Source organism: Mya arenaria, chromosome 7 (genome assembly GCF_026914265.1).
Source record: "Mya arenaria isolate MELC-2E11 chromosome 7, ASM2691426v1".
In the NCBI taxonomy this organism is placed as follows: Eukaryota; Metazoa; Mollusca; class Bivalvia; order Myida; family Myidae; genus Mya; species Mya arenaria.
This window is the reverse complement of record NC_069128.1, coordinates 56,316,219-56,388,307: the sequence shown is the minus strand read 5'-3', so window position 1 is coordinate 56,388,307 and position 72,089 is coordinate 56,316,219. Positions and strand designations below refer to the sequence as shown.

Below are 72,089 nucleotides of genomic sequence, written 5' to 3'. Positions count from 1 at the left end.
TAGAATAAGGGATGATAGTTGTTCAGTTAAGATAGAATAAGGGATGATAGTTGTTCAGTTAAGATAGAATAAGGGATGATAGTTGTTCAGTTAAGATAGAATAAGGGATGATAGTTGTTCTGTTAAGATAGAATAGGGGATGATAGTTGTTCAGTTAAGGTAGAATAAGGGATGATAGTTGTTCAGTTAAGGTAGAATAAGGGATGATAGTTGTTTAGTTTAGATAGAATAAGGGATGATAGTTGTTCAGTTAAGATAGAATAAGGGATGATAGTTGTTCAGTTAAGATAGAATAAGGGATGATAGTTGTTCAGTTTAGATAGAATAAGGGATGATAGTTGTTCAGTTAAGATAGAATAAGGGATGATAGTTGTTCAGTTTAGATAGAATAAGGGATGATAGTTGTTCAGTTAAGATAGAATAAGGGATGATAGTTGTTTAGTTAAGATAGAATAAGGAATGATAGTTGTTCAGTTAAGATAGAATAAGGGATGATAGTTGTTCAGTTTAGATAGAATAAGGGATGATAGTTGTTCAGTTAAGATAGAATAAGGGATGATAGTTGTTCAGTTAAGATAGAATAAGGGATGATAGTTGTTCAGTTAAGATAGAATAAGGGATGATAGTTGTTCAGTTAAGATAGAATAAGGGATGATAGTTGTTCAGTTAAGATAGAATAAGGGATGATAGTTGTTCAGTTAAGATAGAATAAGGGATGATAGTTGTTCAGTTAAGATAGAATAAGGGATGATAGTTGTTCAGTTAAGATAGAATAAGGGATGATAGTTGTTCAGTTTAGATAGAATAAGGGATGATAGTTGTTCAGTTAAGATTGAATAAGGGATGATAGTTGTTCAGTTAATATTGCATAAGGGATGATAGTTGTTCAGTTAAGATAGAATAAGGGATGATAGTTGTTCAGTTAAGATAGAATAAGGGATGATAGTTGTTCAGTTAAGATAGAATAAGGGATGATAGTTGTTCAGTTAAGATAGAATAAGGGATGATAGTTGTTCAGTTAAGATAGAATAAGGGATGATAGTTGTTCAGTTAAGATAGAATAAGGGATGATAGTTGTTCAGTTAAGGTAGAATAAGGGATGATAGTTGTTCAGTTAAGGTAGAATAAGGGATGATAGTTGTTTAGTTTAGATAGAATAAGGGATGATAGTTGTTCAGTTAAGATATAATAAGGGATGATAGTTGTTCAGTTACGATAGAATAAGGGATGATAGTTGTTCAGTTTAGATAGAATAAGGGATGATAGTTGTTCAGTTAAGATAGAATAAGGGATGATAGTTGTTCAGTTTAGATAGAATAAGGGATGATAGTTGTTCAGTTAAGATAGAATAAGGGATGATAGTTGTTCAGTTAAGATAGAATAAGGGATGATAGTTGTTCAGTTAAGATAGAATAAGGGATGATAGTTGTTCAGTTTAGATAGAATAAGGGATGATAGTTGTTCAGTTTAGATAGAATAAGGGATGATAGTTGTTTAGTTAAGATAGAATAAGGGATGATAGTTGTTTAGTTCTTTACTTAGGATTGTTGGGAAAAGAGGGATGTTTTTTGCACGTAAACTGGTTTAAACCCCTAGTAAAATTTACATTTTACTGACCGTTCTGAGGCGGTACCTAACAATCCTTGATAAATATACCCAGTTTATATATATAGTACTCATGCAATGTGCTGTGTGTGGAGTTTTGTGCTGTTTTTCAATGTTTCTTGTTTGTGTTTTTGTTTTGTTTTTGTGTTCTATGTCTTTTGCGTTTACCCAGTGCCATTAAACCGGGTTAATGTTTAAACTTCTTGCTACTGAGCTTGTTTCTGAAGTTTTTCACATAAGTTCCCAGACATCTTCACGGTTTTAAAGGGAACTGATATGAAGATATATTTGTCGCTTGCAACTTTAGATAATAGTTATGGTAGCCCGAAATATCTTGTATGGGCATTCATTCACAATGTGCCACGTAATCCAGCTATTACATAGTTAACTTTAAACATTTTATAATATACTCGATTGTTTTATAATTAATAATAACCATTAGGCGGTTCTTAAAGCATATGTTTTGCTTCCACTAACCGGTTTTGTTTCCTCACGATCCTACACTTTCCTTTTCGTTGTGTGGATTTATTACGTTTTTTTTTCTTCAAAAAATGTACATTAAATGAGTGAACATGTTAAAACTCATGGCGGTTTTATTTTTAAAATGTTCTACATAAAAAGAAATAGAAACCCGTTATACATGCATACCTATCTTATTTTTCTTTGAAGTATAAGAGAAAACAAGAAATGGCCTTAACAATCCATAGATAACGATGTGAATTGAAGGACTTATTTGGAGAAATTGAGAGAGGGTGTTAGGTTGGCTCCATGTTCAATAGCCATGCTTTCAATCCATACTAAACGGCTTTGTTTTTTATTTCATTTATTCATTCATTAAATACTGCAGTTACCCTCACAAACCTATAAATGAAGCACTGTCTCCTTTTTCAGGAATATTATTTCCCCTTTATGCATCGTTTCTGTTTAACAGATAAATGTCAATCCCCATAAAGTAGTTCGGGACTGTTTGAGTGTGACGGATTTATTCCCATATTATGGTCAAGGAGCTAAACCCCATTTGTATAAAGTCATGTTAATCCATTTCTACGTATTTCCTACTTTTAGGAAAATGACCCAGCAGTAAACAGTTCATGTAACTGTACAATTGATTTCAGTCATTAGTTCTCAACCCTTACTTTATTATTTATCATGAACATTAGAGCTTAAACTACTTTACATACTTATTAGGGATTACCACTAACAGTACAATGGTTAATACAAGGACAAGTCAAGCAAGCACAAACATGCTATAACCTTGCTTAGTGGTAGACCAATCAGGATATTACAATATAAAATACATGGACAATACCAGTAGCCAAAGTATGCTATAACCTTCCTCAGGGTAGACCAATCACGGTTTTACCATATAAACTACATGGACAAGAGCAGTAGTCAGAGCATTACTAAAATATTGGCTACTGGTCGGAGGATCAGAATTATACAATGGAAGCTACAGGGACAATACCAGTACTAGCAATATACCTAAGTTTATTGTTATCTTGTTTAGCGGTAAATGGATCAGTTTAATACAACAAATACCACTGGAACAAAGCCAGGAGACACAACATAATATATATCTGCTAAGTGATCGATCTATTATCTTGTTTGGTATCTCGAACGCAAAATATTGTATAATCTTGTTCCGTTTGATTAAGAACTGACTTAAAAAAGTTGTGAATAATTTGGATTTAAAAAAAAAAACACTAAAAGAGTAGTATAATTTGATATTGAAAACTATTACAAAATTTAATGTCTTAAAAGATATTAAATGTCATGCTTAATTTTGTTTCAGACGTCTTTGCAGAAGCACTGATAATCACGGCTACACTATAGATGAAGGATGAAGAATGACCTACCTGGGGGACTCTTCAAAAGGAAGATGCAATAGAAATTGAGACATGCTAATTGTACAGTTATTGGTTAATTTGACAGATGGGTTGACTCCTTAACTATAATGTTATTTATACTCATGTTACATTTCCTTGTATAGTCTAGTAAAATAATAAATGAATGATGAGTTTTCCTTAAAAAACTGCCTCAGCCCCTCCACCTCATACACACACCCACATGCTTGTATATGTATCTTTCCGAGAGGTCTATGGTGTAAACTAGCTAACCAAGGACCATGTTAAAACATGCATTGAATAAAGTCACAATTAAAGGAAATCAAAGTGATAACATAATGAAAATATATTCTCTGAGGTGATGAACGTTTATTACACTTAGTATAAACTGAGACAATCATTCGGCGGACCTCCTCCTTTTCCTTCATTTGCGGGGACGACATTCTTAGGTCTTTTATTTATATATGAACGCAGCTTATGCTTACACCGACTAACAAGGACCTTAAGTGTAACACTTATTTGCGGAATTTCATGCGCATACGTTTCACAACATGTGCCAACTTCGGCATTATAAGGACTTATATAAAAGTAAGTATCATTTTCATCATATTTCGAAGGCCTCTTATTGTATATTGTTTTAGAAATATACTTTACCAGATAATGTTTTCACTTGTGAACATTTTGAGCAACATGCGAGCTAATTTATATTCTATACTGCCCAGTTGTTCTTATATCCTTCCCTGGACGTCACAGAGTGCCGGTATACAAAAATGCAGATTGAAATTCACAAATGTACGATTGTACCAAACCTGTGCAGCCTGACTTTTGTCATTTACACACAGACTTAGATGTTCCAAATATTATATTTAGAATAGATGCCAACCAACTTAGCGCATCAGCACCCGAACAAATCTCGTCTAAGCGTGATGGATTTAAACTCTCCACCAAACTTGTCACAAACATTGAACTTGTGCAGACGACGTTATGCAGCCTTTTAAATTTTGCAATCCACATCAATGTGAATTTCCGCATCGAATCTGGTTAATTTCTTAAATTAAGCTCAAATCTAAAGCAGTCGAGTAAAGAAAGGCAGATGAGCGGAAATATCACTTCACGTTCATGATCACTTTCCTCCCAAGAAAGTTATTTTTATGACACTTGGTGCAAAAATCGTTAATTGCTGCACTTAAGCGCGATGTATATAATTCCGTAGTTTGCTGATTTACAGCGAACAAGTGCAATTACGTTGATAAAACAGTTAATTAATTAAAATTAATACCGATTGTGTTGATAAGAAAATCAGAATCTCATTAAATGTATACTTACAAAATCATCATAAGTTTAATGCGAAGATATATAGAAGTATTAATTCCTACGTTATTTGACAAAAGGTGTGTAAGTATGACGCGTCAGAAACAGATACCCATTGATAAATTTGAATAATTTATGTCGAGCTCGGAAAAGTATGTTTCTATTTGCTAGTAGAAAATGCTGTTAAACAAAGAACTTATTTATATACAAAATAAGAAAATGGAAAAAGTCAATATATATATTTATATAAAACACACCAACTTAGTGACGCCATGGGAGCGTTTTATAATGAGCTTATATGTGAAGTAATATTTTGTTAGTGTCAAATGATTTTAAACATTAATATAGAAAAATAAATTCAAGGTCAGTTATATAGTATACTAGGCAACTCATTGCAAATTGTGACATCTGTATGGAGAAAGTATAAACGGATGAGATGTTTTCACATCGGATACAATCATAAGCTTATTGAGCATAAATGTATTTCATAATGTTAATGTTAATATTTATGAATCAGTTTGTAACACATGAAGAATTTTAAGACTAAGAGTACGATAGGTAGGTTCAATTATTTGTATTGTATAAGTTTATAAATGCTTTTGTGCTTCGCTGTCTTTAATAAAGTGGAATTGATATACCTAACATTATCATAGCATCATTTCTCAATGATTTTTTAACCATTGCAAAAACACTTATATACGCTGTCGTTGCTTAACTATGAAACAAACATGTGTAGACAATAATTGAAATCTGTACAATTATGATGTTTCATCCAATTACAAACTTGCATTCACACGTACAACACATCTGACTAGACTAGGGACAAGGACAGAGCTTGTCAACATGGTGGACCGCCACATACACACATGTAGAGCAATACCCATAATACCATGAATTCGTGTGCCTTTTAAAGTTGTCACGTGATAATTGTCGTGTGACGTGTATAAATATTAATAGTAATGCAGTTTATTAGTAGGAGAGAAATAATACACCTGTCTACACACTTCCCCGGCATGTTAAATTGAATGCGATATTTTCACTTTTACTTAACCAAGAACACTTATAGAAATTTATATAGATTTCTAAAACAGAAGGACTTAATGTCTTAAAGATATTCAAACAACAGATATGTATTCAACATGCAAACTTATGTGAGAAGTCAAAATCAATCATTAATAAAATGTCAAAGTTACATAGACAACAAAACCTGATACAACAAGGGTGAATGCAGACAGTTTATTTGAGGATAAGAATAAGGGATGATAAGAGTTGTTCAGTTAAGATAGAATAAGGGATGATAGTTGTTCAGTTAAGATAGAATAAGGGATAATAGTTGTTCAGTTAAGATAGAATAAGGGATGATAGTTGTTCAGTTAAGATATAATAATGGATGATAGTTGTTCAGTTAAGATAGAATAAGGAGTAAGAGTTGTTCAGTTAAGATAGAATAAGGGATGATATTTGTTCAGTTAAGATAGAATAAGGGATGATAGTTGTTCAGTTAAGATAGAATAAGGGATGATAGTTGTTCAGTTAAGATAGAATAAGGGATGATAGTTGTTCAGTTAAGATAGAATAAGGGATAAGAGTTGTTCAGTTAAGATAGAATAAGGGATGATAGTTGTTCAGTTAAGATATAATAATGGATGATAGTTGTTCAGTTAAGATAGAATAAGGGATGATAGTTGTTCAGTTAAGATATAATAATGGATGATAGTTGTTCAGTTAAGACAGAATAAGGGATAAGAGTTGTTCAGTTAAGATAGAATAAGGGATGATAGTTGTTCAGTTAAGATAGAATAATGGATGATAGTTGTTCAGTTAAGATAGAATAAGGGATGATAGTTGTTCAGTTAAGATATAATAATGGATGATAGTTGTTCAGTTAAGATATAATAATGGATGATAGTTGTTCAGTTAAGATAGAATAATGGATGATAGTTGTTCAGTTAAGATATAATTAGGGATGATAGTTGTTCAGTTAAGAGAGAATAAGGGATGATAGTTGTTCAGTTAAGAGAGAATAATGGATGATAGTTGTTCAGTTGAGATAGAATAAGGGATGATAGTTGTTCAGTTAAGATAGAATAAGGGATGATAGTTGTTTAGTTAAGATAGAATAAGGGATGATAGTTGTTCAGTTAAGATAGAATAAGGGATGATAGTCGTTCAGTTAAGATAGAAGAAGGGATGATAGATGTTTAGTTAAGATAGAAGAAGGGATGATAGTTGTTCAGTTAAGATAGAATAAGGGATGATAGTTGTTCAGTTAAGATAGAATAAGGGATGATAGTTGTTCAGTTAAGATAGAATAAGGGATAATAGTTGTTCAGTTAAGATAGAATAAGGGATGATAGTTGTTCAGTTAAGATAGAATAATGGATAAGAGTTGTTCAGTTAAGATAGAATAAGGGATGATAGTTGTTCAGTTAAGATAAAATAAGGGATGATAGTTGTTCAGTTAAGATAGAATAAGGGATAAGAGTTGTTCAGTTAAGATAGAATAAGGGATGATAGTTGTTCAGTTAAGATAGAATAAGGGATAAGAGTTGTTCAGTTAAGATAGAATAAGGGATGATAGTTGTTCAGTTAAGATAGAATAAGGGATAATAGTTGTTCAGTTAAGATAGAATAAGGGATGATAGTTGTTCAGTTAAGATATAATAATGGATGATAGTTGTTCAGTTAAGATAGAATAAGGGATAAGAGTTGTTCAGTTAAGATAGAATAAGGGATGATATTTGTTCAGTTAAGATAGAATAAGGGATGATAGTTGTTCAGTTAAGATAGAATAAGGGATAATAGTTGTTCAGTTAAGATAGAATAAGGGATGATAGTTGTTCAGTTAAGATAGAATAAGGGATAAGAGTTGTTCAGTTAAGATAGAATAAGGGATGATAGTTGTTCAGTTAAGATATAATAATGGATGATAGTTGTTCAGTTAAGATAGAATAAGGGATGATAGTTGTTCAGTTAAGATATAATAATGGATGATAGTTGTTCAGTTAAGATAGAATAAGGGATAAGAGTTGTTCAGTTAAGATAGAATAAGGGATGATAGTTGTTCAGTTAAGATAGAATAAGGGATAAGAGTTGTTCAGTTAAGATAGAATAAGGGATGATAGTTGTTCAGTTAAGATAGAATAAGGGATAATAGTTGTTCAGTTAAGATAGAATAAGGGATGATAGTTGTTCAGTTAAGATATAATAATGGATGATAGTTGTTCAGTTAAGATAGAATAAGGGATAAGAGTTGTTCAGTTAAGATAGAATAAGGGATGATAGTTGTTCAGTTAAGATAGAATAAGGGATGATAGTTGTTCAGTTAAGATAGAATAAGGGATAATAGTTGTTCAGTTAAGATAGAATAAGGGATGATAGTTGTTCAGTTAAGATAGAATAAGGGATAAGAGTTGTTCAGTTAAGATAGAATAAGGGATGATAGTTGTTCAGTTAAGATATAATAATGGATGATAGTTGTTCAGTTAAGATAGAATAAGGGATGATAGTTGTTCAGTTAAGATATAATAATGGATGATAGTTGTTCAGTTAAGATAGAATAAGGGATAAGAGTTGTTCAGTTAAGATAGAATAAGGGATGATAGTTGTTCAGTTAAGATAGAATAATGGATGATAGTTGTTCAGTTAAGATAGAATAAGGGATGATAGTTGTTCAGTTAAGATATAATAATGGATGATAGTTGTTCAGTTAAGATAGAATAATGGATGATAGTTGTTCAGTTAAGATATAATTAGGGATGATAGTTGTTCAGTTAAGATAGAATAAGGGATGATAGTTGTTCAGTTAAGATAGAATAATGGATGATAGTTGTTCAGTTAAGATAGAAAAAGGGATGATAGTTGTTCAGTTAAGATAGAAAAAGGGATGATAGTTGTTCAGTTAAGATAGAAAAAGGGATGATAGTTGTTCAGTTAAGATAGAAAAATGGATGATAGTTGTTCAGTTAAGATAAAATTAGGGATAATAATTGTTAAGTTTAGATATAATTAGGGATGATAGTAATTAAGCATGTAACAGTTCTCCATGCAACGCTAAATACGGCATGTTTTATTCTACGGTTCGGGACGACATGTAATCTTACAACACACTATAAAATCATTATGGCTGCTAACTTGCAGTTTAAATCACCGCCAGCTCGTTACATAGTACCGTTCGGTGGTTTGTAGATGAAAACTCAACTATTGGTGTTAATGCTGTAGGTAACTTTGTTGTTCTCATTTCTTCTCCTTCATTTTAGTACAATTATCATACATGCTTTCTTTAACAAAATGTGCTGATGCTATCAAATAGACAAAACCTGCAACGTTAAAAGGCTGCTAAAAGTCATATTTCATCATAATATAACGAAGTTTATGCTTTGGAGCCAGTTATTTCATTTGATACTAATTTTACTGCCTGCGTTCCTTTTTAGTTTGGAAAATCAAATTGAATAATTCCTAAACTTAGGAAATGGGGATGGTAAATAAACTAATATTGTTTTTAAAATATTATAGTTCCATTCTTGCTAATGGGTTCAGATATTAGTAATAGGATGAAAAACGAAAACAAATTTGGAATAAAATGAAAGCTGTTTTGGGCTTTTTGGCAAAAGAGCTAATATTTGGCAGTAAAATCAGCTAAAAAAATATTGTTAGCATGCATGTAACATGTTTTCAATTATGAAAAGATACCAACAGACAAAGAACAAATCAGTATGTATAAACCATTTGATGTGCAAGACCATTTTTTTTTGTTATTTTTTTAAAAACTATTAAACTACAAACATAGCAACATGGTAAACATTGTATTTCAGGACAAATTGTCAACGAATGTCTTCAAACATTGACAGACAGCATCTGGAAGAAATTGATGCCCTGCTCTTAAGTGTTTCGGAGCACCTGATTCGCAACAGACAGTCTGATCATGTTTCTGATGTTGCTAAACATGGTCCGTATTATGATATTTTTTTATCAAACTCAATGAATTTGATGTAATAGTAATTTAAAATGTCAATGCTAAAGAATATAGGCATGAGGTTTGTACCATAAACAAAAATTATAAGCGACCACATTTTTGGAAGTAATCTTTACTTTGGGTATAACAATTGTTCTTGCACATGTTTCACAGTGCAGAAGCCAAGATCTTATCCTATTGCTTTAAGTTTCAGTTCAATGTTCACAGGTGGATCGGTGTTAGGAATGAGGAAAGATGAACGTATTATGTGTCAATTTATGTGTAACATACTCAGTCATAAAATGAACTAGAGAGTGCTCAAGATGAGATATTTGGTCGCACTTTGTTTTTACACTTTGCGTTAAGCGTCAACATTTTGAATTTTTAAAAACCTTCCTCTCTGAAACCGCATTGCCCAGACCCATTATAATTTGTATTCACCCTCATGTTGTTGTCCTTTACCAATATCTGTTCAAATTTTGTCCATGGGGTCAAGAATGGCCCCGCCCCAGGGATCACATGTTTTCTATATACTTATATATTAAAAATTTTGACAATCATCTCCTCTGAAACTACAAGGCCCTAACCCTTAACATTTGGTATGCAGCGTCATGCAGAGGTCCTTTAACAAATTATATCACTGGGATAAAAATTGGCCCCGCACCAGGGGTTGCTGGTTTTCTTTAAACTTATATAGCAAAACCTTATTCTCTGAAACCGCAAGGCCCAAACACTTAATATTTGGTATGCACCCTCATGTAGTGGTCCTTTACCAATGTTTTCAAATTATGTCCCAGGGGTCAAAAGTGGCCCAGCCCCAGGGGTCACAAGTTTTCTATATACTTATTATGTAAAATCTTCTTCTCTGAAAACGCAAGGCCCAGACCCTTGATATTTGCTATACAGCTTTACTTTCTTCGTCGATAGCATCCAATGACTTCCTTATGAACTAATGACTTCCTTAGCAACTAATGACTTTCTAAGCAACCAATTAAATCACTATTATACATTTGTTTACAATAAAATTGTAAAACATTAGTATACATGTTTGTGTATAATCATTATTATTATTATTATTATTATTATTATTATTATTATTATTATTATTATTATTATTATTATTATTATTACTACTACTACCACCACCACCACCACCACCACCACCACCACTACTACTACTACTACTACTACTACTACTACCACAATAACTATATTAAATGAAAGAATTAAAAAACACACGAACGATCGAATGAAGTTGAATGAATAAATTATTGCGCGAGCGAGCGAACAAACGAACAACAAAACGAACAAACGAATAATTTAAAACCGCATGTTGTATGGCCAGATGGAAATGATAAGTTGACAAAATAACTTTTAACAATTACTGTAATGTTATTGTGGAGACTACATGTATCGTTGAAGCAATCTTGGCTTTAAAGATTTAGTCCATTATCTTTCTATACCATGATTCTATTCACTTCAAACGCATTTATTTGTAATTGCATTTTTCTATTCAGTACATCTAACCGCACTGCACCTTTATCCATAATGGCTAGACGTAAACAATCTGTATATGGCTTAAGCAGTGTGGGCTACAAAGTGCATTAAATCAGTCGTAGGCGTTCCGTAGAGAGGAGAGTTGTGTATGTGCCTGAACGGTGCACTGGGGCGTCCAATACAGAGGAGATATATGTATGTGCCTGAACGGTGCACTGGGGCGTCAAATACAGAGGAGATATATGTTTGTGCCTGAACGGTGCCCTGGGGCGTCCAATACAGAGGAGAGTTATGTATGTGTCAACGGTCGGCTTTCCACCTGAATAAAGACTCCCTTCTGTTACGCGTTTCCGATGATACATACATTTTTTCGAAGGAGGGTTAGTCGTTTTGTGCTGGTTGATGACTTGCACATATATAGGAGCGCATGGTTATTATGTAGTCTGAGAGTGACTCATTTCTCTGCCTGAGAAAGGCTAAGGTGTCGGACCACAACGAAATTCCCTTCTTTGTTATATGTAAAATGACTCCTGTTTACCACTTTATTATGAATTTCCAGAAAAGTTGTTAGCTTAACACTATTTTTCCTCAAATTATAAACACTTCATCTGTTAATTAACACCAAAAAAAACCATATCAACGCCGTTTCGTTTTTTGCTATCATGATTTGTTTACAGTAACTATCTATAACGTCCATGTGTCACAGTTATGGTCGCATCTCTGGGGTCATCCGTGAATTCATCCACCCGAGAAAGAGGTCCTACAAAATATAATTCAAAACCACATTAATGTCTTCAAATATGATATAAATCATGTGAAAACTTGAAAATATATACAAGAATGCAATTTACACATAATTAAACGCTACCTAAAGGGGGAGAAACATTTTGTTAGAACTATTTTAAGGGATACAACGATCCGAAAGCATTTCTTTGTGGGCCGACACCCTTATCAGTTCTGTGCTCGATTAGATCTCTGCAATTTACCAGCGTGTATACAGGGCTTAAGCAAAGAACTATAATACATTTATCATACAAGGAGTTTTATTTGACTGTGTTTTTTCACTGTTTACTTTGTGCAAGCGGATTTATGTAATATTTTGGAAGTTTCCAACCCCTGGACACGCAACATTGCAAGGATGAGGGGGTTCCTGTGGTGTATTTTGTTACTAAGTAAGTTAGCAGACTATTCATCTTTTGTTTTACAATAAACATACTTCCTTTGTACCATTTGTCATATAAAATGTTGTTGTGGTGGGTGTGGAACTGATAATGAGGTTGTTAACGATGTTGATGAAGATAGTTTTGCTAGCGATGATGATGATAATGATGATGAGGACGACGACGAGGACGATGATGATGATGATGATGATGATGATGATGATGATGATGAGCTGAAAGCTGATATGAATCACACTCAAGTCCGTGTCCTGGGTAGAAACCAGTACAGGGTTCCTATGGGGTTATGGGAAATATCCCGATGGGGATCGAACCCACAACCTCTTTGGTAAGAGGTGAACACCTATACCATTAGACCACTCTCACTCTGTTTTGTAATATTGAAATGGAAATCTGAAATGAGCACTTAATATGTGTCTTGTTTAACCACATTTTGGTTTTGTTTATAACTGGGACCAATCCTACTACAGTGGGTGAAAATATATTAACAAATATAAAACAGATTAATAAAAATCGCTTTGTTCACAATTTAAAGCAATCTTTGTAAAGCAAATGTGAACAATTTACATCTAGAAACACTATAGATACATCCGACTAAGACCACGTGAACTAAAGCGAGGGTTGATTTGGTTCTTGTTATACGTCCAAATATCAAATTACTTAGTTTAAACGCAAACAAAGCGTATTAATTGTTTGACTTTAGCACGACATGTGCATGCTGGTTATTATTGGGTTCAGGAATTTATGTTTATCATTCATGCCACATTCTTTACCTGTTTACCATTACTGGCATCAAGCCCGGACGGATTTGTTTTGAAACGGGTTTTCGAAAACATACATTGAATATCATTTTGCAATATTAATTATGAGCATATTTTATGTTTGCAGGTTACAGCATGCTATTTTTATCCAGAGATAATGATGTTGAGCATATCAGCATTTTTCAACAAAAAGGGCTCACGTTTTTGGATGGCATTTTTTTTAGCATTTCTGGTTTTTATATCTTGGACTGATGCTAAACGAAAAACATTATTTGGTATGGCCTAACAAGAACCTGCTCTTTTAATGTGATTTGTAACGTTGTTGGGAAATATTCATCAAGTTTCTGAGTAATTTGATAGAAAATTGATGGTTTGGCCATTGGACCAGTCATACTACAGTGGGTGACAAACGCTGGTGACTGCTTGAGGTTAGTCAGGAAATCGTCTTTAATAACTTATTACATTAAATATGGCTTTGTTGAATTTTAGACAATATTTTCTAGCACACCGGATAGGCATTTCCGTTGAAGTCAGCCGTGCTGGAAAACTCCATCTGGCATCCCCCCATGCCAGATGAGTCACGCGCTCTGACGTAATACTTTCAATTTCTTTTATTAAACACTTATGGTAACCATAGTTTTGAGATTTCAATAGATGAGTTCCATTAACATTAACTTTAAAAAAATATTCCTTAAAAACAAAACAAAATAACCTTTAAAAGACGTGATAGCAAAGGAACTTATTGACGTATGCAGAGAATACAAATTACTGCGCGTCATGACGTCAGTAAACATCATCGCACGCGCTTTTTGGTGAAATGTACAAAAACGCGCTTTCTTATGTATTTTCTTCACAAAAAATGTAATTTAAGGTATGCTAGAAAAAAATATCAATCATGTGTGTCCGTTCCGGATAAAAAAATCCGACCCTCGGGCACGCTGTGTTGCCAGTAACTCTGCAAGCCTCGTTACCTGGCAACGCAGGGGCCCTCAGGTCGGATTTTTTTATCCGGAACGGAAACACATGACAGATATTATTAATCCGGAACGGGAACACATGACGGATATTATTAATCCGGAACGGGAACACATGACAGATATTATTAATCCGGAACGGGAACACATGACAGATATTATTAATCCGGAACGGGAACACATGACAGATATTATTAATCCGGAACGGGAACACATGACAGATATTATTAATCCGGAACGAGAACACAGGACAGATATTATTATTCATTCATTCGTTAGCATATTGCCACCATATTTATAAATACCTGCTCGGTTGAATGATCCCAATCGGCTGCCCTTCTGCGTGCATTTCTGTATTAATTTCAAAATTATATTGAAACGTCTTGTCTGATTCATTTTGATTGGGTTTCAAGTTTTCTTGTTTTCAAGGCAACTATCAACTATGCAATAACAAACAGCATATGCACTTGAATCAATGCACATACAATCTGTATCGTACAATGGGCTTAGCAATGACGGAAAACGTTTTATGACCTAATGGTGCACTCCAGTATGAGGCAAATTTTGTATATAATAGTTAATAACCGCTTTACATGTAACTTGTAATTTTCCACAAGAAGTCGAAATGAAATGAATTCAGTTTAAAGGCAGTTTATGTTTTTAACTTTAATAGTCGGTTTCAAATTGCCCAGTAAAATGCAAATTTGCACTGAGCGGTGTATTTACAAACGAACTAACGAAATACAATACGATTAGAATTGTTTGTATTTCTACAGATTTTTTTACAATAGTTTAATGGGTCATTATCTCTGTTTTATCTTCAATTCGATAACAGCCAAAATACCGATCAATGCATTGGATCGGGTTGCGTCACCTTGACCTCTGGCTATTTTATGGATCAAGGAAGTTTAAAATGTACAACCAATTTAACAAAGCAAATCATTTGGAAATGATTTAAGGAGGAGCATTAAGCACCTGCAAGCCACTTGTAATTACATGACACTGTGGAATCTTTAGTAAAGTCCCACGAGCACACAAACAGCAAGTTACTAGATTCTGAATTCCGTAGCATGAACGAAAACCTGATTTTCTACGGCATTCCGGAAAGGGAAGCGCCCGCAACAACAAAAGCAGCGGAGGGCGAAACCACACATAGACCGGAAGCGGTCCGGTACCAGCAACCTATGGACAGAGATAGTCGCGAATGCAGCGAATTACTAGTATACGTCATCCAAAACGGCCTTGGTCTTTACGTCACATGCATGTTATTTGATTGTGCACACAGGTTGGGCAATATTGAAAGTCTAAAAGACCCCGCCCTACATTCGACAAATTTCACTATTTTCAATAAACTCAGCGTCGGAGTCGGGATCCAACTGCCAAAGAAGTGGCGCGAAACGCGACAGAAACTCTGTCCAGTTCTTCAAGCCGAAATACAGAAAAGACATGTACACCCCACCCCACACTACTCCCCAAGTAGGGGGTCGGGGAGAGCCTCTAGACATTATTTCATGGAATATTAACGGACTGTGTAGAAAAATACCGGACCTAGACTTTGAAGATATAATTAAAACACACGATATTTGCATTTTCACTGAAACTTGGTTATCACCTAAAAATAATGTCAATTTGACTATACATGGTTACTGTGTTAATAAATTATTGGGGATTAAGTCACCGATTACCAAAAAGGCTCGTTATTCTGGTGACATCTCTGAGTAGTATAAATTTGAACTGGGTGATAAAATTAGGTCTATTGAGAAACAATAATGTGGGAGCTCTTTATTTCAATTGAAATCTAACTGTTATTGTAAAATAACCTATGTTGCAATTTTTCAAGGCTAAAATATATTGTTTCTTTCATTAGTTTAGGCTTAGTGTTTGTATATATATTTTATGCACATAATACCATTTGAAAAGAAACCGAAATAGGCATCCACAATTTACATAATTGTGAATCAAATACCTTAGCTATATCTGCATATACATGGAGTGACATTCTCTCTAAAGCATGCAACTGAGACAACAGAAGAATCAGACATTGAGGAACAACACACAGAAAATGGAAAGTACTCGTAAGGTGAATCTGTTAAAACTGTTACCACTATGTTGATATGTATTGAAGTGGTATGTAAAGAGGATAATGGTTTGTTTCAGTGTAAGATCATAATAATATATTTCATCGGTTGAGCACCAAGGGCAATAAAAGGATATACTACTATAATAGGTAATTGTAAATTTTCGGAGAAGCCCGCAACAGTATAATATGCGAATGTAACGTCATTTCGGGCATAACGTCGTTAAAATTGTGTCTAAGCCGTGTGCGCGCGAAGCGGACGAATACGGTGAAATATCATTTTGTTTCACTAAAAACTCTCTATAAACGACCAGAAAGCATATAATAAATACATGTAATTGGACAATATACACAATCATGAGTTTGGGGTATAGATTATGTTTGTTCATTGTACATACTTCATCATCGTGATTTGTCACTCATAAGCCACTAGAATTTAATTTCGAGTTTCTGTTCACATACGGTCATGCCAATCCGTATCCTATGAAGCAGCCGACATCACAGTTCAGATGACCATGGGCAATTGGTGTCCTTCAATTAAGGTGACCTGCTTAATTGATGTTCAAGTTATCTTAAACCATTCTTCTACAGTTTGTATGTATAATTTACATATTAGAAACAGTCAATGAGTAATGATTGGATTTTGAATTATTCATGTTTTGTTTCTAATTTCAACAGCCATGACGGTTAATCCTAGTGACGGGCAGGACTCGCTTAGCTCCCGGCTCGTGAAGACCACGTCCAAGATCATCCGCTTCTTCGGAGACTCATTTATCAAGTAGGAACCAGGACTAGCTGTTACCCATTTTTTTTTGTGCAAATGTGCTTTTTATTTAAAGGGTATTTTCATTTTTGCTCTGTCTTCTCACAATGTCAACAAATCTATTATAACAAAGTAGTTTAAATCTTGAGGCCGTATTATATTTTACAAAAGCATAGGGGATGTTACCATATGACGCTTTTCTGATGTTCTGTATCTGGTCGAGTTCGGGGTGTCGGTCGAGAACAAGACGTGATACAGGTCGTCAGAAAAGCATCGTCTATCGTAATATTCCTTCCTTTGAATATTTCAATGTTTAAACGCAATGCCTTAAGTTTAAACCAACGGAACTGCACCTAGATTTTAAACGACATTTTCGGAATGTCAACGCCCGAAATGACTTAATTAATGAGTCGCATTAATGGTTTCGTACATTTTCTTGAATATAAACACAAATCAGCAATTGATTGCATTCGAAATAATTTATTTAGGAAACATAGTACGTTCCTGAAAAATATATAAGATGGAATAGTAAGTTTATTGTAAATACTTGAATAGAAATCAGTGTGTTAACGGTAGCACTCAACACATGCTACTATGCTGATACGGGTTTGGAAAACAACAATAGTGTGTATAATGACCCTATCATTACACTCGCAACCCCCGCTTTTCTGTGCAGGTACTCGTTCGATGGCCTGCCCTCAGAGTTGTTCGAGGAGATGGACACGGAGTCTGTGTCGCTCACGTTCATTACCCAAAGTTCGGACGGGCTGATATGGTTCTGGAAGGATGGTGCCGGTCAGAAGATGCACATCAGCCTTAAGGTAGGGAACTCTCGAGAATGCTTAGTCTTTTTTATACAGTTTATATAAAGGATAGTTCACGAGTGGTTATATACACATTATATTTTAAACGACTTTTCTAAATTTGATAAAAATGAGCTTTGGCGAGTTTTAAAAATTAAGTATCGAATGATCACGCATGTGATATTCTATGTCGCAAAAATACTAATTTATCAAGTTTGCATTTCCGTTTGCAGGCCGGAAGTCTTTACTTCGTGAACGATGACAGCCGAGGATCTCCGCAACAGGTTCGAGTGCAACATCCGGACTCGCGCGTGGTCAACGACTTCCGGTGGCACACCATCCGTGTGGAAAAAAATGGACGCGAGGTGCATATTTGTTTTACCTTTCAAACAAATGTTTTTTGGCATCAAGGAAGCCTTATTTGAAGTCCAGTATTTTATTCGCATATTTCTTTGTATATGCGTTGGATGATTAAGTGGATTTTAAAACTGTTATAAATGAATTTATTTATTATGCTTTTGATAGTTTTATGTTTTGCGACACTTTTTTGTAATTAATCCCAGTTTTCTTTCCATGACAAAGTCCCACGTTTCAAGATCTAAGTGAAACTATATAAATTATCATAGTGTTATTTGCTTGACAATTTGCAACATAGTTGTGTGAAATGAACTATTCCCTGTTTCAAATTTGAAGAGAAAAGCTAGTGAAATGTAAAAAAAATATCAACTTGTTTAATTTCTAAATTTAACGACAAAGATCCTTAAATGAAACGCTGGCCTGGATAATAGTATGTCTTCATTTTCTCCTACGTATTTTTTTACAGCTTACGATTTTCCTCGATGAGCAGCTGGCCCAGACGGTGACCTCATCTAGGGACATACAGTTCATCACCCGGCGTGCAGATGTGTATTTAGCGGGTACAGCCGACCCACGGACAGACACGACCGGGCTTGTCAACACAAAGTTTGACGGTGCTCTTGTTGATGTGAGTATGGTGGGGGATGGAGGACACGAGGTTGCAAAAATAAATGATAGATTTACATTTATAGTGAACTGAATGGATTTTAATATGGTAATACACGGACAAGCATAAATGTCTGAATGTCAACCCAGAAACATGAATAGGCCACACTTGAAAGAGTATTTGTTTTCGCTTCCACCACTCATTGTTTATTTGTTGTGTTAATTTCTTTACGGGCTTGAGGTCCAGCCTGCCCTGGAATTTAAGTCCTTCTACGGTTTATGTGTGAAAGGAACTACTTCCTTTTACAGGAGTGATGCGTTTCATTTGTTTTGGTTCAGCTAATGGGAACCAGAAAAAACTTGTCATTCATTGCTCATATAAGGCAAGTGCAAGCCGGTAAGCAAATGGTTCTTGATCTGGGCGTGGTCTGACCTCCGTAAATCATTGAAAATTCATGTAGAAACACTCGAGGTTTATGCATATTTTTACATCGTCACTTTCCCTAAATATATATGTGTTGAAAATAGTTCAATATTTGATCGGAAAGTATGTTTCATTACAAAAGAGTACGAAGCAAACTTTGTCAGTTAAACAATTTATGCTACTGACGAGTTCACAAACGATCGTTTAAACAAAATATTTGTGTGTATTTGTCCGCATTTCACGTAACCAGTCGCCACCTGTCACAATAAACGCTTATTAAATCAGGTATCGACTTTTTACACACAATCAGGATCCCTCGTCGGCGCCATTTTACTCCGTGAACTTCGTAGATGCATTGTCTAGATTTGGGATTTTTGGCAATTTTTCGTCGATGCGGTAAAGATGCCAGTGGGGTGTGTATAATTCTGACACACGAAACCCAGATAGATTGTTAGGTAGGATGGAATTAATTCCATTCCCGAAACCTAAATGAAAATTTGAGTTGATGTTTGTGTTCACACGGTGCATTTTCTGTTATTTTAAATTATACACTATTATTATTACACTACCTACTTTCCATTACAGGATGAGACGGATTCTGGCATTTCATAGCCCTAACATGAATGCCATTTATGACCTTGCGCCGCCGTGATACAGGTCTGCTTTAACTTAAGACATTTACACTGTCTATTTTCCTTTACAGGTTGAGTCCAAGAAATCTCGGGGCCCTAATAAGGAGATCATCATCTCCTTCCTACAGCAGGTGGGGCAGGCGACCGGAAACATCACCATCATCGACACGGACGATTGGAACAGTGGCCGCTGGACCTGGGGAACCACATCGGCACCGCCCACGCCCGCAGCAAGGAGGGTAAGCGGGACCGTATATATAAAATTCTACCCTGTTTTTTAATTTTGATTATGAATCAACAACATGTCTGTTTAAATTGCAAGCCGTCCTGTCTGGCTCTATCTTTCATAAGCTGTTATTGGCTAAATACAAACCGATTGGCCGTGGATGTTTCACATGCGAAGTATGGCAGACACGTATAGATTACCTTGTCGTCCGCGTAAGCGTCACACTTTTGTCTCCGATTAATAACTTTTGAAAGACTTCGATAGATTCTTCAAACTGTGTATGCGCATTGTTCATGGTGAGTAAATGACCCCTACATTCAAAGTTCAACGTCATCCGATTCGCGGAATGTTAGAAGTTTTAAGTACCTATATCAGTTATATTACCATTATGTTAATAGCCGACCCCGGTGACGTTCAAAACCGGTAACAGCATGTTCTTCCTGTCTGACGCCCTGGACATGCGCAGTGGCGGCACGGTTAGCTACCGGTTTCGCACCCTCGAGCCCAGCGGATTACTAAGCATCGCACGCGGATCCGGCGTGCAGTTCTTCGCGATGGAGGTTTATGACGGGATCCTCTACTTCGTGTACGAGTTCGGGAGTCTCACCGCTCGGAACATGTTCTCCGACCGCCGCGTGGATGACGGCGAGTGGCACGAAGTAAGTGACGACACGTGGGCACGTTATACTAGGGCAATGTAGATGCATGTATATTTGTGCAGACCCTAATGACTGGAATCGAGGACAAAATGCGTACAAAATACCTTAATTTAATTAATTTTAGTGTACCCTTTAGTGTTCAAGTTTTATAAACTCGATATGCACTAGAGCAGGGTAAATGCATGTATATATGTGCTGAGCTGTAAGGTTACAAGAGTAACTGTTCAGATACAATGTTCTGGTCAGCGAGTTTCTATCGTCTCTAACGTCTGTTACCCTGCCTCCACAGGTGAAGATGCGGGTGGACGCCGGCAGTCAAGGGATGACGCTAGCCCTGGATGGACGGCCGTTCAACGTCATCTTGTCCTCCGACCAGCTCCGTTCCCTATACTTCTTCAAGATGTACTTTGGCGGCTACGACAACTATCGGAATACTCCCTGGCCGTTGTATGCTCGCAAGGGGTACAAGGGATGTCTTGAATCGCTTCAGGTCAATGATATAGGTAATGCACTTGACGGGGCTAATATATATAGGATCGTATATGAGTTGCCATTTAATACAGAAAGTTATGAAAAACGAGTTTTGGAAAAGTCATAAGGCCTACGATGGTATAGCTAACGCACTTGAGACAAATATAAGAATACTTAGGTTAGTGTCCACGCTTATGTCTCGGCCAATGGGATCATCGATAGGACTCATATTTAATTATTTTTAAACTCTTTGACTAAAACAACCGCCGAAAGTTCCATTTATTCATTAATTTGTTTTATCAAGTTGATAATTAAGAAGCTCGCGCTTGTGCACTGGCTAGTATAGAGGAATTTTGCGCTCTACACTAAGAAAGTTTTGTTGAAAACATATTCTGCTGAGAAATTTAAATTATTCACACAAAATGGCAATGGTCATTCAAGCACAATTTTTTAAACAAAATGTTCCTAGGCTTGATCGACCCTAGCTGTACTCACATATTGAAATTAACGATCATCTGATAAAAACAAGAAATATTAGAAGAAAGGGAACTCAACCATCAAATCTAATCGCGTAAACACGTTACAAAAGGTTTGCTATTTTAATTACATATTACTCGTTATTTTGAATAGCCTATGCCATTCAAAACCAATTTGCTATATCTCATTTCCTCTACCTTTCAAATTTACTGCTAATCAAACCCTATAATATATAATATATTGGTCTATATTGCTATAAATTGTTATTTACAAAACCGGATCAAAAGATAAAGATTGACAAATGACAACATGGGAAAAGCCTCAGTGATTTTCTTCCAAATGGGGCAATTATCAACCAAAAGCCATTGTCAAAAATGTATTATTCTATAAATAACTTTGGTACCAGTATTGTCTCAGCGTTGCCATTTAGTAAAGATTATAACACTGTTAAGTAAACATGCAACTGTAATACAATTTTCATAAATATTATAACAGATAAATAAGTAAAAAAGTAGCATGTTAATGAACAGTCTTTATTATAGAATATACACAAGAGATTTTTAAAAAAATAAAAGAATACATATCTCAACATACCGATGTACATGTATATATTCATGTTTATTGCGATATGTTTTTGGGCCTATCACTCTAACCCTAATTTACACAATGACTGAATGATAGCAGTCAGGTGGTGTTTAATTGAAGCCTATAAAATAATATTTAAACAAGAGCGCCAGATGTCACAAAATACGCCCGTCCTATTTTTTGGACACCAAGTTTGGTGATGATTGGACAAAGGATTCTAAAATTATTTATCGGACAAGACCAATTTTAGGTAATATCTATAATTAAAGGGCAATAACTCTTGAATGACTACAGCAATATGGCTGGTTATCGAACTTACCCGAGATATTATGCCCATTCACATTCTTACCAAATTTGGGGATGGTTTGTTAAAGGTCCTAAAGTTATTGAGCAGACAATATCAATTTAAGGTCATTTCTATAATTGAAGGGCAATAACCCTTGAGTGAATACAGCGATATGGCTGGTTATCCAACTTTTCTGAGATAGTATGTCCATACACACTACGACTTAATTTGAGGATGATTGGACAAAGACTTCAAAAGTTATTGATCGGATAAGACCAATTTAAGATTATTTCTATAATTAAAGGGCAATAACTCTTGAGCGACGACAGCGATATTGCTGGTTATCGAATTTGTCCGTGATATTATTCCCATACACATTGTGACTAAATTTGGTTATAATCGGACAAAGGCTTCAGAATTTATTGATTGGACAAGACCGATTTGAGGTTATTTGTATAATTAAAAGGCGATAACTCACGAGTTAGTCAAGTGATATGGCTGGTTATCAAACATTCTAACAGTGTTTGGTGATGATTGTACAAAGGCTTCTTTAGTTATTGAGCGGACAACATACAGGACGGCTCCCGAACGCCTGCCCGCCTGACCGCCCGCCCGCCCGTACGCCGCAGGTAAAACTATAATACGTTCCGTTTTTTTTTACCAAGATAGCTTAATGGTAGAGGGTTTGCTTCGGGTGCGGAAGGACGTGTGGTCAAACCTCGCCGCGTCAAACAGAAAAACATTAAAATATGGTACCATTAGCCCCCTTGCCTAGCGCTCGGCATTAAAAGGGTAGTATTCTGGAATTAGTGTACTCAGTACTGGTTTAACCCGGTTAAGTTGTATCCCGTGTATCGGTGCTTTACACCGAGTACGTTAAAAACCCAAGAGGTCTCTTCGCAAAGACCTAGGTATCGCACCCGAATATCTTGTATCTCACTATGTTTCTTCAAGTCTTCTTCAATCTGGATTTGACTGGGTATTTCAGTCGCTTTTATCGCATTTCACCACAATTTAAGTCGTGATGGGGTCACGGCGGGGTCAAACCATAATGCAGCCAAAAGGCGCGGGCATACACTGAAAAACACAAATTAACAAACAAATCATATCGCAATATATCATGTTATGATGGTGCGGTTAAAGCGTATCGCAATACATCATGGCATGATGTTGCGGGTCTAGCGTATCGCAATATATCATGTCATGATGGTGCGGGTAAAGGGTATCGCAATATATCATATCATGATGGTGCGGGTAAAGCGTATCGCAATATATCATGTCATGATGGTGCGGGTCTAGCGTATCGCAATATATCATGTCATGATGATGCGGGTAAAGGGTATCGCAATATATCATGTCATGATGGTGCAGGTAAAGCGTATCGCAATATATCATACAATAATGGTATGGGTAAAGCGTATCGCAATATATCATGTCATGATGGTGCGGGAAAAGGGTATCGCAATATATCATGTCATGATGGTGCGGGTAAAGGGTATCGCAATATATCATGTCATGATGGTGCGGGTAAAGCGTATCGCAATATATCATGGCATGATGGTGCGGGTAAAGGGTATCGCAATATATCATGTCATGATGTTGCGGGTAAAGGGTATCGCAATATATCATGTCATGATGGTGAGGATAAAGCGTATCGCAATATATCATGGCATGATGGTGCGGGTAAAGCGTATCGCAATATATCATGTCATGATGGTGCGGGTCTAGCGTATCGAAATATATCATGTCATGATGGTGCGGGTCTAGTATATCACAATATATCATGGCATGGTTGTGCGGTCCTAGCGTATCGCAATATATCATGTCATGATGGTGCGGGTCTAGCGTATCGCAATATATCATGACATGATGGTGCGGGTAAAGCGTATCGCAATATATCATGACATGATGGTGCGGGTAAAGCGTATCGCAATATATCACGTCATGATGGTGAGGGTAAAGCGTATCGCAAAATATCATGGCATGGTGGTGCGGACCTAGCGTATCGCAATATATCATGGCATGATGGTGCGGGTAAAGCGTATCACAATATATCATGGCATGATGGTCCGGATCTAGCGTATCGCAATATATCATGTCATGATGGTGCGGGTAACGGGTATCGCAATATATCATGTCATGATGGTGAGGGTAAAGCGTATCGCAATATAACATGTCATGATGGTGCGGGTAAAGGGTATCGCAATATATCATGTCATAATGGTGCGGGTAAAGGGCATCGCAATATATCATGGCATGATGGTGCGGGTAAAGCGTATCGCAATATATCATGGCATGATGGTGCGTGAAAAGGGTATCGCAATATATCATGTCATGATGGTGCGGGTAAAGGGTATCGCAATATATCATATCATGATGGTGCGGGTAAAGGGTATCGCAATATATCATGTCATGATGGTGCGGGTCTAGAGTATCGCAATATATCATGTCATGATGGTGAGGGTAATGCGTATCGCTATATATCATGTCATGATGGTGCGGGTGTAGCGTATCGCAATATATCATATCATGATGGTGCGGGTCTAGCGTATCGCAATGCATCATGTCATGATGGTACGGGTAAAGCGTATCGCAATATATCATGTCATGATGGTACGGGTAAAGCGTATCGCAATATATCATGTCATGATGGTTCGGGTAAAGCGTATCGCAATATATCATGTCATGATGGTACGGGTAAAGCGTATCGCTATATATCATGGCATGATGGTGCGGGTAAAGCGTATCGCTATATATCATGTCATGATGGTGCTGGTGAAGCGTATCGCAATATATCATGTCATGATGGTGCGGGTAAAGGGCATCGCAATATATCATGTCATGATGGTGCGGGTAAAGCGTATCGCAATATATCATGTCGTGATGGTGCGGGTAAAGTGTATCGCAATATATCATGTCATGATGGTGCGGGTAAAGGGTATCGCAATATATCATGTCATGATGGTGCGGGTAAAGGGTATCGCAATATATCATGTCATGATGGTGCGGGTAAAGCGTATCGCAATATATCATGTCATGATGGTGCGGGTAAAGGGTATCGCAATATATCATGTCATGATTGTGTGGGTCTAGCGTATCGCAATATATCATGTCATGATGGTGCGGGTAAAGGGTATCGCTATATATCATAGCATGATGGTGCGGGTAAAACGTATCGCTATATATCATGGCATGATGTTGCGGGTAAAGCGTATCGCAATATATCATGTCATGATGGTGCGGGTCTAGCGTATCGCAATATATCATGTCATGATGGTGCGGGTCTAGCGTATCGCAATATATCATGTCATGATGGTGCGGGTAAAGCGTATCGCAATATATCATGTCATGATGGTGCGGGTCTAGCGTATCGCAATATATCATGTCATAATGGTGCGGGTCTAGCGTATCGCAATATATCATGTCATGATGGTGAGGGTAAAGCGTATCGCAATATATCATGTCATGATGGTGCGGGTAAAGCGTATCGCTATATATCATATCATGATGGTGCTGGTAAAGCGTATCGCAATATATCATGTCATGATGGTGCGGGTAAAGCGTATCGCAATATATCATGTCATGATGGTGCGGGTAAAGCGTATCGCAATATATCATGTCATGATGGTGCGGGTAAAGGGTATCGCAATATATCATGTCATGATGGTGAGGGTAAAGCGTATCGCAATATATCATGTCATGATGATGCGGGTAAATGGTATCTGTATATGTCATGTCATGATAGGCGGGTAAAGCGTATCGCAATATATCATGTCATGATGGTGCGGATAAAGCGTATCGCTATATATCATGTCATGATGGTGAGGGCAAAGCGTATCGCAATATATCATGTCATGATGGTACGGGTAAAGCGTATCGCCAGATATCATGGCATGATGGTGCGGGTAAAGCGTATCGCTATATATCATGTCATGATGCGGGTCTAGCGTATCGCAATATATCATGTCATGATGGTGTGGGTAAAGCGTATCTCAATATATCATATTATGATGGTGAAGGTAAAGCGTATCGCAATATATCATGTCATGATGGTGCAGGTAAAGGGTATCGCAATATATCATGTCATAATGGTGCGGGTAAAGCGTATCGCAATATATCATGTCATGATGGTGCGGGTAAAGCGTATCGCAATATATCATGTCATGATGATGCGGGTAAATGGTATCTGTATATGTCATGTCATGATGGTGCGGGTAAAGCGTATCGCAATATATCATGTCATGATGGTGCGGATAAATCGTATCGCTATATATCATGCCATGGTGGTGAGGGCAAAGCGTATCGCAATATATCATGTCATGATGGTGCGGGTAAAGCGTATCGCAATATATCATGTCATGATGGTGCGGGTCTAGCGTATCGCAATATAGCATGTCATGATGGTGCGGGTCTAGCGTATCGCAATATATCATGTCATGATGGTGCGGGTAAAGGGTATCGCAATATATCATGGCATGATGGTGCGGGTAAAAGGTATCGCAATATATCATGTCATGATGGTGCGGGTAAAGCGTATCTAAATATATCATATTATGATTGTGCGGGTAAAGCGTATCGCAATATATCATGTCATGATGGTGCAGGTAAAGCGTATCGCAATATATCATATTATGATTGTGCGGGTAAAGCGTATCGCAATATATCATGTCATGATGGTGCAGGTAAAGCGTATCGCAATATATCATGTCATGATGGTGCGGGTCTAGCGTATCGCAATATATCATGTCATGATGGTGTGGGTCTAGCGTATCGCAATATATCATGTCATGATGGTTCGGGTAAAGGGTATCGCAATATATCATGGCATGATGGTGCGGGTAAAAGGTATCGCAATATATCATGTTATGATGGTGCGGGTAAAGCGTATCGCTATATATCATGTCATGATGGTGCGGGTAAAGGGTATCGCAATATATCATGTCATGATGGTGCGGGTAAAGGGTATCGCTATATATCATGTCATGATGGTGCGGGTCTAGCGCATCGCAATATATCATGTCATGATGGTGCGGGTAAAGGGTATCGCTATATATCATGTCATGAAGGTGCGGGTAAAGGGTATCGCTATATATCATGGCATGATGGTGCTGGTAAAGGGTATTGCTATATATCATGTCATGATGGTGCGGGTAAAGCGTATCGCTATACATCGTGTCATGAAGGTGCGGGTAAAGGGTATCGCAATATATCATGTCATGATGGTGAGGGTAAAGCGTATCGCAATATATCATGTCATGATGGTGTGGGTAAAGGGTATCGCTATATATCATGTCATGATGGTGCGGGTAAAGCGTATCGCAATATATCATGTCATGATGGTGCGGGTAAAGGGTATCGCAATATATCATGTCATAATGGTGAGGGTAAAGCGTATCGCAATAAATCATGTCATGATGATACGGGTGAATGGTATCTGTATATGTCATGTCATGATGGTGCAGGTAAAGCTTATCGCAATATATCATGTCATGATGGTGCGGATAAAGCGTATCGCTATATATCATGTCATGATGGTGAGGGCAAAGCGTATCGCAATATATCATGTCATGATGGTACGGGTAAAGCGTATCGCAATATATCATGGCATGATGGTGCGGGTAAAGCGTATCGCTATATATCATGTCATGATGGTGCGGGTCTAGCGTATCGCAATATATCATGTCATGATGGTGCGGGTAAAGCGTATCTCAATATATCATATTATGATGGTGAGGGTAAAGCGTATCGCAATATATCATGTCATGATGGTGCAGGTAAAGGGTATCGCAATATATCATGTCATGATGGTGCGGGTCTAGCGTTTCGCAATATATGATGTCATGATGGTGCGGGTCTAGCGTATCGCAATATATCATGTCATGATGGTGCGGGTAAAGGGTATCGCAATATATCATGGCATGATGGTGCGGGTAAAAGGTATCGCAATATATCATGTCATGATGGTGCGGGTAAAGCGTATCGCTATATATCATGTCATGATGATGCGGGTCTAGCGTATCGCAATATATCATGTCATGATGGTGCGGGTAAAGCGTATCTCAATATATCATATTATGATGGTGCGGGTAAAGCGTATCGCAATATATCATGTCATGATGGTGCGGGTAAAGGGTATCGCAATATATCATGTCATGATGGTGCGGGTCTAGCGTATCGCAATATATCATGTCATGATGGTGCGGGTATAGCGTATCGCAATATATCATGTCATGATGGTGCGGGTAAAGGGTATCGCAATATATCATGGCATGATTGTGCGGGTAAAAGGTATCGCAATATATCATGTTATGATGGTGCGGGTAAAGCGTATCGCTATATATCATGTCATGATGGTGCGGGTAAAGGGTATCGCAATATATCATGTCATGATGGTGCTGGTAAAGCGTATCGCAATATATCATGTCATGATGGTGCGGGTAAAGCGTATCGCAATATATCATGTCATGATGGTGCGGGTAAAGCGTATCGCAATATATCATGTCATGATGGTGCGGGTAAAGGGTATCGCAATATATCATGTCATGATGGTGAGGGTAAAGCGTATCGCAATATATCATGTCATGATGATGCGGGTAAATGGTATCTGTATATGTCATGTCATGATAGGCGGGTAAAGCGTATCGCAATATATCATGTCATGATGGTGCGGATAAAGCGTATCGCTATATATCATGTCATGATGGTGAGGGCAAAGCGTATCGCAATATATCATGTCATGATGGTACGGGTAAAGCGTATCGCCAGATATCATGGCATGATGGTGCGGGTAAAGCGTATCGCTATATATCATGTCATGATGCGGGTCTAGCGTATCGCAATATATCATGTCATGATGGTGTGGGTAAAGCGTATCTCAATATATCATATTATGATGGTGAAGGTAAAGCGTATCGCAATATATCATGTCATGATGGTGCAGGTAAAGGGTATCGCAATATATCATGTCATAATGGTGCGGGTAAAGCGTATCGCAATATATCATGTCATGATGGTGCGGGTAAAGCGTATCGCAATATATCATGTCATGATGATGCGGGTAAATGGTATCTGTATATGTCATGTCATGATGGTGCGGGTAAAGCGTATCGCAATATATCATGTCATGATGGTGCGGATAAATCGTATCGCTATATATCATGCCATGGTGGTGAGGGCAAAGCGTATCGCAATATATCATGTCATGATGGTGCGGGTAAAGCGTATCGCAATATATCATGTCATGATGGTGCGGGTCTAGCGTATCGCAATATAGCATGTCATGATGGTGCGGGTCTAGCGTATCGCAATATATCATGTCATGATGGTGCGGGTAAAGGGTATCGCAATATATCATGGCATGATGGTGCGGGTAAAAGGTATCGCAATATATCATGTCATGATGGTGCGGGTAAAGCGTATCTAAATATATCATATTATGATTGTGCGGGTAAAGCGTATCGCAATATATCATGTCATGATGGTGCAGGTAAAGCGTATCGCAATATATCATATTATGATTGTGCGGGTAAAGCGTATCGCAATATATCATGTCATGATGGTGCAGGTAAAGCGTATCGCAATATATCATGTCATGATGGTGCGGGTCTAGCGTATCGCAATATATCATGTCATGATGGTGTGGGTCTAGCGTATCGCAATATATCATGTCATGATGGTTCGGGTAAAGGGTATCGCAATATATCATGGCATGATGGTGCGGGTAAAAGGTATCGCAATATATCATGTTATGATGGTGCGGGTAAAGCGTATCGCTATATATCATGTCATGATGGTGCGGGTAAAGGGTATCGCAATATATCATGTCATGATGGTGCGGGTAAAGGGTATCGCTATATATCATGTCATGATGGTGCGGGTCTAGCGCATCGCAATATATCATGTCATGATGGTGCGGGTAAAGGGTATCGCTATATATCATGTCATGAAGGTGCGGGTAAAGGGTATCGCTATATATCATGGCATGATGGTGCTGGTAAAGGGTATTGCTATATATCATGTCATGATGGTGCGGGTAAAGCGTATCGCTATACATCGTGTCATGAAGGTGCGGGTAAAGGGTATCGCAATATATCATGTCATGATGGTGAGGGTAAAGCGTATCGCAATATATCATGTCATGATGGTGTGGGTAAAGGGTATCGCTATATATCATGTCATGATGGTGCGGGTAAAGCGTATCGCAATATATCATGTCATGATGGTGCGGGTAAAGGGTATCGCAATATATCATGTCATAATGGTGAGGGTAAAGCGTATCGCAATAAATCATGTCATGATGATACGGGTGAATGGTATCTGTATATGTCATGTCATGATGGTGCAGGTAAAGCTTATCGCAATATATCATGTCATGATGGTGCGGATAAAGCGTATCGCTATATATCATGTCATGATGGTGAGGGCAAAGCGTATCGCAATATATCATGTCATGATGGTACGGGTAAAGCGTATCGCAATATATCATGGCATGATGGTGCGGGTAAAGCGTATCGCTATATATCATGTCATGATGGTGCGGGTCTAGCGTATCGCAATATATCATGTCATGATGGTGCGGGTAAAGCGTATCTCAATATATCATATTATGATGGTGAGGGTAAAGCGTATCGCAATATATCATGTCATGATGGTGCAGGTAAAGGGTATCGCAATATATCATGTCATGATGGTGCGGGTCTAGCGTTTCGCAATATATGATGTCATGATGGTGCGGGTCTAGCGTATCGCAATATATCATGTCATGATGGTGCGGGTAAAGGGTATCGCAATATATCATGGCATGATGGTGCGGGTAAAAGGTATCGCAATATATCATGTCATGATGGTGCGGGTAAAGCGTATCGCTATATATCATGTCATGATGATGCGGGTCTAGCGTATCGCAATATATCATGTCATGATGGTGCGGGTAAAGCGTATCTCAATATATCATATTATGATGGTGCGGGTAAAGCGTATCGCAATATATCATGTCATGATGGTGCGGGTAAAGGGTATCGCAATATATCATGTCATGATGGTGCGGGTCTAGCGTATCGCAATATATCATGTCATGATGGTGCGGGTCTAGCGTATCGCAATATATCATGTCATGATGGTGCGGGTAAAGGGTATCGCAATATATCATGGCATGATTGTGCGGGTAAAAGGTATCGCAATATATCATGTTATGATGGTGCGGGTAAAGCGTATCGCTATATATCATGTCATGATGGTGCGGGTAAAGGGTATCGCAATATATCATGTCATGATGGTGCGGGTAAAGGGTATCGCTATATATCATGTCATGATGGTGCGGGTCTAGCGTATCGCAATATATCATGTCATGATGGTGCGGGTAAAGGGTATCGCTATATATCATGTCATGATGGTGCTGGTAAAGGGTATCGCTATATATCATGGCATGATGGTGCGGGTAAAGGGTATCGCTATATATCATGGCATGATGGTGCGGGTAAAGCGTATCGCTATACATCATGTCATGAAGGTGCGGGTAAAGGGTATCGTTATATATCATGTCATGATGGTGCGGGTAAAGCGTATCGCAATATATCATGTCATGATGGTGCGGGTAAAGGGTATCGCTATATATCATGTCATGATGGTGCGGGTCAAGCGTATCGCAATATATCATGTCATGATGGTGCGGGTAAAGGGTATCGCTATATATCATGTCATAAAGGTGCGGGTAAAGCGTATCGCTATATATCATGGCATGATGGTGCGGGTAAAGGGTATCGCTATATATCATGTCATGATGGTGCGGGTAAAGCGTATCGCAATATATCATGTCATGATGGTGCGGGTAAAGCGTATCGCAATATATCATGTCATGATGGTGAGGGTAAAGCGTATCGCAATATATCATGTCATGATGGTGCGGGTAAAGCGTATCGCAATATATCATGTCATGATTGTGCGGGTAAAGCGTATCGCAACTATATACATCGCAATACGTTTTTGGTGTATCGTTTAACCCTAACTGTACACATTGACTGGACAAGAGCCGCCATGAGGTGTTGAATTGAAACCGATAAAATAATATATATTGTTTCATTATATTTCGTTTGTCGTTCATTCCAATACGAACCAGATAATTTTACAAACTAATTCAAGGCGCCCGGTGATGCTTTGCATCAATGGTCTTTCTTGTAGTTATATTATAGTGCAAAATAGTTTCCAGTAAATAAAATATGATACAAACAGTTACTTATTTCAGTGACGTTTGACATGTGTAGTCTTATCAAACCCCACAGGCGTTGGCGATATCGAGTTTCGTAATTGTATATCGTATATAAACATATGAGGTGCCCCTTAATGTCGCCAGACGAGGTGGCCGAGTGGTAAAGACGATAGACTGTTAATCCATTGGGGTTTCCCCGCGTGAGTTCGTATCCCATCCTCGTCGACGATATTTTAGTGAAAGAATAACATTTTGGACTTCTGAAGGAAAGTGCAATTGAGATTAAGATCAAGCTTTTCTATACAAACACTGTATACGCTCAATGCGAATGAGAGTAATGTCCAAGCGGAATTACCGTTCTAAGAATGATACAATGCTCGATCGTACTTAATACCGCTCGTAAAGTGTCCAAGGTTTCGGTTACAATAAAAAATATTTCGACTTGTGACGATTTTGCCAAGGATGATTTATGAAAAAAACATTGAATGTATAAAAGTTTGATAATTCCCATTCCATCTTTTACTCATCCATCTAGGCTACGACCTGCACATGTTTATCCGAAACCAGCGGATGTCGGATGTGGAGACCGGATGTGCGTCCATGTTAGGACAGTGCCAGGCGCAGCCCTGCGATTACGGCTTCTGTCGGGACCGGATGTCCGGATACGTGTGCGACTGCGCGGACACGCCATACACTGGCCGGAACTGCAACGAGAGTAAGAAAGACTTCCAATCCGTGGGGTGAATGCGAAAAGGTTCTAAGTGACATTAAATAAAGAAGCAGATAGAACCTTTTCTCTTTCACGCATCCAATTGAATGTTAACAAAGTAAACCTGCTTTATTTTATAATAAAATGATGTGAATTTAACACTTACCTTAAAGACGTATCGAAACGTTTGTCTGAATATTAAAAGTATGTATTATAAATGCTTGTGAAGATGTATTAGTTATTTTTTTAAACCCATCTTATATACGAACTCATCGTATGATTACTTTTTCCACTTCTATTCTATTGGTCGGGATGTGATATATTTTGAAACAAAATGTAAGCCTAGAAATATAAACCTAGGTGTATTTCAATATAAGAGTTAACATCTTAAATCGATTTCTGATTCTAGTTGGCAAGATGGTCCATTGTCCTGTCTGTGTTATGTTGCACTAGCATCTATACAAAATATTGTACCGTTTAACATTATCTCTATGAACTTAAGCAATTTGTAATACAATCAAAGTGCTGAAAGCACTGATGGACTAGGGCTTCATTCAGGGGAATGTTGACAACCATGTTCTAAGCATTGAAAAAATCGGCTCACATCACAAGGGGTCACTGTTTAATGGGCTAGCTTAAATTTTGGCCTAAAACTGCTTGCAAGCTGCAAAGAAAATTTGAAAATTCTAGTTAAGTGTGTGTAGAGTAAGGGGGGTGGGGGGCATAGTTCTTTTGAATTTCTCAAAGTCGTTAAAGTTAAATCAGACTTGTACAAATTATTTTACGTGGTTGGCACACATACTTCTTTAATTTGATCAAATCCTTTTATATCAAAGGTCTGTTATTTGCAGTTTCAGAGAAGATTTTTAATGATGTAATTATATACTATATAGAAAACCTGTCACCTCTTTTTTCAGGGAAGCTTTAAACCACAGGGCCATACTTTGAACAATCTTTGTAAAAGACATCTACATTGTACACCTATGTCAGACTGCATACACAATGCTATTAGGAAGTAGTTTTTATTTAAAAATTGAAGAATTATTATTAGCAAAGCAAGTTCAGTAGACTAAGATGAGATGAATATCGTTTTTAAAGTATGAACTATTGAAATGTCTTTTAAATACTTTGACCATCAAATATCAAACATAATTATATTCTTTATTATATACCCATCATCAATCCACATGCAATACATATCACAAAATACTTTAACCCATATTCCGCTCCAGTGCAATACGGCCATATACCACTCTTGTGACGTCACGTCATAACAAGTATGTTGCGCAATATTGAATTGACGTTCAGTACACCAATGAGTGCATCCTCAAAATGAAATTTATTATGCAAAGATGTGGCTTCTAAGTGATCTAATCAGTAATGTATATAATAAAAGGGTTATTAGTACTGCGTTTTGATCCGGATATGGCGGCATGTCATATTTGATTCTGGTAGTTTTTTGTAGATTTTGATTTTACTCGGCTTGTGCCTTGTGAAATCCGAATCTGCAAAAAATCTACTTGAGTCGAATACAACCTCCTGGATCAAAACGCAGTACGTATAACTCTATTATGTACAAAACCTGTTTCCCCGTGGACAGAGCATCTTTAACCCACAGGTAACTTTGAACAATCATTGTAAAAGACAACTGTTAAGCAATACTGCAGTTCCTTGGTGTGGGGATTGCTTTATTTACTTGAATAAACAAACTGTTCTTGCGTTGGAAAGTACAATGTATTAACATGCGTTTTTCTTGCCCTGACTCCATCCAAGCCTTAAATCTTAGATCAACAAGTACTTGGGGCTATGTGTAATATCAATGAGAACTATAAATTATGTTCAATTTAGTGCCACTTATGATATTTAATTCCACATACAAAAACACTAACATGTTCTTTAAAATCAATATCCTATGTTATGATAAAACCATTGCTAAGTTGGTCATTTGAAAAGACAAGAAATTATATCTGGTCAGGGTTTGACATAGTCTTTCCAGACAGCTGCACTTGTTTTGCAGTTACTTTGAAAATCTTCAAAAGCTAAACAGAACAAGATTGGAGCAAAAAACTAAAAAAAAAATTATACCAAAAGTGGTTTTAAATACTTACGAGATCATTCTCACATCACCTATACCATTAGTTCTTATCTACAAACTGAAGTCAACATAGATATTGCAATAAATAAAACATATTGCAAAAAGTGCCAATAACATAGCAATCAAGTATGATCACTATAGGCCTAAACATGAGATTTTAACATTTTCCTGATAAACAATAAATAATTTTACTTAACAATTTTCTCATTATTTACACAAGCTGAACAAATGGTATCTTTTGGAATACTTCACATATTTCACATATACTGAACTCTCATTTTGAAAACTTTTTTATTTGTTGTCTTGGAACGAGCCAAGTTTTGCGAAAATCCATGAAAACCAGTTATATAAGACTGCTGACCATAATTTAGATGGTAGATTTTTATATTAAAGTTAAAAACATGATGTTTTAAGCATTATTCTTAAACTGTTAGTCACGGTTTAAGCCATAAAACATTGATTTTCGAACGGAAATATGACAATCTACGAGCTGATTGTTTGTCAGCAATCTGATATCATTGGTTTGAAGATGTTTACGCAAAGATTTGCTCTTTCCAAGACAAAAAAGTTGTAAAAACGGTAAATATGTGAGAGTGCAGCTTTAAACTATGACAGGATTAATTCAAGGGAATGATTTTTTCGTGATTTCTAGCATTAAAATTGTCCGAATCGCATGAAAATGTATAGATTATGTAAGGTATTCTCAAATTGGTCACACTTTTTGAACTTTGTGCTGTCTCCTTTTTGTTTGTCTCAAATTAATACAGCATTGGCTTCACTTGTTGTTTATGAAAGGGACTTTACACCAGATTGGCACCAAAAAAAGTTGTTTTTTTTCCTGTAACGAATCTAAGGACACTTTTTAACAAAATATTTTACTCTTTGATATCGTTATTGTAAATAAAATACCAAAATGAAAAAAAAATGCAGTGAAGTGTCGTATCCACTATGCTATGAAGACTTACTTTTACTGGGTGGAATTTTCCAGAGGTATACCTAACTCGCTAATATCATGTAATAACATCAACGGCAGATCACGCATAAGGAATGAATTCTACTCGGTAGACATACCTAGTAATCTTTTTTAATGGAAAAACACGAAATAACTGCTATTAATAAATCATTTCTAAACTATGGGGATCATCAGTAAGTAAGTTTCAATGCATGAATTGTACACATCGATACCAAGTTTATGTCAATTTTACACAATTTTCTTTAAATTTTTGCTTTTTCATCATTAACTTAGTACAGCCTTTTAAACTGTACCTTATAATGTCTGTGACTTATCAAATATTTAATAGTAATGGTCTACAACCAAGATTTGTTTTAATTATCCAGGTTTCAAACTGCTTGTGTAAAGTCCCCACCAAATGCCCCGCACCCAAGGGACATTAGGTTTAGCCCCATACACACTGTATTTTCCGGGAAGACCTGGCACTGCGAGGCCACCTGAAAGGTAAAAACATGGCCCATTTCGCCGGCTATCCCCGGTATACCCCCGGATGTGGGAGCCGTGGTTACCAATTGACTGGTGCATAATGATCCATATTGATCCAATCTCATGCCAAGATGATTTCTGTTCTGACATCGCGAGGTTAGTTATTCTTAAACATAAAAAAGCCTGGACAGCATTTGAGAAAGACTGTTGTAAGGTTAAATCTTCATTACTTCACTATTCCACAACATTGGGTGATAAGGGAACTTTATTGAATATTTTGATTTCAATTTTGTTCCGGAAACGCCACAAGTCAACTGATTAATTAATACAAATTCAATTCTATCTCCACAATATTCGGCACTGCATTGTTAAATAAAACTCAAAAGTTACACTTGTAAATTATTTAACCAAATACCTTTCCCTCAAATATTTCACAAATTTATATTGATCTATCAACAACAATGCATCACCATACTGTATCTCTTACTGATTTTTGATTTTCATTCTTGGCTAGAAAACAAAAAGTGAGCACAAAGCGTCTTCAGAAATAGAACTTGTAAAGTATGCACCAGTCAATTGTAAACACTCGAGAACGAACTGGTGGTAAAACCCCGTGAATAACCCCGCACCCCGGGGATCTAAGGTAAGAGCAATTCCCTGATATATTTTAAGGGAAGACAAAACCACCGCAATCACCCGGCATTGCGAGAACACTAGTTCTGGCTTTCATAATTTTAATGTTGATATTCATATTTTTGATGTTTACAACACGTCCAAAAAGGTAATATATAATGTGTTCGCTGAAGTTCTTTAGCTACGAGGACACCTGAAAGGTAAAAACACAGCCCTTTTCCTGGTATATCCCCGAGGGGGCCGTGGTTACAATTGACTGGTGCATTATAAGAGAGGAAATCAACATTGAGCATGCAAGATTGTTTTATCAATGGCGATGGTTTATCACAATGTCATGTACTTACACTGAGAGTGGCTCCAAGACTTTTCTATGCACATAGGTAAAGAATCACCTTATTCACAGATGCTGTGCACATATTCATACATTTGGCTTCATTTAGAATGAAACTTCATAAGTAAGTATGCGCATATTTGATATTTTTTATCTCCATGTTGCAAAATTGAAATCACATGATTTTTTCAAACGAACTTGTATTGCTTGAAAATTTACGTGTCAAATTAAAAATGCTACCCACGGTAAGATGAAAATAAATCCGTTTGATGGTGGTAATCATTCAATGGCGGCTTTATTGATAAATTTCCTCAATAAAACACTATGAAATTCACATCATCAGCATCCGGAAGCAGTGATAACATACATGTCGTTCGGCCGCTCTGATCAGAGTAAATTTTGAGGTCAATAAGTAGACTGGATTTACTTTTCCGAAAAAATATAACGCGGCATATGTTTTTTAGTTAACATTAATAGTATTTGAACAATAAATACCAAAAATCATGTTGTATTTAAAAAAGTGCTAAGTGACATGCGATGATTAGTTAAAAAACTTTGTATCGAAAAGAACATATCACGGAAACATGCAAATTATGTCAAAAAAAGAACAGGGAACGACTTCGGAATACCAACATTGTATACAAAAGATAACAATACTTTTTTTAACCAACTTTCCTGGTTGTTTTCTACTTAGACCGCACGCTTTATTCGCTTTACGTATGAATTCACAATACATTTCGAATGCGCGACGGGCACCGCGGTTAGCTGATACTGATTTATTTTCAGATAAAAGAGAAAGAGGGTACCAGTCTATCAATACAGAGCATTGAACGGAAAACAAATTTCTTTGTACTTTTCTAATATGTTCATATTATTGCATATAACCTGACCGTATCCAAGAACATTCATGTAGTTAACCCGATTAACTCACTCGCTACGTATGAATTTATTGTGCTTCATTAAAAGAACATACAGTTAGCTTGAATTGTTAGGATAACTATTTTTATTGGATGTTTTCATTGTCATCAGTTCTGGTACTACTTTGATTATTCAAATTCGCTAATGGCAATCCAATCAAAATACAGCGTACGAATACATTACGTCAGTGAACCCCCAGATACGGCTTGAGAATGCAGATAATGTGTTTATGGCTATGCACTAGGCCACAAGTGCCCTAGTCCAAAAACCATCCACGTGCCATAACACTTTCCCGCTCAAAAAGCGATGATGACTTGTTCTTTTTTTTAAACGCAGACGCAGCGATTGCTCGGTGGGACGGGAGTTTCTCCACCGCGTTCAACTTTGTCAACCGTGACGTGACCCACACCAACGACCTCTCTGTCCGCTTCAACACGCCGTTTAAGGATACGCTTCTATTCCGGTAGGGGAAATAATGTTAGACAATCGGAACACCTCTGCCATCTCCGCCATACCATGTTGTTTCGAAGGAAAATGGCCAAGGTGCTCCGATTGAATTTTAGAAAGCATTGACAGTAAACATGAAAAGTATAACAGCTAGATTACCGTTCTTATGGAGCATTGCCCCTATCATTACTGGTCATTCAAGAAGGTCCGAAGGCCTATTCTTAAAGAAGTAATGGGAATTTCTGTGTACATCCTATTCTTTATAATGTTTCTTTACTGTATGATGTTACAGCTGACTGTTACTATAATGTCAGCTATATTATGCTCGTCTAATAGATTGTTTTAAGAAACAATACAGACCTTCTTTTCTTTTTTTAGCGGAGGGGGAGGGGAGAAAAAAGTGATTGTGTCGAATATGTACAAAATGAAATACAGCTAGACGGTTGTTTTTGTAATAAAACATCCGACATGAAATGAAGGCATATTATTGTCATAAGTGTGACCCTGACCTTGAACTGAGCTGGTTGTAATATGCGCTTTGCACATCGTTTCAATATGATAAAAATATGTGGGCGAGGTTTTAAAATCCTTCAAGCCGTTCAAGAAATATGGAGCGGACACGAAATAAAGTCATATTACAATAATATGACCTTTGACCTCTGACTATTACATTGAACCGAGCTTGCTCTAACACGCGCTCTGCACATCGTCTCAATATGGTGAACATTTATGGCAAGTAATTTCAAAATCCTTCAAGGGGTTCAAGACATATGGAGCGCACACAAAAATAGTCATATTATAGTCATATGAACTTTAACCTCAAAGTGTGACCTTGACCTTGAACCGAACTGGTTGTAATATGCACTCTGCACATCATTTCAATATGATGAACATTTGTGGCGAGAGTTATTTCAAAAACCTTCAAGGGGTTCAAGAGATTTGGAGCGGACACGAATTGTAGTCATATGACATTTGACCTCTAAGTGTGACCTTGACCTTGAACCGAGCTGGCTGTAACATGTGCTCTGCACATTGTCTTAATATGGTGAATATTGATGGCGAGTTATTTCAAAATCCTTCAAGCTTTTCAAGAGTTATGGAGCGGACACGATTTGTGACGGTCGAACGGACAGACGGACAGACAGAAAACTTGAGCAAAAACAATATGTCTCCCCATTTATGAGGGGAGACATAATTACTCACAGCTCTGTATTATGCTCATTCACCTTTCGGTCCTACCAACATACCTTTAAACCTTATATTCCATATTTCACCAAAACCTCACATCCATACGTCACAAATTTCACACACACACATCCTTTATTACAGTACAGAGGCAGACAGCAAGGGCGACTACATCCAGGCGGAACTGGACGACGGTCGCCTCAAGATCACCTTTCTGGTGGACGGACAGTCCAAGGTTCTTGTTGGAAACCCGTTCCGTCAATATTTTGTATCAAATTAAAAAATGGCTTAGCTAAATCATAACTTCCTGTGGGAATAGGAATAGGCCGTTGTAGCAAATATTTTCATTCACTGTCACCTGCAAGTCTTTTCATCATGACCAGTGACCTGCTTTATTCAATTCATTTTGAGGCATAGTGATGATGACATACAACGTATTCGAAAGCATGCAATGAATTATGTTATGAATGCTCCTGTCAAGTTTAAACTCTATTTATTCGGCATTATGCGGCTTTAATTTGATTTCTACAGATTTTTAACTTTTATCGGAATTAGTATACTATCCGCCATTACACCGTTTTAGTAACTTGTTACCAGTACAAACCATGTTTACCTATATCAGACGTTCGTGACCGGTAGTGTCTTGAATGGCTATCTGTGGCACACGATGTACATCCGCCGGCGGGCCGACGACGTTCAAATCTGGGTGGACGATGAGCCACGTTCCGTCGGTGTCATTGGAGGCGAGAACTACAACCTTTACATCGACCGCATCAAGTTTGGTTCCATTGGGGAGACCGGCGAACTGCGCGGAGGGAACTACATAGGCTACATGCAGAACTTCGTCTATGACGGACAGGAACTCTTTGGTCAGCTGAAGGGACAGTCGTCCTCGGCGAAGTGGATCTTTGACCTCCCCTTTGACCTCTTACCGCTTCTCACGTACAAGCCAATCACTGTCACTTCCGATGGCGCCTTCTTCCAGCTTCCATCTATGACAGTTGGTCGCACGCTAAAGATAATGTTCAAATTTAAGACCCGAGAGTCGAACGGATTGATCCTCTACAACAGCGGAATAGGAAGTGACGTCATCGCCATTGAGCTGAGTGACGGGCATATCCGATTTGCGTTCAACCTTGGCGCTGGGATCATGCACACGGTGATACCGACCCGGAATTTGAACGATAACACGTGGCATGACGTTCAAGTGGCACTCAGTGACCGCGGACAGTTCACAGTGCGCGTGGACGGGGAGACGGTGCAGGTGTCCAACAGTAACCGGAACACGCTGTCTCTCAATGGGTAAGTGATCCTATATCTAGCAGCGTTTATGAATACTGAATACCGGCACGGTTGCCAGATAAAATACTTCGAGCCAAAATGTTGGAACATACACAATTCGGTTTTCAAATTCGATACTCAACATAGACAAATCAAGCTTGACCACGAAATACAAAGTAGACAGATACATGTTAAAATAAACTAGACAATATCAAAAATCCTGCTATAACTGAGTTAAATAAAGCAGGATAGAGTTCCTAAAGTAATATTGAATTGTATTATTTTTCCTGTAATGTTGTATATTTTTTTAAATAACACTATCATGATCCTCTCCCACTCTTTCCAGCATGTTATACATTGGCGGGATGCCGACAGCGCTGTTCTCACAACCGGAAGTTACGGCGCTGCTCGACTCACGGAAGGGGTTCCGTGGCTGCCTGGCGTCCGTCGACCTAAACGGTGCCGTCCCAGACCTCGTCAGCTACGCAAGCGATAAGACGAAGCTCCTCAATGGATGCACGGGTAAGATTTGACACGTGTCCTTCCAAATATGACACGTGTATTTGAAGCATACCCATTTTCATTCTGCTCTTTTATCATTATTGAACATATAAAATTATGAACGTGTCCTTCGAAAGCTTTGAAAAAATCTAGTATTTGTAGCATACCCATTTTCATTCTGCACTTGTATCATTATTGAACCTAGACAAATATGACACGTGTGTCATGTTGGGAGAAGAAGGCATTGTATGATTTCTCTATCCCCACATACTTTTATATGCATACTTATCCCACCTACAGACCTGACAGTGCAGTGCCAGCCTAACGCCTGTGGGCCAGGCGTCTGTGTCCCCAGGGTGAACGATTTCTGGTGCGACTGTAACATGACAGGGCTCGTGGGCATCCCCTGTATTACCAGTGAGTACACTTCCGGACACAGTTTGAGACCTGTATTTCATAAACTTTTCTAAAAGTTTAATTAGCTTACCAACCTTGTTTTTCAAAACAGATACGTGTGATTCACTTGCAGATCGTAATTAAATATTGGAATAACTAATTCTACAGATAAAATATAAAGTGTAACAAAGCACCTGATTATTTCCGGTTTTCCGACCGACCCTATTTCTTTACACCCGACCCAACTTTTTCATTGCCACCGGACATAAAAAAATATGCTGAACGTTGATTTTGTTCTCCTTTTGGATATATCATTTCAGTAGTTTCTTGCACGTAAGGTAATGTGTTCTTTATATAATGCACTAGTTAACGTCGACCTTAACAAAATGTCGATGGGTTTCAGTTTGAACCACATTATCAGACAAAGTTTTACATAAAAATATATAAAGAAAACGTATTTTTTGGCCCAGAGAGATCGGAAACAAACGATTTTATTTGGTTTGGCATTAATACGATTTCCCTCATTGAGCTTTTTACATTTCAGATCCTAATGGTTACTACTTTGGTAAGAACGGTCAAGAGGGTATCGTGGTATACGAGTTCCCTCAGCACAAACAGGTGAACTCGGACACGGACATGCTTGCTTTCGGCTTCAAGACGCTCGAAAAGGACGGAGTGCTTTACCGTATAGAGAGTAGCCTGGACAACAACGAGTATATAGAGATTAGGCTGGTGAGTATAAATGCCCCACCCATCTTTCAATGCATTTGAATGTCACTTTGTATAGAGGTGTGTTGGCGTATAGCGAGTAGCCTAGACAACAACGAATAGATAGAGATAAGACATTTGAGTGTTCACTCATAATATTTGATGTTCGTTTCGTTCTTCATAAATGTAAGTGTTATAGTTACTTTTAATGTAGTATGTTTTATGGGCTGAATTTACACCACGTCAGAAGAGAACTCTCATCGGTCAAACCAAATTCTTCCATGTTTCAGGAAAATGGAACCGTAGTCGCTGAGGCTAACACCGGAAGTGGTCTTGTGCGTCTCGTGGAGAATTCACGCGTGTTCAACGACGGGCAATACCACGTGGTTCGCTACATCCGAACCGGCAGTAACAGCACATTGCAGGTGGACCAGCTCCCTACACAGTTGGCCGTTAACAAAAGTACGCCCATCGCCCCTGAAATTCGCCTCTATCCCCTCTTCTTATATATCAATAACACCGAATTTTAACAGAAGTAGCCACAAAGCTAACAAATTTAACACATGTACGTCCATACATAAAGCATCATGCAGGAAAGCTAGCCTGTAGATGCCCCAACAGCTCACTAAACACACAATTAATCCCCATACATATATATTTCATCTCCCCAAACTTCCCAACCATACGTGCCGATAAGTGTTGGTAAGAGTGCATTCTCATGGTCTGAAACGACTTTTTTTTTCTTCACATGAAAAGGACCGATCAGGATTCTACTGTCAAATAAAAGATAATTTATTAACTATATAACACGATATATCAAAGTCTTTATTTGCATAATTATTAGTATTAATATAATCATACATACATCCCCGTAAGTTTCAGGCATAGCATTCATTTTCAGAAAAGCGTGTACCGAGTAAATGCCGGTAGGTCGGATGTACTCCGTGTTTTATTTTGTTTACTGCTACCAACAGTCAATATTCATATACATATTAATGTACATATTTCCCACGCGTTGTGTTGCTATGCCATGCTGGGTGACCAGATAGACTCCGTGTTTTGTTTCGTTTACAGCGAGAAACATTCAATATTTACATTGTGCATATTTTCCAGTCGTTTTGTCCCCATTCAACAGCGTGTATCCATTCATGGTTGGAGGCCGGGTAGACTTTGCGTTTTGTTTTTGTTTTTGGTTTACTGCTACCAACAGTCATTATTTACTATGTACATATTTCCCAGGCGTTGTGTCGCTATTCAACAGCGTGTACCGGGTAATGCTGGGAGGCCGGATAGACTCCAAGGGAGCCATCATCCGAAACTTCTACGGAATTATCGGAGGTAAGTTTAATGGCTTTGATATATTTTTTAAGTATGCGAACAATATTTGGTCAAATATATAATTATCAAAACGAATAACACATAAACAACTTCAATACCAAAAGTACGATATAATTGGAAACGCTTACGGCGTCGCCGGAAGTAGAGCCTCGGGTCCACAAATCTAGTTGTTACTGCTTCAAAATGTCATGTTTATGGAAAACCTACGTAAAGTAATACTAAAACAATTATGTAATCTGTTCCATTTATGGTCTTAATTGTATCTTTGAGGTCATCTGATCTACGCACGTATTGTACGATCTTTTTTCGAATTAATATTTCTGAGTAGTTCAACTATGTATTCAGAAACCAACGGCTATCAGCCTTCGCAATGTTTATTTGATTTGCAATTAAAATGAACAATGAAACCGGTGACCAGGTTTACGATAATTTGTCCTACGCTTGATGACAAGGTGGCTCCTTTAAGCTCATTATCAAAATATATCCTACCCCAAATGTTTCAGGTGCCTACTACAACGGCCACCGATGGCTGGATCTTCTCCTTTCCAACACGGCATTGCACGGGAAACTCGTGAACATGCGGGGAGACGTTGTGCTCACGAAGACGTACCTACTGCTGCCCGGCGGGTGAGTTGGGATTATGGGAGGAATATGACGCGGGTGGGGTGGGAATGAAGTGAGGATGATGGTTGGACGTGGTCCTAGTCAGGATTAACCTACTGGTGCCCGGCGGGTGAGATTTGTGAGAGAGTAAGGATTGGAAGGGGTGGGATGGGAGTGAATGTTGGAGGTAGGTAGATGAAGGTGACGAAAAGGTGTATTGGACGAGCATGGAAAATGTTTAATCAACAGGGTAGACATTGTGCTTTCTAAGACAAGTGATTTCCGGTTGGTGGGTGAGGCGGGGTAATTGGGGAGGGGAGTTGGAGAGCTTTGGTAGATGACACAAGAAACTAGTGGCGTGTAATTCCCCAGGAAGTACCTCTAATCAAAAGTACTAATGACTTGGTCCAAACTGTGAAATTAAGTACCTCAAATGTACATTTCACAAAACAAATATCGACAATGAAGAAATTCAGGCCCATGCGGGGAGACCCAAATGGATTAGCACTCCATCGCCCCCTCTGGCGACACTAATCAAATTCCGTAATATATCATGTGTAAACTTTTAATATCACACTCATATATTTAAAAACGATATGATATTACGACACTCAATGTCTTGTAACACAACATATGTCACACTTTGCTTCAATCAGTAACTACTGTTCGTGTCATTTTGTATCTTGAAATTAATTTGCACCCAATTAAAACCATTAAAACGATTGTCAGGTATCATATTTATAACTGACATTTAACTGCCATTCACTTTTTTTCTTGACTTCCCCTTTGTTATCTAACAGCGGAAAGACCTCACCTGTCCCGCCTGATCTTATTATCAATCCGGCGGAAAAGGTTCCCGTGAATGTCGGCGGAGGTGCAGAAATCGGTACAGGCGTCGGCGGTGTTGGCGATGGTGGCACTCCCCCGAGGGTCCCAAGTTTTGGCGAGACTGGGGGCCATTTCTCTTCTCTCGGAAGCGGCATCAGCGTGGGAACCGTCCCGCACGCAGCACCTGTGGAAGTGGCCAGGGCTGGAGGACCGATCATGCCCGGAGCTCGGGCCGGTGCTGTGGTCGGAACTGTTCTAGGTATGTGGGACACCGTCTCATTTAATCGTTTAAATTACTTGTGTTCAAACTATTATAATAGTTGTATTCTGTTGTTTGTAGAGAATTGAAGTAGTTTAAACACAACTTATTCAACCCAACATGTTTTACGTCTGCATATTTATATTATTTAGTCACGGTACCTGCTAACTACAAATAATATTTTTAAACAAATAAGCGTCTTTTCTCATCCTAAATAATCGACGATTCATCGACAATTCCCAGGTACTATGGCCTTCCTAACGAGTCTGATGTGGGCGCTATACAAGCTGAAGCCCGGTGTGCCCACGTGCCTCTCTCCCGGAGCCGGTGCGGCCAAAGGTGACGCCGGCATTAGCATATCCTCTCCACGACCCACTTCTAACCTGGGGGCCGTCAAGGCGGCAAGCACGGGAGCGGGCGGCGCTGGAGGTGAAGCGGGAGGTGCCGGAGCCGGAGCTCTTACAGCTACGGTTGTGGATGGATCAGCGGCAGGTATGACATATTGCAGTCATCAGTTTAATCATAATAGTTGTACATTGCCTTTAAAATAAACAAAAAACATCGTAATATATTTCGAATAATATAATTCCAAGCATGACTTATACTTTCAGAATGGCATTTACATTTATCATTTTTTCCTTTATCTTGCATGAGAATAATATCTTCAATATTTATTAGGCTATATTAATCCCTCTAGTAAAACTGATATACCGAAACTATCGATTGGAAAATATGTATTGATAACATATCAGCAACGCATATCTGAATGAACTTCCGGTTAATTCCGGTCGCTCATCCCTCGCTTCTCCTCCCTTCCTCTCACAGACGGCGGCGGTGCGGGCGGCGGAAACTCCACATACCTTTCATACATCAAATCCACGTCTACTTCCATTTCCGGTGGCGGCGCGGGTGGCGACGCGGGAGCCGGCGGTGCTGGCGGTGCTGGCGGTGCTGGCGGTGCGGACGTTACCGATTTTTCAACTCTAATGTCTACAGGTGTGCCCTCCTGTTATGTTTTTTTTTTCTGTGTTCTCCTTTTCTTTTTTATTATTTGTATAATGCATTAGTTTTGCTTCGACTGACTTTTCAAACTGCTCGATTGTTAAGAGTTAATTTACAGACCTCGGTTTCACAAACAAACGGAGAAATAAAATAGTTTCCCACTAACATCCTATGATCCGATTAGAGAGTAATGATAACAACAGTCCAATCTGGTGGCAGAAAGGTCTTTGCTTAGTTTGTTATGCGAACTTTGTATGAAACCAAGCAGCCGTTTTTACCTTAATAAAAAAAGGTAAATATTCCACAACCGCGACTTCCAGTTTCTCCCACCCCAGATAAGTAGATCCAAACTGTTGGCCATCCTGGAAATCCCACGGGCAAAGATAAAAAGTAGCCTTATGTAAAGAATAAATTAAAATACATTTTACTAAGTTGGAGTGAGGTGGGAGAAAAAGCATCTACCATTGCCGCTCGTGTAAGATAGGTTCCTCCCAACCCTCGCTCAGGTTTTTTTTGCCTCGTTTCCGCAAAACACCCTCGCTCGGGTGGGGATGACACTCTCGACCATGGACGATACTTATAGTCTTAGTCAAGTTCCATTCTTGAACAAATGATTTATTAAGTAAGGAGAACGCATACATGTTCATAGATATCTGTACCATGTAACTTGCTTGTAAATTATTGATTTTATTGATTATTTCAAGTGGTTCTAATCATCAACGATTACTTGATTTGTTTAGAGAGGAAATACAATTTAAAATAGACTTCAATAAACTTCTACTCGTATCTGTATTCAATTTAAATCAGCCAGTCGGCTCCTCTTTCAGTCACCTTTTCAAACATTGGTACGGCGATCGGCTCCCCGACGGCAGACCGACGTATAACGTCTTCGTCGTACTCTTCCAATCTCAACTATCAATCCAACACCATGCAGTCTTATGGCAGTGGCGGCGGTACTATGGACCGCGTATATATTGGGTAGGTGACAATAGGTGATATGTAATACATGTAGTTAGATGACCTGAAGTTAAATCTTAATGATTAAAAATGGGTGGTGTCTCGAACAGGCCCTTCTTAATCATTGAGATTTTACTTCAGGTCGTCTAACTGACTTAGAATACAACCTCATTTGCTAACACATTGTCAATGCTAAATCTGACACAGAGTTTGTGTATCGGATGAGTGGCAGTAGGCGGACCTTTAAACAACCGCGAAAGATGAAATCTATGATTTAGCGTAGTACTTAAAGATTGCTTATCTGCAATTTCATTGGCTGAAAATGTAAGTTGTATTCTAAGTACATGTATACCGTCGTCGGCATACTCCGCCAACTATCATCAAACACCATGGTGTCTTACGGCAGTGGCGGTGGTACTATTGACCGCGGATAAACTGGGTTGGTGACAATAGGTGATATGTACATTAATACCGTCGCCAGCTATCATCCAACACCATGCAGTCTAACAGCGGTGTCGTCGGTACTATGGATAGCGGATATACCGGACATGTACATTCACACCTTCGTCGGCATTCCCAGCCAACTAAAATTTCATCACGAAGTAGTGTTATGAAAGTAAAGGCGGTACTCCAACAATATTGACCGACCAAGAGATATAAAACATGTTTTGAATTCTATAATGGTATCTATAAAGGTAATAGCATGTGTATATATGTTTTAGACAAGAATTATCTCAATTCTCTGCGGGTGATGACGATTTCCCTGATTACGACATACCGCTTGGAGGTACCGGGGAGGTAACGGACCAGTCCTACTCTTTCTCAACACTCAACACCAACTATAACTACCAGGTAAGAGGATTACCTTGAGCTTAGGCATGTCTTACTTTGTGTGTATACTGATTGCACTTCTCTATGACTTTTCCAAACCGGAGAGGGGGGTCCTTATATTTCACCCGGGAAATAAACTTGACCTGGTTTAACACTTTTTATAGCCGAGACAGCCCCCAACCCGGTCAATTTGACAAATCTTTGTGTGCCAAAGGAGAGCTTTAGACTACAATGGATTGTGCACAACCCCAGGGTGTACCCGCCCCACCCTCTCGTTTGGAAAACATTATTATGTTTGAATTCGTGTTTCGTCATATGTGCGAAATGGTTATCAGCTTTTAAAAGAATAACTAACCGACAATGCATTTGCAAAATCACAATTTTTTAGAAGAATAAGATTTGTGTTATGTGATCAGTTTTTATGAAATTAACTGTATCGGTAAACAGCTCATGTGTTACGCTGCATTCTTCCGGTGCTCCACATGCCAGCTACAGCAACCGGGGTAACCAGACAATGCCAGGGAGGGGAGAGTTCATCGAAATTCGTGAAAATAGGAATACGTCAATCCGGAAGTCATCACTACAGGTTCCCGCTGCCGGAAGTTCGAAAGCTGGATACCAACGACTGGAGAAAAGTTCATCAGAAACTAATGTCAAGACTTTCAAAAGTGAGACATCACGCACATCCACCACGACTCACATCGACGATTCATCAGATGATCTGTTCGAATCTACAACCACGATAATATCCAATGTCAGGTCGGATTCCATGGACACTGTACTATTTGATGGTAGTTCCAATGTCCGGTCCGATTCCATGGACACTACTATTTGATGGCAGTTCGTATGTCCGGTCCGATTCCATGGACACTGTACTATTTGATGGTAGTTCCAATATCCGGTCCGATTCCATGGACACTGTACTATTTGATGGTAGTTCCAATGTCCGGTCCGATTCCATGGACACTGTACTATTGGATGGTAGTTCCAATGTCCGGTCCGATTCCATGGACACTGTACTATTTGATGGTAGTTCAAATATCAGGTCAGATTCCATGGACACTGAACTATTTGATGGTAGTTCCAATGTCCGGTCCGATTCCATGGACACTGGACTATTGGATGGTAGTTCCAATGTCCGGTCCGATTCTATGGACACTGGACTATTGGATGGTAGTTCCAATGTTCGGTCCGATTCCATTGACACTGTACTATTTGATGGTAGTTCTAATGAAAGACGTAAAGTCAGCCAGTTTCGGAGGAGGCGAACATATGACCAGAGAGGAAACACCGATTGACAATATGTATGCAAAGGTAAACATGAATACTAAAACTCAAAAGTTCGCAGTCCTTTGAAATGAACGAGTGTTCGTCCTCGACGGTGAGCAATGAATAGCCACATGTACGGCACAATTAAAAGACGAAAATAAATCAACTGAGCGGAAGTTTGACAGCAGTGCATCGTCCATGGATTCACAGAAGCAGGATCTGTCCGGAATTGATGGGAACATTGTTGGAGCCGTCGTCGTCAATTATGGTGATGAAAACAACAGACCAAACGCAAAATGTTCATCATCGTTCATTGGCCAGCAAACGGACCGTTCGGTAAACATCATCGTACATTAGCCAGAGTCCTTTACAAGAAAAACAAACGCGTTCTGAATCCTCAATGGTACATGTTATGGATGAAACCAACGGCCAATCTTCGACTCAAGGCAGCTCTACCATTAATATCATTGTCACTTGCGACAAAACTGGAACCGGAATCTTCATGACCGGAAGTGTATTCTTCAAGACCGAAAGTGGTCGCGACCTGGACGTGGAGCTAAATGCAAGCTTCCACAACCTCCTGACGGGGATTAATGTGGACGCCGGCAGGTGGATGGAGGTACAGTCGCTCGCTTCCGGTGGGGCGACTGGAAGTGACGATACGGACGTGTATACGGTACACATCCATGACAGTCTGCCACTTGAACAATCGGCGATAAATCCTCGATTACAGCCGTTTCCTGTAATGTACAAATGTATTCATTTTTGCTCTATGACATTGTAGATGCCTAGTTTTGTACGAGTGATGTAGATTGTGTTCTTGTTTTATGATCGTATTTGCGATCAGTTGGTCAGTTGTACAAAATCGAAATGATGATTATTAAACCCAAAATTATATATTCTAAGCTAATGTCCAGCCACCCTTATAGACAGAAATGCAATTGTAGTTAATGAAAATAATATATACAAAAAACAAAAACAAAAGATAAACGATATTCATTCTGATCTGCGACAATTGATGAACGATGGCTTATTTTGACAATTATATGTAAAACAAACAAATCAAAAATGCTCTTAACAACACTGTCTTCCATTACAGGTCCAGAATCTCAAGACGGTCACCATGAACAAGCAGGGCCAATACGTGATGTCATCGGCGAATGGCGGGTTCGGAGCGGGGGCGGTTACACCGGGGGACGCAGTGGATGAGGTGCGAGTAGACTGTTGTCTGATACCCGGAGACGAACGGAGTGTAGTGACCGGAAGTAGCCTTGGACCACCGCAAGTCTGGGACATGCAGGTCTGTTTTGGTGTAATATTTAACAATAAATAACATTATTGACTATAATGTATTAAAAGTCAACTCATACCCGTTAAAAACGGAGATTACTAAAATAGTTCATCATTTACATACATGGCCTATTGTCTGTATGTGTTCAAGTCTTTCGGGGGGGGGGAACCTTCAGGCGAAGACAAGGATACTTTCTAAAACGGTTCACCATGTTATTCTTTCAGACGGGTGAACTACAGCACATCATGAAGGGCGACACGATAGGCTCTACCAACCTCCACCTGGTGTGCGGGGACCGGCTACTCGTGGGAGCCGTGCACGCGGACATGGAGATTAATGAATACTCAAGCAAGAAGGGCGTCTTTAACCATACACTACAGGTAACCGCGATATTTCACTCAAGTATGACAAGTGGTATTGACGTAAGCAGGTATGAAAAGTGGTATTGACGTAAGCAGGTATGAAAATTGGTAATGACGTTAGCAGGTATGACAAGTGGTTATGACGTAAGCGGGTATGACAAGTGGTAATGACGTTAGCAGGTATGACAAGTGGTAATGACGTAAGCGGGTATGGCAAGTGGTAATGACGTTAGCAGGTATGACAAATGGTAATGACGTTAGCGGGTATGACAAGTGGTTATGACGTACGCGGGTATGACAAGTGGTAATGACGTTAGTGGGTATGACAAGTGGTATTGACGTTTGCAGGTATGAAAAGTGGTAATGACGTAAGCAGGTATGACAAGCGGTATTGACGAAAGCAGGTATGACAAGTGGTAAAGACGTTAGCAGGTATGACAAGTGGTAATGACGTTAGCAGGTATGACAAGTGGTAATGACGTTAGCAGGAATGACAAGTGGTAATGACGTAAGCTGGTATGACAAGTGGTATTGACGTAAGCAGGTAGGACAAGTGGTAATGACGTAGGCGGGCATGACAAGTAGTAATGACGTTAGCAGGTATGACAAGCGGTATTGACGAAAACGGGTATGACAAGTGGTAAAGACGTTAGCAGGTATGACAAGTGGTAATGACGTAAGCGGGTATGACAAGTGGTAATGACGTAAGCGGGTATGACAAGTGGTAATGACGTTAGCGGGTATGACAAGTGGTATTGACGTTTGCAGGTATGACAAGTGGTAATGACGTAAGCGTGTATGACAAGCGGTATTAATGAAAGCAAGTATGACAAGTGGTAATGACGTAAGCGGGTATGACAAGTGGTATTGACGTTAGCAGGTATGACAAGTGGTAATGACGTAAGCGGGTATGACAAGTGGTATTGACGTAAGCAGGTCTGACAACTGGTAATAACGTTAGCTGGTATGACAAGTGGTAATGACGCTAGCAGTTATGACAAGTGTTAATGACGTAAGAAGAAGTTATGAACAGTGGTATTGATGGAAGCAGGTATAAAAAGTGTTAATGACGTTAGCAGGTTTGAAAAGTGGTATTGACGTAAGCAGGTATGAAAAGTGTTAATGACGTAAGCAGGTAATATAACGTCATAGTTTGCTGTCAAACAGAATGGTGCTGTCCATATAGTTTAAACGTTCAAAGAAAAACGTTAAGGCTAGTTGCTGTCTTTACACATATGGAAACTGTATTTGACATGATGATAAAACTGGCAATTTCATAATTAACGATAATGTGGTGGTTCGTATAGAGAACTTTCGGGTAGAACTGAATCGTTGGAAGATATTGACATACTTCAGTTACTTGTGAAGTGATTTTGAGTTTTTTGTATATGCATGCATTCAATTGATACTTTATAAGCGCTAGAGCATCAGAGGCTATGATAACGAATAGTCTCAAGTTTGAGTTCAGACTTAAGTGGCAAAACTGCAAATTTTCATTTCATTGTAACTTTCTTTCTAGTCGAATTGTGAAATTTGCTGGATTATATAACTATTCGAAACGTACAATTACTCACATTTGTTCTGTAAAACGATTTGAATAAAGAGGTTTCTTTGTAATTTAATAAAAGTACTTTTCAGAGTCTGAGTCTAGAATTGGATTTGAAACTGTTCGTAATCATGGCCTATGGCATAAACTCGCTATTTTCGTCTAAAACCTACTTAAGCAATACATATTAACGCTCTTTCCCTACAACGTTTTAAAATGTTGCCCTGGGCTTGGAAAGAGAGTCAGTCAAAAAGCTTTTGTTATATAATTATATTGTTAGTACACACGCAGAAATATATCGAAGAAATAAAGCCAGTGTGAAGAATTGCATTCTCCTATTTTCAGATCTGGGATTTCCAGACTGGTCGGCCACTGGCCATGGCTGTGGGCGAGTATTGTTCCGCGCTGTGTCCCATGAATGATAGTGACAAAGTACTCTTCGGACGGACGGACAAATTTGGGGATGCAACGTCCATTATCGCCTGGGACCTTATGGGGAATCAAATGATCAAAGAAATGCGATATGACGCGCCAGTAGAAAATAATGACTACATTTCCTTCCTAAACATATCGAAGAACGACCGCTATATAATAGCGGGATTTACGAACTCATTTGATAATGACACAGAATTTATGACATTTGATATGACATTGACTAGCTATATAGTAAATGAACCCGCCATGTTGAAATTAGACGCAAATCCGGAAGTAACAGCTATCTTGCCAAAGGACGAAGCTTTGACAGGTTTGAGAAACGGTGACCTTGTCGTCTGGAGCCTCCAGACCGCGCAACCCAGCCGGCAACTGCTCGGAAGTGGCGGTGCGCATGCGCATACACGGGAAGTGAAGAGCGTGACGTTATCGGACGATGGACGATACCTGGTTTCCGGTTCGGCGGACGGGACATTGAAGGTGTGGGATATGCACACGGAGAGGCCCATTCACACGCTGCAGGGACACACGGACGAGGTGAGTGGAGCTGTTGTGAGGTTACATTCTAAAATAACTTTTAAATTAAAGTAAACTTAAAAAAGAACCTTTGAGGCTTGTCATTATTCAAATGACAGGATTATCATTCCGTGGTGTATTTTCAAAACCTATATTTAATTTTCATATTGTAACATGCTTTTCTTATTGTTTCAACAGTTGTAAATTAATGTCATATTTGATATACCATTTAAATTCAAAATGTTGTTGCTGAAACGAATAACAGTGCAGTCTTAAAAATATGGCATTTATTCTTATCTCCATTCCAAGGTTTGGTGCACTGCGCTCTCGAGCGACAACGAGATCGCGGTTTCCGGTTCCGCTGACGGCACGATCCGTTTGTGGCACGTGAAGAACGGAACGGAAACGTGCGTGTTCAACTGCGGTGTGGACATCTTCTACGTCACCATGTCACGTGACAAGGGAACCATCGTTGCCCTTGGAGACAAATATGGCGCCCGGAAGTTGATCATGCTGCAAGTGGTCAGATCGAAAATCAAGATGATCGTCAGCTCCTAGACTGATGTAAAACATTAATGCGTGGCGGATTTCTGGACAAAATTTATAACAACTTCTTTTGTCTTAACTTAACTAGCTATAAAAGTATAATTATGTTTTCAACTTTATGACCAGCTAATGTAATCGGTTCAGATTAATGAAAGTTTATCCCTGTACTAATAATACAGAAAAAAAACAATCAGAATTTGTTACTTTTTTCGTTCGTTTAAAATGAGTGAAACCTTAAGAAATTGAAAAGAAAACAGTTAAGAGCATTAACAATATACAATAGATTCATTTTGAACTTATATAGTTAAGAGATGCTATGTTCCGTTTATGTCAGAATATATAAAGTATGTGCATTGTTAATGCATTTGCTTGCTTTACTTATTTCCAACGAAACAAACACATGTTCAACTTCTTGTTCCAGTGTGTGTATACCACGTGATAAATTGCGTCACAAATGCTACCAGTGTGTGTATACTACGTGATAAATTGCGTCACAAATGCTACGTCGGAAGGCAATATTTTGCTTCCGATGAAGACTTTAAACAAAGATAACTTTCCTATTTCTTCACCATTTTAAATGAAACAAAGCGCAGTCTACGCCGCTTACGGAGCCTCGCCTTAGGTCTTTTACTAGGGTTTGGTTGAGAGTGTAGTTTTTTTTAAAACACTTCGACAAACCTTTTCACAATACTGCCGTCTGACGGAGCACTGTCAAAACATTATTTTGGAAACAGGTTTGTCGAAGTGTTTGATGAAACTACCCGGTAATGAAACGTAGGCGCGGTTCTTTAAGCGGCATAGACTGCCCTTTGTTTTATTTAAAATGGTGTAGTTATAGAAAATTAATCTTTGATTTAAGTCTTCATTTTTTAAGTAAAATATTGCCTTCTGCTGAAGCATATATGACGTAATTTATCACGTGGTATACACATACTGAGTTCTCAGTCACCTAAGTATCATTGATAGAACGTATTTATACAACTATCGGAATTGAACGGAGAAAAAACAACAACAAATACATATAATTACATTAGAAAACGGGCTGTCCCAGAATATCGTAGACAATCGCCATTACAAAACGAGTGAATTTTGGCGAGTTATTGGTATTTGTAATATAGTATGTTTACATATGAAGACAGGTCGATTCCACCCAAACAGTCCATGTTGTAATTTTCATTCGTTCAGTCCATGTAACCTTCATGTACGAGTATGTACAATGTGTTGTATGGTGTGTTGTCTTAAACAGGTTTTATATATTTAACTGACGATTACATTGGTTGATTTATATCTTCACCATTCCACACCAACTTTCTAGGTTTCTCTCATCATTCTCAACCTAAACGCACAACTGCAAAGTTGTCCGTATATAGTTAATGCATTCAGTTTCAACATAACTGTATGAATCTTATTTAAATAATTGTATCGTTTCACAGCCTGGTGAGTTGTTTCATATCATTACATAGTGTACTATTAGTCGTTCGTTTGTATTAATCAATATCTAAATAACTATTAAACCCGTTTTGTATGTGTTTCTATTGTGTTCCAACACATGAGCGTGGCCATTGTAATGCACCTTGTATTTTGTCTTTTAAACATTTGTCTATTGTTGTATTATATTGTATTGATATGTTTTTTTTCTATATACACTGGTAATAAACGATAGAACCCTGAGAAGTGTTGAGTTTACCACCACCTTCTACACATAATACCTGCAATAGTGGACAAAATTTAAGATAAAATCCCCCAAACTGACAAAAATATGTATGTTTAAAAAACATCACTATTTTAAATCCGGCGCACGCCGACGTAACATCAAGGAGTCAACGTAACAAATGTCAAATATTTTAAAATCGTTCAGTGTGGCTTTGTGTGCTTATATGCATTTAAAAAATACCATTTTACCACACACATTTTTGGGACACTCCTCTTCGTTAATTATGTCTTCTGTTTTAGATCATAGCTGCTACTGTGTTTTGAAAAATATTATATATAATTACTGTTGTCAGAGTACAACTTTCGCGGGTGTTTAAAAGTCCGCCTACTGCCATACATCCGATTTACACCCTTTGTCAGATTTTGCGTTGACAATGTGTCAGCCAATGAGGTTGAACTCTAAGTCAGTAAGATGACCTGAAGTAAAATCTTAATGATTAAGAAAGGGCTCGTTTGCTACGCTTATTCCGCCCATTGTTAATCATTAAGGTTTTACTCCATTTCATCGAGCTATAACTTATTTCAAAAATACACAATATAAATGTTTTAAGCTTGTTGAATGAATAGAGCTTTGTGTCTGATGAAAAGAAGTACAAGAGTGTCGGTGAGCGAACTCCAAGGTTCTTTTGTTGTTTTTTGGTAGAAAAAGGCGCACAACTAAAAAAGATTAAAGTCAGAGTTATGGGCCTTGTTATATATATGCGTATTGCCTTGCAACATGTGCACCAAGATTCATTCGAATATCTTGAACAGATTTGAGCTATTGCCAATGTTGAAGTTTTAGCGCGCCGATGATGACGGTATCCACGACAACGACGCCAATGCTGTGATAATACCTTGACAGTAAATTGTTTTTCGAACCAAACGAGCTGAACTCATTTACTTCATAGTCATGTCATTTCTCAACATTGGAACACTCTTGTTTACACACGTATGGCTATCTTACGGAAGGAATGGTTACTTTGGGGACATTAATTTGAGAATATTAAAGAAATAACTGTGTTGTAATTTTGAAATTTGTGGCGGTATATACGAGTGTTAAAGGTCGCCAAATATAGTTATAGTCACGTGTTGTTTCAGTGCTCGCGTATGAATACGACTGAGTCAACAAAAATGTGGTTACAAAATATGATCAGATTGCAGGACTTCGTCAAGAGCGTTAGAGTATAGGAATAGCTGTGTTGTGTTTTAATATTTGCGACGATGAATACGGTTTTTAGTGGTCCGAGCAAGTATTGTTCACGGAAAATGTTTAAGCCTGAAACCGTTAAAAACATAAGATATAAAAAATCACCAAGTGCGTTAGAATGAAGAAAATTAACCAGCTGAATTCATTAATCTACTCACGTCGTTCCACAAGCTTTCGTCGTAGGAACTTTCTGTTTGTAAACTAATGGCTCTCTTACGAAATAAATGGTTACTTTGGGGGAATAATTGGAGAACATAAAAGAAATAGAATATAACGAAGAGGAGATTGAGACGAGGCCTAAGAAGGCTGTGTTAAATAGTCACACGCCTAAGGGGTACTGAATATATTACGTATATTAATAATCTGGCGCAGGAGTAACTTAAGCCATCAGTCAACGCATACAGTTAACCATTGCATACACCATTGTCACCGAATACAGTTCAACACCACATACAGTTCGTCACCGAATACAGTTCAGCACCAATAACAGTTCACAACCGCCTAAAGTTTGTCAAGGAATACAGTTCACCACCGCATACAGTTCACCACCGCACACAGTTCGCCACCGCATACAGGTAATAACCGCATACATTTCAACACCGCATACAGTTCGCAACCGCATACATTTCACCACCGCATACAGTTCGCAACCGCATACAGTTCACCACCGCATACAGTTCGCCACCGCATACAGGTAATAACCGCATACATTTCACCACCGCATACAGTTCGCAACCGCATACATTTCACCACCGCATACAGTTCGCAACCGCATACATTTCACCACCGCATACAGTTCACCACCGCATACAGGTAATAACCGCATACATTTCAACACCGCATACAGTTCGCAACCGCATACATTTCACCACCGCATACAGTTCACCACCGCATACAGGTAATAACCACATACAGTTCGCCATCGCATACATTTCACCACCGCATACAGTTCGTCAACGCATACAGGTAATAACCGCATACAGTTCGTCACCGCATACAGGTAATAACCGCATACAGTTCGTCACCGGATACAGGTAATAACCGCATACAGTTCGTCACCGCATACAGTTCGTCACCGCATACAGGTAATAACCGCATACAGTTCGCCACCGCATACAGTTCGTCACCGCATACAGGTAATAACCGCATACAGTTCGCCACCGCATACAGTTCGTTACCGCATACATGTAAAAACCGCATACAGTTCACCACCGCATACAGTTCACCACCGCATACATTTCACCACCGCATACAGTTCGCCACCGCATACAGGTAATAACCGCATACAGTCGCCACCGCATACAGTCTGTCACCTTATACAGTTCACCACCGCGAACAGTACGTCGACGTTTAAAGTTTGCCACCGCATACAGCTCACCACCGTATACAGTTCACCATCGCATACAGTTAACCACCGCATACAGCTCACCACCGTATACATTTCACCACCGCATACAGTTAACCACCGCATACAGGTAATAACCGCATACAGTCGCCACCGCATACAGTCTGTCACCTTATACAGTTCACCACCGCGAACAGTACGTCGACGTTTAAAGTTTGCCACCGCATACAGCTCACCACCGTATACAGTTCACCATCGCATACAGTTCGTCACCGTATACAGTTCACCATCACATACAGTTCACCACCGTAAACAGTTCACCATCGCATACAGTTTACCACCGCATACAGTTTGTTACTGCATATAGTCCACTCCTGCATACAGTTTGTGACCGCATACAGTTAGTCACTGCAAACAGTTTGTTACCGCATACAGTTCAAAACCGCATAAAGTTTGTCACCGCATACAGTTCACCAACGCATACAGTTTGTTACCACATACAGTTCACCACGGCATAAACTTTGTTACCGCATACAGTTCGTCACCGCAAACAGTTTTTTACCGCATACAGTTCACCACCGCATACAGTTTGTTACCGCATACAGTTTGTCACCGCATACAGTTTGTTACCACATACAGTTTGTTACCACATACAGTTCGTCACCGCATACAGTTTGTTACCGCATACAGTTCACCACCGCATACAGTTTGTTACCGCATACAGTTCACCACCGCATACAGTTCACCACCGCATACAGTTCATTGATATTGACACACATTTTTTCCCCTGTCATTTTGATATTGTTTGATTAAATTAACTCCGCCGTGTTAATGAGTTCTTTGGTTTTATCACAATTATCACACAACACACTGCTTTATTATCATAAAAGATAGAAATCTTTGTACCTATCAATTTACTCGACCACAATTTTAAAGCAACAACTACGCAGTAAATTTTAGAATGGGCTATGTTAGAGCACATCTTTAACACGAATTCAGGAAATAAAATATTAGACGACCTTTCCCGCGACTTAAATTTAACAATAAATATGAGCGCCAAATAAAAGAAATCAAGCATAGAATTACCGAAAAGTTATTTAAGGTACTAGAGTTAACTCCCTTACAATTAAGATTTTTGAAGCAAAAATTGCAAATAAGTCACAGCACTAAGTAATAACTATACCATTGTGTAAATTCCTCTTTATTTTGAACAACGATAGAGCTAGATTTCGAGGATAATATACCTTTTTGAACCATACAACACCTACATTATCCGCGTTTAGCATACGTTAAAGTATATTTAATGAATCATAATCTATAGTGTAAGTATCATTTTTTTTGTATCGCCTAAAACGGCGACGTACATGTTTTACTTTTGGCGTAAGTGGAGGCTTCGGTGTCCGCTAAACCTTGTGCTGACAAATAATTTCAAGTTTGAGGTATTTATAGTGAGGAAACTGTGAACAAACTCAATCGTGGAATTATCGGCTCAACAACACCAGAGTAGTGTCCCTTTTACACAAACGTGTAGGTTAGTATATTATACAGACAGTAACTTGTCAGTAGCTATTGAATACAAAATTATACAGAAACAAAGTCCCAGTCAATTCGAATGTCAAATGAAACGCACCTGAAACACCATTGTAACGCCCCGATAAAAATATCATTTATTTCTTAAGCAGTGAATGCTTTAAATATTCAATATCCGAGCATGGCAAATACTAAGTCACATTGTTTATGGGTATTATATCCCTGCCAAGATCGATTGAAAGATCGCCAAAGTAAAACTAAAGTTGTTTTATCCCTTATACATTAATATTGTCAACTTAATATATAGTGCACACAATAACATACTATTGATTGTCGAATCATATTGAAACTAGGTAACAATGTTTGTTGACATATTGACTAGGCAAAGTTTCATCGTCAGATGAATCACCCATATAAGCACCAGAATACAAATATTCTTGTTCTGTTGCTTGTGTAAATATAAAATTATTGGGTGTAGCAACTGAACATAATATATGGGGTGTAGCAACTGAACATGATATATGGGGTGTAGCAACTGAACATAATATATGGGGTGTAGCAACTCTAGCAACTGAACATGATATATGGGGTGTAGCAACTGAACATGATATATGGAGTGTAGCAACTGAACATGATATATGGGGTATAGCAACTGAACATGATATATGGGGTGTAGCAACTGAACATGATATATGGGGTGTAGCAACTAAACATAATATATGGGGTGTAGCAACTAAACATAATATATGGGGTGTAGCAACTGAACATGATAAATGGGGTGCAGCAACTAAACATGATATATGGGGTGTAGCAACTGAACATGATATATGGGGTGTAGCAACTGAACAATATATATGGGGTATAGCAACTGAACATGATATATGGGGTGTAGCAACTGAACATGATATATGGGGTGTAGCAACTGAACTTGATATATGGGGTGTAGCAACTGAACATGATATATGGGGTGTAGCAACTAAACATAATATATGGGGTGTAGCAACTAAACATGATATATGGGGTGTAGCAACTGAACATGATATATGGGGTGTAGCAACTAAACATAATATATGGGGTGTAGCAACTAAACATGATATATGGGGTGTAGCAACTAAGCATAATATATGGGGTGTAGCAACTGAACATGATATATGGGGTGTAGCAACTGAACATGATATATGGGGTGTAGCAACTGAACATGATATATGGGTGTAGCAACTGAACATGATATATGGGTGTAGCAACTGAACATGATATATGGGGTATAGCAACTGAACATGATATATAAGGTGTAGCAACTGAACATGATATATGGGGTGTAGCAACTGAACATGATATATGGGGTGTAGCAACTGAAAATGATATATGGGGTGTAGCAACTGAAAATGATATATGGGGTGTAGCAACCGAACATGATATATGGGGTGTAGCAACTGAACATGATATATGGGGTGTAGCAACTGAACATGATATATGGGGTGTAGCAACTGAACATGATATATGGGATGTAGCAACTGAACATGATATATGGGGTGTAGCAACTGAAAATGATATATGGGTTGTAGCAACTGAAAATGATATATGGGGTGTAGCAACCGAACATGATGTATGGTGTGTAGCAACTGAACATGATATATGGGGTGTAGCAACTGAACATGATATATGGGGTGTAGCAACTGAACATGATATATGGGGTGTAGCAACTGAACATGATATATGGGGTGTAGCAACTGAAAATGATATATGGGGTGTAGTAACTGAAAATGATATATGGGGTATAGCAACCGAACATGATGTATGGTGTGTAGCAACTGAACATAATATATGGGGTTTAGCAACTGAACATGATATATGGGGTGTAGCAACCGAACATGATATATGGGGTGTAGCAACTGAAAATGATATATGGAGTGTAGCAACTGAAAATGATATATGGGGTGTAGCAACCGAACATGATGTATGGTGTGTAGCAACTGAACATGATATATGGGGTGTAGCAACTGAACATGATATATGGGGTGTAGCAACTGAACATGATATATGGGGTGTAGCAACTGAACATGATATATGGGGTGTAGCAACTGAAAATGATATATGGGGTGTAGCAACTGAAAATGATATATGGGATGTAGCAACCGAACATGATGTATGGTGTGTAGCAACTGAAAATGATATATGGGGTGTAGCAACTGAAAATGATATATGGGGTGTAGCAACCGAACATGATGTATGGTGTGTAGCAACTGAACATAATATATGGGGTTTAGCAACTGAACATGATATATGGGGTGTAGCAACCGAACATGATGTATGGGGTGTAGCAACTGAACATGATATATGGGGTGTGGCAACTGAACATGATATATGGGTGTAGCAACTGAACATGATATATGGGGTGTAGCAACTGAACATGATATATGGGGTGTAGCAACTGAACATGATATATGGGGTGTAGCAACTGAACATGATATATGGGGTGTAGCAACTGAACATGATATATGGGGTGTAGCAACTGAACATGATATATGGGTAGTAGCAACTGAACATGATATATGGGGTGTAGCAACTGAACATGATATATGGGGTGTAGCAACTAAACATAATATATGGGGTGTAGCAACTAAACATAATATATGGGGTGTAGCAACTAAACATGATATATGGGGTGTAGCAACTGAACATGATATATGTGGTGTAGCAACTAAACATGATATATGGGGTGTAGCAACTAAACATGATATATGGGGTGTAGCAACTAAGCATAATATATGGGGTGTAGCAACTGAACATGATATATGGGGTGTATCAACTGAACATGATATATGGGGTGTAGCAACTGAACATGATATATGGGATGTAGCAACTGAACATGATATATGGGGTGTAGCAACTGAAAATGATATATGGGTTGTAGCAACTGAAAATGATATATGGGGTGTAGCAACCGAACATGATGTATGGTGTGTAGCAACTGAACATGATATATGGGGTGTAGCAACTGAACATGATATATGGGGTGTAGCAACTGAACATGATATATGGGGTGTAGCAACTGAACATGATATATGGGGTGTAGCAACTGAAAATGATATATGGGGTGTAGCAACTGAAAATGATATATGGGGTGTAGCAACCGAACATGATGTATGGTGTGTAGCAACTGAACATAATATATGGGGTTTAGCAACTGAACATGATATATGGGGTGTAGCAACCGAACATGATGTATGGGGTGTAGCAACTGAACATGATATATGGGGTGTAGCAACTGAACATGATATATGGGGTGTAGCAACTGAACATGATATATGGGGTGTAGCAACTGAACATGATATATGGGGTGTAGCAACTGAACATGATATATGGGGTGTAGCAACTGAACATGATATATGGGTAGTAGCAACTGAACATGATATATGGGGTGTAGCAACTAAACATAATATATGGGGTGTAGCAACTGAACATGATATATGGGGTGTAGCAACTGAACATGATATATGGGGTGTAGCAACTGAACATGATATATGGGGTGTGGCAACTAAACATGATATATGGGGTGTAGCAACTAAACATAATGTATGGGGTGTAGCAACTGAACATGATATATGGGGTGTTTGAACTCTAGCAACTGAACATGATATATGGGATGTAGCAACTGAACATAATATATGGGGTGTAGCAACTAAACATGATATATGGGGTGTAGCAACTGAACATGATATATGGGGTGTAGCAACTGAACATAATATATGGGATTTAGCAACTGAACATAATACATGGAGTGTAGCAACTAAACATGATATATGGGGTGTAGCAACTGAACGTAATATATGGGGTGTAGCAACTGAACATGATATATGGGGTGTAGCAACTGAACATGATATATGGGGTGTAGCAACTGAACATAATATATAGGGTGTAGCAACTGAACATGATATATGGGGTGTAGCATCTCTAGCAACTGAACATGATATATGGGGTGTAGCAACTGAACATAATATATGGGGTGTAGCAACTAAACATGATATATGGGGTGTAGCAACTGAACTTGATATATGGGGTGTAGCAACTGAACATGATATATGGGTGTAGCAACTGAACATGATATATGGGGTGTAGCAACTGGACATGATATATGGGGTGTAGCAACTAAACATGATATATGGGGTGTAGCAACTGGACATGATATATTGAGAGTAGCAACTCTAGCAACTGAACATGATATATGGGGTGTAGCAACTGTAGCAACTGAAAATGATATATGTTTGTAGAAACTGAATTTGTTCTAATATGAAGTTCGATTATTCATTGAAATCCCCCAGTAACACCTGCGTTATGCCTTTTTTAAATGAGCTTCAGTTGGATTATCATAAACTGCACAGCACAGTGTTGTTCCTTTTCCTTTATAATTAGTTTTGTTTTGAAAAACGTATGACGCTCACGACACGCAACACATCCAATTTCTGAATTTTAGTTTTGTGCAGAGACGTCTTCTTGACAACTATATTGCGATGGAGAATGTGCTATTCGTAATCTTAATAATGTAGGAAGATAACTTCAAAGATGTTCGTATACCATGCCAGTTCATGGAGAATGGAGTGATTGGACTGGTTTGGGGCCGTGTAGTTCAACGTGTGGTATCGGCATGAAGCGTCGTAACCGCGTCTGTGATAATCCATGGCCTTCAAAGGACGGCCACCATTGTTTTGGTGATAATATCAACTATGAAATTTGCATTGCAGCGAACTGTCCTGGTAAGTAAGCATCTTTATAGGGAATTGAACTATACGTACTGTTTGTATCGCTTGCAAGCATGGCAATCACATTGGGTTTATTTGGTCAGGTTTCGTCTATGTCGTCGTCAAACTTTCGTTTCCGATCAATAGAGAGGTTGCATAATACTACTTACACGGGTATGTGTACGTACGGTCTTTCTGTTGTGACCTACATCATCCAGTTAGTATGTGTACAGTGTATGCGTGAAAAAATGGCATGTACGATAGCACGAGGAAAGAAATGTATGCGAGTATCAGCGAGTCTACAAGTACTTGTTTAAAGGTTACACACTACTTATTGATTTCCTACGAGTCTACAAGTACTTGTTTAAAGGTTACACACTACTAATTGATTTCTTACGAGTATACAAGTACTTGCTTAAAGGTTACACACTACTTATTGATTTCCTACGAGTCTAAAAGTACTTGTTTAAAGGTTACACACTACTAATTGATTTCCTTATACATTTGCAGACTTCAAACTGGTTAAAATGCCGTTCTAGCGTGTCAAGTATATGACAACCATACAATTCATTAAAAATTAGTTAAAATCCAATAGATTTAAGCAATAAAAAGGTGTGTCACGTTTCCATTAGAAAATTCACTCCGTTTGAAGTTAAGCACCGGTAATTGTTCACGTATTCCATTTGCATTAGCCTATTCAAGTTGTCTGATAAACGGAGTATTTATAGAAAGTCTGCACGAAGAGAATCATAATTGCTTCCCTTGTAAAAACTTAAAAGTGTCGCGTGTCAGCATTCAAAGTAATTTACGTAAGTTATTCCGTTCATGTATAAAATGGATCTTTCACATACGTAATTGCAGATTTTTTGCAAAATTATTCAATACGTAAAATCATATTTCAATAAAGCCTTTCCAAATATTGAACGTGAAATTTTCGAAAGTAGATCTCGCATTTTAGCAAAATTATTCAATACGCAAACGCATACTTCAATGAAGCATTTCCAAATATTGCACATGAAATTTCGAAAGTAGATTTCTTAACATATTTGTTCATGAATTTAAAATGATCTAGTCAAAGATATTAAGTTTGTACGGAATAATATATGCAATATGGGATTGATATTAAAACGAAAACAATATTACTAACAAGTGTTACCAAGGTAGAGTAAAATAATGTCATTGACACGGCAAATTGGTAATTGAAAATGAGTTACCAGTTATCACCAAAACCTGCTTAGCTACGTCCCTGCAACCCATCACAAACATATTTCAACATGTTTTGGCATCATTTGTTGATGTTTTGGTACTTACCTCGAATGAATAGTGTGATATTGATTCGAGGTAAAGTCGAAGAGTGATATTGTGTAACGTTATTTTAACAGACTCAATTATTATGTTCTTAAAGTCCCATTATGTTTTTAATATGTAAATTATTTTTTGGTATGCAAACCAAAATGACTACTCTTAAACTTTTTAATCCCCTAAAAATGCATAATAGCAAAATGTATCCAAACCGAACGTATAATCTTAATTAAGAGCACACAACGTGATTACAAAATTTTCATATCACTTGACTTTCTGAATACCTTTATTGCATCTGCTTTATATACCAATGAATTGGCTTTTTTGTACAAACACGTTTTGGGTTGAAATAGTTTTCCCGGTAAAGCACCTAAAAAACTTATTTATCTTTTTTTTTTACTTTCTTATACTGGAATTGCAGTAAAAAATACAGTTGTATTATAAAACATTTTTTAGAATGGGACAGTGGGTATGAACTAGGGCTACATATAATGTCTTATTCATACGCTGGATACCTTAGAAAGGGACAGTGATAATGAAAAAAGGGCTGCATATTATGTCTTATTCAAACGCTGGATATTTAAGAATGGGACAGTGGGTATGAACTAGGGCTACATATAATGTCTTATTCATACGCTGGATAGCTTAGAATGGGACAGTGAGTATGAACTAGGGCTACATATAATATCTTATTCATACGCTGGATACCTTAGAAAGGGACAGAGATAATGAAAAAGGGTTACATATTATGTCTTATTCATACGCTGGATAGCTTAGAATGGGACAATGGGTATGAACTAGGGCTACATATAATATCTTATTCATACGCTGGATACCTTAGAAAGGGACAGTGATAATGAAAAAGGGCTACATATTATGTCTTATTCATACGCTGGATATTTTAGAATGGGACAGTAGGTATGAACTAGGGCTACATATAATGTCTTATTCATACGCTGGATAGCTTAGAATGGGACAGTGGGTATGAACTAGGGCTACATATAATATCTTATTCATACGCTGGATAGTTTAGAATGGGACAGTGAATATGAAATAGGGCTACATAGAATGTCTTGTTCATACGCTGGATACCATCGAATGGGACAGTGAGTATGATATAGGATTATATAAAATATCTTATCTGTACGCTGAAAATCATAAAATGGGACATTGAGAATGCAAAAGGGCTACATATAATGTCTTATTCATACGCTGGATACCTTAGAATGATCCAGTCAGTATTCATACGTTGGATACCTTATCATGGGACAGTGACCATGAAATATAGCTACATATAACGTCTTATTCATACGCTGGATACCTTAGAATGATACAGTGAGTATGAAATAAAGCTACATATAATGTCTTATTCATACGCTGGATAGCTTAGAATGGGACTGTGGGTATGAAATAAAGCTACATAGAATGTCTTATTCATACGCTGGATAGCTTAGAATGGGACTGTGGGTATGAAATAAAGCTACATAGAATGTCTTATTCATACGCTGGATAGCTTAGAATGGGACAATGGGTATGAAATAAAGCTACATATAATGTCTTATTTATACGCTGGATAGCTTAGAATGGGGCAGTGAGTATGACATAGGGCTACATATAATGTCTTATTCATTCGCTTGATATCTTAGAATGGGACAATGAGTATGAAATATTGCTACATATAATGTCTTATTCATACGCTTGATATCTTAAAATGCGACATTGAGTATGAAATAGAGCTACATACAATGTCTTACGCTGGATACATTTACATGCAGCAGTGAGTATGAATTAGGGCTACATATGATGTCTTAATAATATGCTGGATAGCCTAGAATGATCCAGTGAGTATAAATAAAGCATACATATAATGTCTTATTCAAACGCTGGGTCGCTTAAAATGGGACAGTGGGTAGGAAATAGGGCTACATATAATGTCTTATTCATACGCTGGATAGCTTAGAATGGGACAGTGAGTATGAATTAGGGCTACATATGATGTCTTAATAATATGCTGGATAGCCTAGAATGATCCAGTGAGTATAAATAAAGCATACATATAATGTCTTATTCAAACGCTGGGTCGCTTAAAATGGGACAGTGGGTAGGAAATAGGGCTACATATATTATATTTTTCATACGCTAGATAGCTTAGAATGGGACAGTGAGTATGAAATAAGTCTACATATAATGTCTTATGCATACACTGGATATCTTAGAATGGGACGGTGAGTATAAATTAGGTCTACTTAAAATATCGTATTTATACGCTGTATACCTTAGAATGGGACAGTGAGTATGAATTAGGGTTACATAGAATGTCTTATTCATACGCTGGAAATCTTAGAACGGGACATTGAGTATAAAATAGGGCTACTTAAAATATCTTTTATATACGCTGCATACCTTAGAATGGGACAGTGAGTATGAAATAGGGTTACATATAATGTTTTATTCATACGCTGGAAATCTTAGAACGGGACATTGAGTATAAAATAGGGCTACTTAAAATATATTTTATATACGCTGCATACCTTAGAATGGGACAGTGAGTATGAAATAGGGTTACATAGAATGTCTTATTCATACGCTGGAAATCTTAGAACGGGACATTGAGTATAAAATAGGGCTACTTAAAATATCTTTTATATACGCTGCATACCTTAGAACGGGACATTGAGTATAAAATAGGGCTACTTAAAATATCTTTTATATACGCTGCATACCTTAGAACGGGACAGTGAGTATGAAATAGGGTTACATATAATGTATTAATGATACACCGGGTACCTTTGAATGGGATAGTGAGTATGAATTAGGGCTACATTTAATGTCTTATTCATACACAGGATACCTTTAGACTAGACCTAATTTAATGCAATGGCTCTATTTATACAGAAGATACCTTTAGATGATATATGGAGTATGAACATGGCGAAATGACAATTTCAGGGTAATAAAAAAAATTCATTTGCTTCAAAGAAAAACAAAATAAAATCAGGATTTTCTAACAATGAGACATCAAAAATTACATGTTACAACTGTTTTTTTTTAATTTGATTTTAGAAAATAGTTCAGTTCTAATTTAGATGCCTTTGTAAAATGGTTCTGTTTCTTTACACTAAACTAGTTGGACTGTATATATTCAATTGTCAATAAATTTAGATATTGCCTTGTCATGTGCACAGGCTGGCTAATTTAGTAAGATATCTATTTACATTTCTCTTTCTGGTAAAACAAATATGTTGTCGTATATATACATTTCAAGTGTGTACATAAACCTAACATGCGAGCTTGAAAGGTCTCTTCAAGCGTCAACACTTCAATTTTCGGTAAAAAAGCTGTTAAAATTTATGTTATCAAAGAGGATATGAATAAATGATCACTTGTGATCATTTTCATCGGATATTTTTTAGTTTTGGAAGTGTTTTTTAAATAGTAAATTTACACTTCGAGTGTTTACTGATGGTGTATGTCAACAAATGTAATGTTATTTTTGTCGATACAGAACTTACTTGAACAAGCTATATATTTACACAATCCTTTACTAGGCTTGTTTGAAAATGTAAAATGCTGCCTGAAAACGTAAAAAGATTTACACCCCAAGTTCTCAAAAATACCCGATTGTAGTCCCCTGAGTAATCAGAATAATGTTAAAAACCCTTCGTGTATAAAAAGCATCCAGTATGGATCAATTTAAATTAAAGACTATCAGGCTCAGCACCGTAAAATTCGAACACCATAAAAACAATAGGATATTGGGTTACTGTAAATTCATCAGCATTATCATTATGATCATAATCATTATAATCATAATCATTATCATCATCATCATCATCATCATCATCATCATCATCATCATGTCGTAGTCGTTGTCGTCGTCGACGTCGTCGTCGTCATCATCATCATCATCATAATCATAATCATCATTAACATCAGCAGCAGCAACAACAACATTGTCATCGTGGTTGTCGCCTTTGTCGTGATCGGTGCCGTTTTTTTTGTCATTATCGTGGTTGTCGTCATTTGCGATTGCTTGGTCGTTGTGTTTGTTGTAGTCGTGGTCGTCATCTATGTGTTCGTCAGTATTGATGGTATCTATCATTAATTCAATAAGACACCATAAAACATAAAAATGTGATATTCCCATTTTACTAACTCTAGATGTATAATAGAGGATATTTGTTTATTTCAGTGTAAGATCGTATTTTATTTCACGAGTGTGATAGAACATATTTTCACGAGTTGCGAAGCCACGAGTGAAAATGTAGTTTTTTATGATCACGAGTGAAAATAAATACGATCTTACACTGAAATAAACAAATTTTCTGTTTCTTTTATGCTTATTTTCGGAGTTGTATTTGTTTTTTTTATTTATTTCTGAATTACCCCCTTTTTTGAAAAGGGTAGGCTGTACGCCGCTACCCGTGGTGTGCCCCTCATGCATAATTATAGCTGTCAACTTTTCTACTTTCGGTTGGCTGAGAAATAGTTCTCTGCTATTCATTCTTATATCTTAATATTTTCTCTTTTCTTATAGCAAAGCTTTATGAACAGTAAACAATGAAGTATTATTAGTGCACATATGTTCCAAAAATAATGAAACACTTTTTATTTTAAGATGGGCATGAATACATAACCAAATTACTACGCCGCTATTTAAAGAATGTCAAATGGGTTAGCAAAACAAATGTGGATACTCATTGGATTTTAACCATTCTTCTTAGTTTAAGACTGCATGTACGCGTGTTTTTATAGTAAGTTGATATTCAGTCATCTTACTGTCAGAGACCAGTCTGTTTCGCTTTAAAATGTTTGTTTTCCAGATAAAGAGTAAATGCCACGCTAGTTTGTTGACACATTTTGAGGTGTGGGTGGGGTAAAAAATATCGGATCTATCTGTAAATAATTGTGTGAATTCTCCAGGAAGCTCATTTACGTACTACAACGGTTAACAGTGCAAAATACATTTGAAAGATGATATAAAATTTTATTTATGTTCGAACAGTTGTTTTTGTCTGTAAATTGTTTGGTATGAGAGCAAATGTTCGAACATTCAGCTTCAAAGATCAGTAAAATGTTTGATAAACGGGATAACCGGTTATAAACGGTAAGTTGTTAATTTCCAATTATATATTTATTTAAATTTATAAAACAT

The 72,089-nt window shown here is 38.0% G+C and overlaps 1 protein-coding gene across 2 annotated transcripts; it reads left to right on the top strand.

Moving 5' to 3' along the window:
* Positions 1–12,171: 12,171 nt before the first annotated feature.
* On the top strand, positions 12,172–56,781 carry LOC128239945 (neurexin-1-like). 2 transcript variants are annotated; one of them, XM_052956404.1, is made up of 27 exons: positions 12,172–12,383; positions 16,880–16,979; positions 17,641–17,785; positions 18,001–18,132; positions 18,591–18,752; positions 19,858–20,025; positions 20,411–20,671; positions 20,961–21,174; positions 33,230–33,409; positions 39,155–39,281; positions 40,595–40,685; positions 41,073–41,752; positions 42,078–42,253; positions 42,533–42,649; positions 43,173–43,360; positions 43,627–43,798; positions 44,576–44,674; positions 45,178–45,301; positions 46,078–46,364; positions 46,608–46,856; positions 47,190–47,360; positions 48,194–48,344; positions 49,046–49,175; positions 51,523–51,723; positions 51,939–52,094; positions 53,968–54,591; positions 54,880–56,781. In XM_052956404.1, exons 1-27 carry the CDS (start codon positions 12,350–12,352, stop codon positions 55,126–55,128), a joined length of 5,388 nt encoding a protein of 1,795 aa, XP_052812364.1. In that variant the 5' UTR covers positions 12,172–12,349; the 3' UTR covers positions 55,129–56,781. The 2 variants fall into 2 exon arrangements, with proteins under 2 accessions (XP_052812364.1, XP_052812365.1); XM_052956405.1 differs by lacking the exon at positions 12,172–12,383 and adding an exon at positions 13,420–13,578.
* Positions 56,782–72,089: the final 15,308 nt, after the last annotated feature.

Coding starts and splice junctions, on each gene's coding strand:
- LOC128239945 (XM_052956404.1), top strand. CDS start 12,350: ATGAGGGGGTTCCTGTGGTGTATTTTGTTACTAA. Junction 33,410..39,154: donor TGGCCGGAACTGCAACGAGA/GTAAGAAAGACT, acceptor TTTTAAACGCAG/ACGCAGCGATTGCTCGGTGG. Junction 43,799..44,575: donor ACAGTTGGCCGTTAACAAAA/GTACGCCCATCG, acceptor CATATTTCCCAG/GCGTTGTGTCGCTATTCAAC.